Raw genomic sequence first — 72089 nt, 5'->3', positions numbered from 1 at the left:
GGTTTGGGCCCAAAACCGATTTATTCACCTCTATTTGTAACTTTTTTTTAATTTAGATGAAACTTTTATTAATAATTTAGATTTAAAGTTTTTTTTTTCCGTGTTTTATAAATTTAATTAGGGTACTTAGTAGCGACAGAAGATGATAAAGGCCCCGAGACATAATTAGTACCACTTGATATACATTAATGTTCTTAGCGCTTAAGTTGCAGTTGTGACTAGTGAATAGCTTTATGTAAAGCTTTACAATAGTTAAAGGCTTTAAACGGCTTTGACAAAAAGTTTATTCAAAATTAGATATCATTAATCTATACGAGTTCATACATAGTCCGTTACATTCATCGATATATATACTTAAAAATCAGTTAAATCCCGTTACACTGAAGATATTTTATAAATTCCTTTGTGGGAGTGAAGACATCTTGTCCCACTAATGATAAAGCAAGTCAAAATATCTTCAAGTTGAATAAAAGGGTGGTTTAGAAAAGTACTATGATATGCAAATGGGATTATAAAATTGATGGCATTCAAGATCGAAAGACTTTGTAAAGTCATGCCGTACGAATAAACAAAGTAAATAACAGTCTAGTTGATTTTGTTGAGTTTTTGTTTTAGGAGGTAATGAAGATGTCACTTTTGCTTTTACTTTATTTTATTATTTTCATTTTTTAAACCTTAATATATATATGTTGACCGTAGTTACTTGTATTAACACATATCCTTGATTTTAAATAAATTAAACAAGAATAACTGCAGATAAAAGTTTAAAAAGAGTTATGTTCTAAATTACATGCAAAGCATTCAATGTACTATTGAGGTTGGTGACAGAGCTAATTTATAGAGGGTGGTTTATTTGGGGAATCGAAAAACCATTAGTATTACATGTAAAAACATCATAACAAACTCCAAATGTGTTTAATTTTAATTTTATTTTTATAACTAAAAGGACTTTTAAATGTGTTTATATGCAAAAACTCTAAAAATATTATATAAGAAGATAGATTAAAAACACAAACTGAATATCATACCGATTAGATCAAGATGAGAAAAAAAAAGTTATTAAATGAACACCCTTTGATTGGTAATGGTTGACCGTGAAGATTCATGGTCTTGGGCGGTTGGTAGCTGCAAAGAGTTCGAGGTTTCGTCGATTAAAAGATGGATGGTGCGGTCCGTTGTGGATGCTGGGAGTTTCGGTTTTCAGTGGAGCGATTGGGTTCCGAAAAAATGTAATATTTTTATGTGGAGGGCCGTTCTGGATAGTCTTCCAACCAAGGAGGCTTTAGCTAGACGTCATTTGCATTGTGATGATCATAGTTGCGCTTTATGTGAGAGTAATGAGGAATCGCTCGAGCACTTGTTAACCGGGTGTTTCATTTCTATGGCCGTTTGGAATGCGATTGGTTCATGGTGCAACATCCCTAGATCTTTTGTTTTCCATGTCAATGATTTGGTGGAAGTGCATAAGGTTTGTGGTGCGACGGGGAACAAGAGATGGATTATTCATGGCATTGTCATCATTACTTGTTGGAGGATTTGGCGGGCTAGGAATGAAAAGATTTTTTCGGGCAAGAACACTAAGGTGGTAGAAATGGTTGCGGATATAAAATCTTTGGGTTTTCTTTGGTACAAAAATAGATCTAAGATAGGGGTAGTGGATTGGAAAAGATGGTGTTTATTTGATGTAACGTGATTGTTGTTTTTGGTTTTTTGATTTCGGCGTCTTTCTCCGTCTTGGGGAGAGTCGTTGGTTGTGTTTGTTTTTAATGAAAGTCAATTTTCAAAAAAAAAATGAACACCCTTTGATAAATAGTTTAAAAGCAATACCAGTTTGGTAAATATCCCACAACAATATTTTTAAGAAAAAAACTCTTTTTGTATGTGTATATATCTTTTTTTTAATTAGTTTTTTACATATAAAGCACATGCTTCTCTGATTCTCTACCTTTGTGGTTCATCATAATGAACTTACTCCTATAGAATAATACATGTTGATTGTTGGTATACTGCTTAGGGTTTTAATAATAATAATGTATATGCTATCTAATGGTCTCTATTTCTGGCAAATTAATGTTCCTTTAGTCATTCCAAATAAGGAATTGGTCCCTAGACATAATCATGGATGGCCAATGGTTTTGTTCCAAGTAAAATGAAAACCATTAGCGTTGCATTTTAATTTAAGCTTTATTTATTTGTTTTCAAGATTTTGATGTCTAAGATGAGATCCTCTTTCGAATATTTAACTACATCAATTCGCGTGGTTTGCATATATTTTATTGAGAAAACTATGTTAGATCTCATCTTACACGCAAACTTCATCATCATCGTACTCACTAAATTCACCAATAGCAAAGCTAAGGTAGGGTTTGAGGAGGGTAAGATGTAGACAGCCTTACCTCTACCCCATAGGAATAGCGAGGCTGCTTCCGATGAGACCATATATATATATGTGTGTGTGTGAGTGTGTGTGCGCGCGCGCGTGTGTGTGTTATATACATTTTAATGAATTGTAAACGTTAGATAGTCTAGCATTATTATTATTATAAGGTAGCACATTGTTATTTTAATTAAAAGAACCCGACATGCAAAGTCAAATAGAGAGAAATTATAATTTAAAACATAATTAATTCTAAGTTATGCCACATATTTCTAACTTATACCATGAAACAAAAAAGACATATTAGTTAAAACTTCATCATCTACTGAAGTCATATGCTGTAAACAATGAATCGTAAACATGTAGATGTTGTAACATAAGTTGTGTGTTACAAAAACTATTTTTATTGAAATAATAAAACATCTAAGTACACAACATAAAAAATGTTAAAAATATGAATATAACAATGAGATATAATTATAACTTTTATTAAACCGCGTGTTTAATAAAGTAACAATATAATCCAAACCTCGTGAATAAGCCACCATTTCAATCCAAACATCCATACATCCACTTCTAACGTTTATAAATAATTTCTCAAAATCCAAAAAAAATAAAATAAAATAACAAAGTCTCAAAATTAAAAAAAAATAACAATGAAAACAATTAATTAACTTTATTACTCAATAAATGATAACTATAACAATTTATTTAGAAACTTTTTTTAACTTAGGAGTTAATGTTTAAAATTAATGTTCAAATTAACATGTGAAAATTATATAAATGAAAAATTGATGAGTTGGAAGCCTATGTGGGCATGCTAGTTGAATGATATATGGAAACCTTGTACTGCTTTAATAGTATAGTAAGATTTATAGTATTTGAAAACAACTTATAAGTATATAAAAACTTCCTTTGCGATGTTTATATTTTTTTCACAAGTTGGGTTAAACTTCTGATTTCCATAACCTAAGCATAGAGGAGTTAATTACATTTTTGAGTTTTCAAAGTATATATAGAGGCGATGTCACTTTTGTAATTGCTCAATGTAGAACAAATGAAAACTTCACAATTAAACGTGCTCAAGTGGGAGTAGTACTAGGATGGACTGTCACATCCCAACCTAAGGCGGAAATGCCGGGGCGTGATCCGATTGCTCACAGCTCGAAGATACTATCATAATTATAAATGACAATATCTAATTAATTATTTTAATTCAAATATTCACACACGTTTACAAACATTACAAAACAATTCAAATAAATGATGATTTAACGATCGTCTTCATTATAACCTATGGTCTTGACTAAATATCCATACTTCAATCTAAGCAACCTGCATATGCGTAGAAAATGGAGTTTGTCAACAACACATGTTGAGTGAAATGATCACCAACTTTGAAACATTATATATATATATATATATATATATATATATATATATATAGTTGATAAATGATAAATGCGAAAACCAACCATGTGATAATAATCAATTAAATCATAACCAAACATGTATATAACCAAATCGTGTGTGCCAATGAAATCGTTGCCAAGCGAATCAGGCATTGATTACAATGACTAAGGTTGTCGGTTTACCTTTGCCAAGCGAATCGGGCTCCGGTTACTAAGACGGTTGTATGATCATACTAATGAGAACCCTCTACAAAGGGGATATGTTGGACCTCTCCGAACGTTATCAAGTGAACAATTAAACATGTAGCAAATAGCATTCAACTGATATTCACACAATGATTATATTTGCGATTTTGTGTATATATATAGATAGAAAATATGAATAAGTACGCATATGTCCCCAAAACATTTGAAAACAGAGTATAAAAAGGGGAATGATTAAACTCACCTGGTCGATTAAGCCAAACAAAAATGATTACGACAAGAAACGACAATCACGATCTCGAGAATTATCGACAAAAATCCTAATTAAATGATATGAAGAGTGAATTATAGATGATATAATACATAAAATAAATTTATGATTCGATATGATTTGAGTTACATTTATGTTTGGTACGTTATGGATTGAACGATTGATCTCTACGGATTATTGTTATCGTTTTAATTATAAAAATCATTGTTTGTCATAAAAAAATCGGGTTTACGAATAATTAGTTAAATAAATATGAGTTAAGACCTATTATAATAATAAACGTTTAGATATATAATTATCATAAAAATTTATAATTTAGATTCCTTAACGAAATTCGACGGTAAAAATATAATTAATACCTTTAATATGTTTAATACGTTTATTACGGTTTTGTTTTAATGATACATATATGTGTGTGTGTGTGTGTATATAGACACACACACACACACATATATGTCTAATAAATACGAACAAATTCTTAAAGATGTTTTAACGACAAAACATTAATATTGATCTCATATTTTAATAAAATAACATTGGTTTATTATTATTAATAATACACACACACACACATATATACACAAAAAAAACTCGTAACGAAACTAATTGACACAAACGTTAACTTATGATGTCGGTTTAACAAAAATATTGTTTATTTAATATTTACAATATATTATAAATAACTAAAAACAAGTTTAATCAATGAAAATAAAATGAAAACAACAAAACGAGGTTGCTGGGTCTCGAACCCGCAACAAAACGAGGTTGCTGGTGTGTCAGCTGTTACATATTTGTAAACTGATGTTTATATAGAAACAAATCAGATTAACTCAAGAACCCTAGATCTGCAATTGTCCAATTCATTCAGAGTTCGTTTAATTGACATTAGGGTTTTCAAGTATTGATGATAAACGAGCAGATTGCATAACTTAATTACCTTAATCGATGATTAATCACTGGTTAATTGTAAGTAGCAGCGACGGCAAAGGAGGTCGACGAACAGGGGGTTACGGCTAGCATTAATGCAATTAAGCTTAGGGTTTTGGTTTGTCGGGTCATATAGAAGGTGTAGACAGAATTAATTGAGTTATGATCAACGTTAGATTATATAACCAATTCTTATGTTAAGGCGGTTCCCTAATTATATCAATACACATAAATTTGGATCTTGTTTCTTAATTACTGAATTAGTTTAGGCCGATACTGATATGGGAAATCAAAATCACGATTCAATTCCATGTTTAGAACGAAAATTTTGCACCAAGTAATTAAACAGGTCATGGATACGGGTATTCGGGTCATATGGATATGGATTAGGGTCTAGGTAAAAGGGTTATAAGGATAATCGCAGTTTAGTCCCTGAAGCTTTGATGTGGATACAAAAGGGGGTTAAAGTTTATGTTTTGGGTTAAAAATGAATATTTTCCAAAGTTTTATATATATTAAATAAATATAATAAATAAGTATAAATTGTATAGAATTTCCTCGATAAACGTGCCATTTTTAGTGACAAAATTTCCAGAATATAAAACGAGTCGGGTTACAGATTTAAATTTGTATGTGAAAAATCCGAGTGGTTACATGGATGACCTAAAGTTTACACCGGGGCAATCAAAAACAATCTGCGAATTCTTTGTTGGGCTACCATCAGAGATAAAACAGACAATATTGGTTATACGAGGACCCCGGTGTTACAGTATGACGGTGGTAGTCTAGAGAGAGATTTGGCAGAAGTGAATACAAAGAAGAGAGGGTCTTTTTCAAGGTTCTTATTGTTTTTATTAATAATAAAGGTATAAGACCGTGCATAGAGCCTCTATGGGGGCGTTTTGCGCTAGTGTGACGCCATGTAATCATATGGGCTTTTTGGCTAAAAGAGGTGCAGTGGATGAAACCCTTTCAAATCATCTTATTATTATTATTATTATTATTTATTATTGAAATAAATAATAAAAAAACAACCAATCACTTTCCACCTCTTCCTCCCCCTTCCAACGCTTTGTGGGAAGCGCCCCCCCCCCCCCCAAAAAAAAACGGCTGAAGCGCTCCAGGGGCAGTGTTCCTTAATAATGGCGAATCTTGAACATCTATAATAGATGGGCCGAAATTCACGAGAGCCAAATTTTTTTTCCCTACTCCATGTTTCGGGCCGGCAATCCGGTACAGGTCGGGTCAAACAATAAAAACTATATTCAATCATTCAACCAAAATACCAATTCAATATTTTAAATTCAATAATTCAAATTGTTGTTCTTACATAAAAGAAATAAATATTTTAAACAAACAAAAATAAGATGCAAGGAGAAAGATGAGTACCTGAAAAAGAATCACAACTCAACCCGGCGACCTTTAAGCTCTTTGATTTTCTTGTAGTGTCCTCTAAATTTTCATCAACCTTTCTTTTGAAAAGAGAGTTAATTCTTTTCGACTTTACCATGATTTAACCTAATACATAACCACAACAAACATTTAACAGATTAACCTAGCATAGTAACATTTATGAGTTATGACATATCAACCCACTCGATGAGTTGTATCCCTCAAATTAATGTAAGACCCCGAATCCCGGGAATCCTATTGGTAATCATATTAAAAAAATTCTCAAAAATTTAAAAACCAAACGATTCTTTGTATTTAAAACAAGTTCAAAGTAAATAACAGCGGAAAAAGTGTAAGTATTTAAATATCCCAAACACGGGTACAAGTGTCCAAAATCAAATGTAAATAAAATATTTGTTTTATTTGAATTCCTCGACCAGAAATGCCTTCAACCTCCCGAGTAGCATCCAGCACGTCCAAGCGGTAGCATCCACTTTTTAACCTGAAAATCAATCTAACATACACACAAAGTCAGCTTGAGCTGAGTGAGTTCAAGTTTTCATGAACGACATTCATTAAAATTTAAATTCCATAAGTATGAAATGTAGTGGAAAATCATGAGATCATAAAATCATAAATAGCCTTTCTTAACCAAATAATAAGTGAATAAAACATTAAACATCTTTTCACACAGCACGGGCCTCCTCACCCCGGGTCTTCCCCGAGTAATATATTTGACCCGGCCGCGGTTTAACAAAACCGTTAAAATCATGCAACACGAGCCTCCTCACCCCGGGTCACCCCCAAGTAATATATTTGACTCGGTCACAGTTTAATAAAACAAAATCACGCAACACGAGCCTCCTCACCCCGGGTCATCCCCAAGTAATATTTTTGACTCGGTCACAGTTTAATAAAACAAAATCACGCAACACGAGCCTCCTCACCCCGGGTCATCCCAAGTAATATATTTGACTCGGTCGCGGTTTAACATCCAAACACGTGATACGGGCCTCCTCACCCCGGGTCTTCCCCAAGTAATATATTTGACCCGACCACGGTTCATACATCCAAGCACGTGATACGGGCCTCCTCACCCCGGGTCCTCCCCAAGTAATATATTTGACCCGATCACGGCTCAACATCAGGGTCGAGCAAACGTACAACCCAAACACGTAACATTCGGCGCATGCAACACAAGGTAGGCATACGCAACATTCAGTAGTCGAGACGACTACAAACATTCAGGGTCGAGCAAACGTACAACCCAAACACGTAACATTCGGCGCATGCAACACAAGGTAGGCATACGCAACATTCAGTAGTCGAGACGACTACAAACATTCAGGGTCGAGCAAACGTACAACCCAAACTCGTAACATTCGGCGCATGCAACACAAGGTAGGCATACGCAACATTCAGTAGTCGAGACGACTACAAACATTTAGGTCGAGCAAACGTACAACCCAAAAACGTAACATTCGGCGCATGCAACACAAGGTAGGCATACGCAACATTCAGTAGTCGAGACGACTACAAACATTCAGGGTGGAGCAAACGTACAACCCAAACACGTAACATTCGGCGCATGCAACACAAGGTAGGCATACGCAACATTCAGTAGTCGAGACGACTACAAACATTCAGGGTCGAGCAAACGTACAACCCAAACACGTAACATTCGGCGCATGCAACACAAGGTAAGCATACGCAACATTCAGTAGTCGAAACGACTACAAACATTCAGGGTCGAGCAAACGTACAACCCAAACACGTAACATTCGACGCATGCAACACAAGGTAGGCATACGCAACATTTAGTAGTCGAGACGACTACAAACATTCAGGGTCGAGCAAACGTACAACCCAAACACGTAACATTCGGCGCATGCAACACAAGGTAGGCATACGCAACATTCAGTAGTCGAGACGACTACAAACATTCAGGGTCGAGCAAACGTACAACCCAAACACGTAACATTCGGTGCATGCAACACAAGGTAGGCATACGCAACATTCAGTAGTCGAGACGACTACAAACATTCAGGGTCGAGCAAACGTACAACCCAAACACGTAACATTCGGCGCATGCAACACAAGGTAGGCATACGCAACATTCAGTAGTCGAGACGACTACAAACATTCAGGGTCGAGCAAACGTACAACCCAAACACGTAACATTCGGCGCATGCAACACAAGGTAGGCATACGCAACATTCAGTAGTCGAGACGACTACAAACATTCAGGGTCGAGCAAACGTACAACCCAAACACGTAACATTCGGCGCATGCAACACAAGGTAGGCATACGCAACATTCAGTAGTCGAGACGACTACAAACATTCAGGGTCGAGCAAACGTACAACCCAAACACGTAACATTCGGCGCATGCAACACAAGGTAGGCATACGCAACATTCAGTAGTCGAAACGACTACAACATCGCCAAATATAGGCCAAGCAATAATGTATATACATATATATATATATATTTAACATCCCAAGGCCTACCATTGCTAGCAAGCCTATATAAATTCGTTTAAAAACATTTCAAGAGTTTAAATATCAAAACGGGATTATAAAACATTCAAAGAGTTTAAAATATAATACGGGACACGAACAGTTAGGCCATCATCAACACTAAGTATTTGTACTTAGACATCTATATACATCCATATGTTTATATCCCTATAAATACCATCCCAATAATAACATCAGGGTCGAGCAAACGTACAACCCAAACACGTAACATCTCATCCAAGTAATAACATCAGGGTCGAGCACACGTACAACCCAACACGTAACATCTCATCCAAGTAATAACATCAGGGTCGAGCACACGTACAACCCAACACGTAACATCAGTGCATGCAAACATAAATAGGTCTACTCATATTCAATTACTACCAAGTCCACTAACATCCTCGAGTCTAGACCATCAATAATGTATGTAACCTTAAGGACACAAGACCATGAACGAGTCTAAAATATCCTAAGGCATATAAAATAATTCAAATATAGCTTTCAAAATGCACCATCACGAGTGAGACCATGTAAAACTATTCAATTCCCTGTAACGAGTAAAATCGTTTAAAATTGTTTTTCGGTGTGTATGCTAGCCCAAAACGTAAAAGAGTAAAAAGGGCATCATGAACTCACCTGAATCAACCGAACACCTGCAATGAGCTAGGAAATCCCTAAGTGCACAATCACAAGCAAGGGCCTGTAAATTATACACAACGCGTTACTAAACTAGACTGTAAGAACACTCTAGCCTAATGGGGCGTTCAAGCCCAACAACTTGGCCCAAGGCCCAACACTTTGGCCCAAGGCCAAACCACTTGGCCCAAGGCCCAATACTTTGGCCCAAGGCCTAACCACTTGGCCCAAGGCCCAACACTTTGACCCCAGGCCCAAAACTTTGGCCCAAGGCCCAAAAACTTGTCCCAAGGCCCAACACTTGGCCCAAGGCCCAACGATAATCAAATCGGGTCGAATACGCGCGAAATAAACCTTAAAACCATTTGTTAAACGAATCAGTCCCGAATGGACCAAATTCCATTTTAAATCTTTTCATTCATCAAGATTATGTCACCCGAGTTGATAGGGTTGACGGTTCCTTTTTACAACTCTTACTTTAACGTTTAAACGAAAATTCACGCACCGCCGACTCGATTGACGAAGCACTAACCCCAACAGCCCCATGCATCAAAAATATAATTTTCCCACAGCCCTTAAACCCCCCTAGGGCTATACAAACTGATTTGGTCGGTCATCCGATCGTTTAACGCATCAAACTCAACAATTGCCAATCCTACACCCGATAAACCCTAGTTTTCGAGCTAAAATCGATTGACCGACCTAAACACCTCCATTGGCCATGAAATTTTAGTATATTGTAAGTGACATACCTAATAATATGACGGAGTACGAACTTCAATTATAACAGCCCCGAAAGATGCGAGAAAGGGCAGCCACCGGTTAAGCCTAAAACGAACTTATCGATCAATACGAATATAACATGCAGATTTTAGCATGCAAAGATATATTTTATTACATAGGAAAACCATGGAATTAAATTATTAAATTTTTACCAGTGTTGCATAAATATCTTATGTTTATAAAAATATTTTTATTATATTTTTCCTGTGGACACAAAAATCATAAAAATTCTTCCAACACAGAAATGTATGTGCAGCTATTTCAGCTGCGCAACAAAATGGTTTTATTTTTATAAAATTCATTACCCAGCCAAATCAAACGATTCCAATTGTGTTTGGTTCCTAACTCAAAATATTAACTTCCAGAAGTGGAACCAACCAATTTAGACTTATCGAAAAAAGGTTATGATGTCGGGAAGACGGACCAGAATCCGTCGTCCCGCATCAGGTTTGACACTCGATTTTATAAAATCATAAAAAGTATTCAAATCTCGTCCAAAAATTACGTATTATACATTTCTGGAAACTAGACTCAAAGTAGAATATCATGGAATCAAGAATCGATCAAAAACAGTGGATTAACATCGCGTTACAGACCCTACAATAAACGTATACGAATCTGTCAGCAAGCTGTTATCATCAAAACTCAATCTTAACGACCAATAAATGCGTTAATATGATCAATTAAGGTGTAAAAGACATGGGGAATCATAAAATCGACCTTGAATTGAAATTTTCACGGCTGAAACTTGGCTGGGCAGAAGAAAAACGAGCAGGGGGGGTCCAGGTCTGACGGTTGCAAAATAGGTTTAGGGTTAGAGTTCTCTTTTGTTTTATGATATAAAATAGTTACATCCAAGTCCCTCCAAATTGAAGTATGTAGAAACTTGGGTGGAAAGTTAAGTGAGAACGTTTACGAGGTTTGCAAGGAGCTCCCGGGAGAATGCCGGGTCAAGCCCGATAAATATACAAACTCTACAACGTGCACGCCGATAAACGAAAATGTCGGGTGTTACATACTAGTATAACACTGTAAGCCGTAAGAGGGGATGTTTTGGGAAAAAAAAAGGATGGACAAACGGACTTTTAAAACGTATTACAAGACTCTAAATTAGAAAGATGAAACCCCGGCTTTTTGACCAACATTTATAAACAATCGAGCCGATTAACGAGATTTACGGGCGTTACAATTAACCTATAAATCCAAACCCTAACCTACAAAATTGAAAAAAAAGCGAATAGTGAAATGCAATTGTGAACCTGGTTTGTTAAATTCTTCAATTGTAAATTATCCCTGCTGATTGCCGAGTGCCTCCTCAAACCAAGCCACAGTTGCTAATCGAATTCAAGACTCTAAAAGTCTAAAACTAAAACAACGCTCAATCTATCTGTTCGATTAAGATCAAATGTTAGGGTAATAGGGTTCAACTGGGCTTGGCTGGTAGAAAAAATAATTCATTTGTAACTGTGCTTTATTTTTTAACCTTTCGTAGCTGGACCAGACTCAAATAATATGGATGACCCGGACTCAAATAACATGGATTGACCAGACTTAATAAATATAATTTTTTTAGGATTTTTTTGGTTAAAATACACTATTAAATGAAAAGATGGTGGGGCCGCGACCCAGCTTGGCCCAAACAAAGGACCGTCTCTATTCCCCGACGCTTTGGGGCACTTTAGGTGTGAGAAGTGTCCCACTACGCATGGTCTAATGCTTATGTCACAACAAATTTAACATATATAATTGCTAGCGCTATTTACTTATTCTAAGTGGCATTGGTGGCCGAAACCTCTTATTGGAAGGTCCCGACTTCTATCCTATACAAATATAAATATTTATATGGTGTAGATTAGAGTTAAAGCAGGATATATGATTGTTAAAAAATTGCATAAATGATCGTGTGTGTATATATATATATGGGAGAGGATCAAGAGAAAACTCATTTTTAGAGAGAAAACTTAAAACCTCATAAAGAATTATTTTTAATTAAAAATAAAAAAGATTTTCAAAATTCTGTTTTTGCCATTATTCTTATATTTTCTTACCATTCACTCGAAAAAAAATAAAAAAAGGTAAAATAAATTAAAAAAATTAAGAAAACCCCGTTGTAATACACATACGTATTAATGTGCGATACCGTTGTATTACACGTGTCTATTACTATGTATTTTTAAGTTCAATAGTGTTTAATTGCATATATTCAATATTTGTGTATTGTATATGTGTACTAGTGTTGCATTATTTGGAAAAAAAATAATAATAATAAAATAAAAGTCGATGTAGTGCACGTGTGTGTTAATGTTGTATTAAACATACGTAGTAATGTGAATTTGATGTGCGTATTAGTCTTATATTGCATATATACAATAGTGTGTATCAAATATGTGCAATAGTGTTGTATTAAACACCGTTCTGTTGAGGAACATAAGGTGCACTGAATTCCCGATGAATTCCTTTCTGAATGCAGAAGAAATCCAATACATTATTCCTAAATTCAGTTCCATTATCACTACGAATTCGTTTCACTTTCAGTTTATAAAGTGATTCGATCTTCGTGATAAGATTCTGAATTAAGACAGGAGTCTGATCCTTTGATCCCGTAAATAACACCCATGAGTAGCGTGAAAAATCATCCATTACTACTAAACAGTAAAAATCTCCAGCTATACTAGCACGATTCACCGGACCAAAGAGATCCATATGAAGTCGTTCCAGAGGAATAACATAGTGTTTAGCGACTTGCTTGGATGTGATTTCTTCTTTTGTTTCCCCTTCTTTCACGCGACGCAGTGATCATTGAACTTTAAATTCTTGAGTGACACACCATCCACTAAATTATTTGACATTAGAAAGTTCATCTTTCATAAGTGGATATGTCTCATGCGTCTATGCCAAAGAATAGAATCTTTCTCAGTCGCTTTGGATACAAAGCAAGTAGCTGAGGGCGAAACTTGTACATCATAACTCATGTCAAGTACATAAATATCATTTGATTGAGGTGATCGCATGACAACCATGTCTTCAGGAATTGTGTATCCCGGTTGAAGAATAACACATTCCTTGTCGGTGAATATGGTGGTAAATTTCTTATCGCAAATCTGTGACACGCTCAACAGATTATGATCCACTTTTTCACAACAATTAACCTTTTCAAACGTTACTTTTCCGTTTGAAACTTCTCCCTCTTTCGTAATCATTCCTCCTTGGTTACCAGCAAACGCAAGATACCCCCCTTGAATATCTTTGATGTTATTCAGAAGATCCAGGTTGGCAGTGATATGCCGAGAACATCCACTATCCAATATCCATTTGTGATTAGACACGGACCGAGATGTACCCTGCACAAACAAGTAAAATGATTAGTTCAAAAAGGCAGCCCAAGCCTCAGTCTTGGGCTCTCCCTTTGATACTTTAGGAGAAATATTTAAATTAACGCTAACATTCGGGACTTGAGAATATGGGACGGTTTTCTTAGTTTTCTTCTTTAAGTATCCATCACGTATTCTTCCCGAATCAACATTTGAACAAATTGGTTGAACACGGTCAACACATTTGGTTGCTTCATTATCCGAATCAATCCGAATAACTTTCTTCGGATTAATATTCGAATACATTATAATACACTCATAAACTTGATTATCTTTTAAGTTTGATAATGAGTGAATCTTTCGAGTTGATGAGTCTTTGATATCATCAATCTTTGCTTTGCACTTTTTGGAAACATGACCCGGTTCACCACATTTGAAACATGATGTGTTGTAAAAGACACGTTTTTTCAACACCTTTTATCTACGTATTATATTATATTTTATATGTTTTAACTCGTTTTAGATAGGTTTTACATAATTTTATTCATATTGTAGGTTTTGGGTGAAAGGAAGAGAGAAACCGAGCTTTTGGAGTAGTTTACGAGCCTTTTACGCATACGTTTTCAAGTAAAAACTCAAGGCTCGGTCCGTTACATCATGGAAAAGCCCAAGCCTCATATTATAACATAACATAAAAAAGAAAAAAAAACCTAGGAGGGCAGGAGCTGGCCGATCGGAACTGGGCAGCAAGGGTGGAAGAAAAAGTTTTTTCGGCTTAGAGTTTGATCATGTGACGGCTAGGGAAGGAAGAAGACACAAGAACCAAGCCTCGGGATCATTCACCACTGTTTTTTACAGCTGAGAGCAGCCCTAGAACATCTCATATCCTTACCTCTTTTTCATTGTTCATACAATTTTAGTTTCTTGCTTAATTGTTGAATTGTTTTGCAATTGCTTAAGAGATTGAATTGTTTATGAGTAGAATTGATCGTTGGACGATTATTATGATGAATGGTATGAGTTATATAATGTTTTTATTGAATGTTAGCTGCTGTCCAAATATGATCATAGGCTAATCTTGTTAGTTCTACCTAGGAATGATGATTCTTGTTAGTGTTTGATAGGTTTTATGGATTGTTTGATTGATAGACTTGAATTGTTATTGTAAAGTTTGATTTAGACATGAAATAGGTTGTGTTTAAGGGCTGGAAATTTTGGTGATTCATTGCATAAACCCCGTGTGTCGGTTGATTAGTTTTGTATTGATTGATCGATGCATTGTTTGATTCTAGACTTTGTGTTTAGGGTTTGTTTGCGGTAGGTACCACCGTAGGGTTTTGTTGCGTGATTATTTGGATTAAGTACAGCGGTTAGACACCTTCTTTGAGACCGAAAGGTGATAAGAAGTTAGGGTTGTCTCATTGCCTTTGCATGCTAGAATAAGGATTGCGCGAGAGCGAGTTCGTTTCTTGTCAGGTTTAGGTGTTTGAGCGACTAGTTGATCTATTTTGGTTTAAGTTGAATTGTTCCTCTATCATTGGTTGTGTAGTATTCATTGCCATTAGGGTCGAGTGTTGGTGAGACCGAGAGGTGATCCTTCATTAGAACACGTTAGCAATTGTTTCCCGGTTTGGTCGTTTTAGGCGATTTTGAGTAGTTTAGGCTTGTTGAGTGAGACCGAGAGGTAATCCAGTGAGCCCGAGCGATCCTTAGTCGTGTCATCTTTAGGGACCAGTGTCTTGAAGTCATTCAATCCATTAGCTTGTTAGGCCTACAATTTGATTCAGACCTAGGTAGACGTTTTTCTCCATCCTAAGTTAACACAGTTAGTTCCCCGTTAAGTTTTCTATTTTCGGTAAGTTTTGTCAGTCAGTTAGGTTAGTCCGGTTAAAAGAAATCAAAAATCAATTAACTATTATTCTAAGGTAGGTCTTGTCTAGGGTTAGTAATCGTTAGCGTCTTACGTGTCCACGTGTTCGATACTCGGACTGCCTAGGTCTATACTACTTGCGATCGGTACACTTGCCGGTTGTGTGTGGTTTTAGGATTTTCGTTTTAATATTAAAGCTTAGTTGTGAGGGTCATTATTATAGGGTTATTATACACACATCAAAACATAATCGAGAGTCCAAAGTGTTTTGTGGCAAAGTACATGTAGTCTTTGATAGCAAAGATTTATGAATATCATCTTTGGGTTTCTCAATTGTAACTTTCTTCGGTGTTTCGTGTTTTAAACCCTTTCTTTTCTTATAGAATTCAAGATTGGTTAAATTCAAAGAATTTTCCAAACCTAACGATTTTATGAACGTGATAGGTTTAAAAACATTAGTTTTTGGTTTTTCTTAAACATTAACAATTTTTTATTGATAAAATTTTTGTTCAAGTTCAGTCATTTGTGAAGTGTCATCCTGAAATACACTTTCAATCATTTCTGGTTTAAGAAGATTCAAAAGAACTTCTTTGTCAGAAAACACTTTTGATAAACCCTTTAATTTAAAAACTTTTCCATTTGATGATTTCAGGTGAGGATTAACGAATTGCATCAACTCTTCATCAGACACCGAAGGCTTGTCTGATTGAGATACATTAGATTTTTCCTTAAGAATTACTTTAGGATTTACCTTAGGAACATTTGATGTGTTTGAAGAAACACCCGAAGTCTTTGAACCATACACAGCTTGTTCAAAATCTTTGGGTTCACACAGAATATGATTGCCAATTGGAATATCTTTGTTTTTGACAATCACATCTGGTTCAGACAACTCCTCGATTGAACCATCCAATTCGTTTTTGGTGAAAATCTTTTTACTTTCGAGATGAATGGGTTCATGAGCAGGACCTGTTGTATCAACACTTTCAGATTTATCAGTAGACATATTTGAAAATTTTTCCACATCGGGAATGCTACTGTAATCATGTTTAAAAGGAGGTGGAATTTCGACGTAACCCAAACCTGCTTTTCCATTTTTCTTATGTGAATGATTAACCTCAATTATTTCATTTAAAAGAAATAAAGAATCTCTGAATTTTCCAAGCTTATTATTCAATTCCATTATTTCGTTTTCAAGATTAGAAATACAGGTTCGGAGTCGAAGAATCTCCTTCAATGTTGATCAACTTCAATAATCTTACAATGAACTTTAGCTTTAAAATCATGATTGCTTTCAGACAGTTTTTGAATTTTCAGAGTTGATTGCTCTAGCAATTTTGTCTTCTGTTTGTAGCATTCACTGATCATAAAGTGATCTTTTGTGAGTGTATTGTTCTGAGTTAATGCTATTTCAAGTTTGGCCTTTAATACAGCACATTCAGCACAATCATTCACTTTTGATAAAGGTTCAGATACATTAGATAGAGATTTGTGACATATCTCATCAATCTTAGCTATACAAGCATAAGATTCAGCTTTCACAGAGATTGATTCAGTTTGAGACGACAGACTTTGATCAGTGTCAGTCTCAGAGTCAGACGAGTCACTTCCCTCCGTTACATTATCACTGCTGGCATCTTCAAATTTCTCCACTGGTTCAACAATAGCCACGTTTGCTTGATTTCCCAACAAACATTGAGACCAATCAACTACTTCATTGACCACTAAAGCTTGAGTAGCAGAAGATTTGTCTTGATCACCAGATACAGCAGATTTACTCTTATCCCCACCAGATGAATTCTTTCCTGAAGAACGTTCAGAATTGCGTGAGCCAGAATAGTCTTTCCTCGGCTTGTCACATTCTTTGGCAAAATGGCCAAATTCCCCGCAATTATAACATTTTACCTTCAGCTTATCAAACCCGACCCTTTTGTTCAACGTAGGAAGATCTTTTCCCGTTCGTTGCATAAACCTTTTGACTTTACGAACTATCATAGCCATGTTCCATTTTAAATCCATTAGCTCAAGATCGTCCGGGTCGATTTGATCATAATCTTCATCTGTGAGGTCGCTCGTAGCGATCTTGCTTCCAACCAGCTGTTCATAAGAAGTCATGAACGCACACACAAAAGCGAACTGTTGTTCAGCTTCTTGCAGATTTACTTTAGGCAAGCTTGATGCATGAGCATTTGAGTTTGTAGTCGCACCACTAGCCATAAAACATACATTAGGTGGACTGTTTACATTAGAATCCTCTTGGGATTGAGCAAAGAACGCATTGATTGGCACTGAACTTGAAGCATTATTTGCTGGCAATGCACCTCCATAAAGTAAAGGATTTTGGGTTGAAGACTGATGGTTTTGATTCTCCTTCAACGTATTTTGACATTTGATATCAAATTCCTTTTCTTCAATCTTGTTTATGAATTGCACAGCTGTAAGTTCAGAGTTCTGAAAGAAACCGTTCTCTTTTAACACGAACAAGAAAGTCGAATAAGAAGAAGGTAGAGCATTCTTCAGAGTATCGATCTTATCTTGTTCTGTTGGCTCAAGATCGACACTAGACATCTCAACAATCAGATGGCTAAAACGGTTAATCATCTCTTCCACCATTTCATTTTTCATCAAAATAAAATTTCAAAATTGAAATTTTACAAGAGTCTTTTTGCTTTCAAGAGTGTTTCCCAAACTTCTCGTTTTCAACGTTGTGAACAACGAAGCACAAACTTTGATAGTACTTTATTGATGAAAAATGTGTTCTGGTAAAGCCATGGTAAGAGTTGAGTATGCTTTTGTTTCACTTTCAAAATCCTTAAGCTCTTGAGTCTCATATTCTTTAAATGGTTTCGGAGTTCATCCCGCATTGTTATTACCAATCAATGGTGCTGAATATACATCGTCGAGAAACCGGACACTACTAGGATGCAGGATCCCAAGTGAGCACGGAACCTCGGTTCCCAACGAGCAAAATCTGACAGTTTTAACAACTTGGGACATTTGTTATGACTTCCGATCTCATTGTCCATGGTTAGCACTTGTTGCAATAAGACGTTCTGAGACGCTAATGCATAGTAAGACGCATTCTGAGCAACCATAATGAACCAACTGTTTAAACTTCAAGGATTAAAGTTGTCAAAGTTTCAAAGTTATTCGTTTACTGTTCACACGAATGGACACAGTAATGAATGAGAAAGAAATTTAATGAATGAGTTATTCGTTAAAGTTGATTTACTTTTAACGAATGAGAATTACTTTGATATTCGTTAATCAGTCTTCACGAATGAAAGATTTAACGAATTAATAACGAATGAGTCCTAGAGAGTAAGGTTTAACGAATGTATTTTAGCGAATGAGGTACGAATGGGGTTTAACGAAGGGGGTTTAACGAAAGAGGTTTGGCGAATAAGGTTTAACGAATGAGATTGAAATTTAACGAATGAACAGTTAGAGTTTAGCGAATAGGCAATTTATCCTTTAATGAATCAGTCTTCAACCTAACGAATGAATCTTCATCTTAACGAATGAATCTTCAACAGTTCAAACTTTCAATTTCAAAGGTCAACTCGTCCGAATCACACTGGAAACACCTAAAACTTAGATCAAACTAAGCCTAAACCAAATCCAAACCTCACTAACCTAGTCCGAACTCACAAACTCATAACAAACAGGTTCACTTCTTGTTTAAACAATCTCTGTTTCACAAATTTCCAATTACCTTAAAAACTCAATCAATTCATCATGAAATGCATCAATTGAATACGCTTATATCACCTATATCAACGAATTGTATCGTAAATCAGATCCCAAGGCTCTGATACCACTTGAAAGAACCTATACAGATCTAGATCTTGATAACAATGATACACATGTTGTTTCTAATACGATTATGCTTGCATACGTTATGTGTGTGTAGTGTGTATGTTGAGTGAACAATTAGGCAGAGTAACGAGAGAGAGATGGCAAAATATCAGAACTGTTATAGATAGAATAGATTACAGGGGTATATATAGGGAGATGACCTCATTCGTTAAACTTAACGAATGAGTCATTCGTTACACTTACTTAACGAATAAACAACCTTATTCGTTATTACATTAAAGATAGCGAATGGCCAACATTCGTTATGTTCCATTCGTTAAACAGGGTAAACGAATGGGACGTACATTAGACGAATGTGACACATTCGTTACAGGGTAACGAATGTGCCTTACATTTAGGCATATTTACATTATAACCCCCTATACATTAAACTATTACATTAATAACCCTGATAAAGATCGAGACGTACAAAACATGTATCAACATAAATAAAGACCCAGTTTCTCAAACATGGCATGACCGATTAAGTAACGTCAGCTTTGACTCGTTGAAGCCAATGGCTAGCAAAGAGTTGGTAATTGGGCTACCAACCATAAACCCGACAGATGAAGCATGTGAAACTTGTCAAATGGGAAAGCAAACGAGGGATTCATTTCCAGACCAAGCCTCATTTCGGTCTTCAAAGATTTCGGAGATACGGAGATTTATGCAGTCCGATCACCCCACCCATTTTATCCGAGAACCGGTACTTATTTATTTTGATTGATGAATTTAGCCGATATATGTGGCCGTTTATGTTGAAGACGAAAGATGAAGCATTCGGTACATTCAAAAGTTTCAAAACAAGTGTAGAAACGGAGACCAGAGCGAAAATTAAAACATTTCGCATGGAACGGGGCGGAGAATTTACTTCTCATGAGTTCATGGAATTTTTCAAGTCAAACAGGGTAGCTCGTCAACTCACCGCCCCATACACACCTCAACAAAATGGTGTGGTGGAGTGAAGAAACCGAACCTTAATTGAGATAACGAGAAGCATTTTGAAGTATCGGAATGTACCGCGAGTTATGTGGGGTGAAGGGGTTTGACATTCAGCGTATATCATAAACCGAGTAACAACCCAAGTGGTAAAATATAATACTCCGTATAAAGCATTCAAAGAACAAAAACTGAATATAAGTCATTTAAAGGTGTTTGGTTGTATCGCATTCGCAAAATTCCCGACCCAACACCTAAAGAAACTTGATGATCGGAGTAAAAAGTTGGTGTATGTTGGAAACGAGCATGGTTTCAAGGCTTTTCGTTTATTTAACCCGACTACAAAGAAAGTTATGGTTAGTCGGGATGTTAAATTTGATGAAGGAAAAGGGTGGAATTGGTTCGATAATTCAAGCGAAACAGTTGATTAGCGTGTTTGGAAAAATTTTGTTTTCGATTGGGGAGAGGAAATTGTGCAATTCAATAAGAAACCGAGTACAAACCTGTTTCTGAACCGAACAATAGCTCGAGCTCATCATCAGGCCCAAACAGTAGCAGCTTGGGCACATCATCTAACCCGAACATCAGCAGCAACTCGGTTTTAGATCACGATTCAGGTCCGATACTATGGAGGTCCACACAGGTATCAGTTCACCAATATACTTTGATGATTATGTACTTGATGAAGATTTAATGCTATTAATTGAAGACGAACCTACAAAATATGAAGAAGCAAAAGAAAGTAAAGAGTGGGGTTCAGGCAATGAAAGCATCGTCAGAATCAATCAAGAAAACAACACGTGGGAGCTTATGGTTTGTCATGATGGGGTGAAGCCGATTGAGGTAAAGTGGATTGTTAAAGTTTAAGAAAAATCCGGACGGGTAGGTAAAAAAGTACAAGGAAGGGTTAGTTACAAAGGGGTATGTACAACGACACGGGATCGATTACGATGAGGTGTTCACACCCGTTGCCCGACTTATTCTAGCCTAACCGCGAGTGTAGTATGGGAGGTACATCACATGGAGGTAAAATCTGCCTTCTTGCACGGTGATTTACTAGAAGAAGTGTTCGTTTAACAACCTAATTGGTTCGTAAAGGAAGGAGAGACATAAAGTGTATAAAATCTCGAAGGCTCTTTACGGGCTAAAACAAGTTCCGAGAGCTTGAAACTCAAAGTTAAAAGGAGTTCTAAGTGAGATGGTTTCGAAAGGTGTACCGAGGAACAAGCCGTATACGTGAAGAAATCAAACAAATCCATAGTGATTATTGTGGTATATGTCGATGATATCTTGGTAGCCGGTTTCAAAATTGAAGAAGTAAAGGCGTTTAAGGAAATGCACGAGTTACTTGGAGTTGAAGACCTCCCGAAACCCGACTCAGAAATTAGGGGGTGAATGTTGATAAATAACCGAGTCGGACATGTCGAGTCCGGGCCTAAGTATCTCATTAGATGCATGGGATTAAGAGGTTATATGGTAGTTGGCAATAACTAATGTAGTTGGCCATAACTACTGTAGTTGGTATTAACTAATGTAGTTGGCCATAACTAGTGTGGTTGGACATTTATGTCAATTAGTTGCCTAGTTAGACATAAATGAATGCAGTTAGCAAGTTGGCTAGCTAGTATAAATAGATCTACCAAGTAAGGGTTAGAAATTACCATCACTACCACTATCACAACCAAAGGTTATTGTAATCAGTTTTGAGTTAGTTTCTGGTTATATTACCTGTCGGTTATACATATATTATTCATTAATTATCATTTATCAATCGTGAGTCCTTGCATGAAAATCCATTAGTCATTACATCTTTAATTGATCACTATCGATCTCAATACGTGTTTTTCGACACCGGAAGTACGTTGGATATTATGTATGAGCAATGTTTTGATCAACTTGATGATGCCGACAAAGATCGTTTACAACCAGTACATGCTCCAGTTATGTGGTCTGGTTATGAAGTCATGCACCCGCATAGGGTAATTGCTTTTCCTATCACGTTAAGTGATGGGATTCATTCAAGAACAGAATGATTTACGAATACAATGAAAATAAGATTCTTGATAGGATTCTCGCTTGCTTTTCCTCAATCTATTGAATATATATTACTAACTGCATCTAGTTAGTTGTGTGCTAGAAGATGGTTATTCAATTTATACCACCTGTATAAATAAAGGTTTATATTACATATTTTACTAAAGGAAATACAAAACATTTTGACTTCTAATTGTAGTTTGTCAAGCTTTTACAACCACTAGTTTGGTTTAGTAACAAATATGTGTGGCTTACAATCAAAATGTTGTAAGGTTTAGCCTCACTTGAGACATTTGGTAAAATAGATGAAAAAATCTTTAGTTCTAGGGGCACTAAATAGGGGGGGAGGGGGGGCTCATGAAGACGGCACTCTTGGTTTTGTTTTGGTGGGACCTCATGCTTCTCTCTCTCTCTCTCTCTCTCTCTCTCTCATATACATATATATTATAAGGAATAGCAATATTAAAGGGCATGTGTAACGTCTGTAAATTTCCGATAAAAAGGTTTAGCCTTGTAGTTTTGCGTACACCTTCGGGCTTGACCCGGCATTCTTCCGAGAGCTCCTGGCTACCCTCGTAAACGTTTCTCACTTAACTTTCCACCCAAGTTGCTACACACTTCATACTGGAGGGACTAGAGTGTAAATTATTATTTCATATCATAAAACAAACAATCCTAACCCTAGCCCCCCCCCCCCCATCTGCGATCGGCAGTAAGCAAGAGCTAAGCACCCCCAGATTTTTCTTTTTGCAGCCAAGATTAAGCCTTAGAACTTGAATTCAAGGTATGTACTACGATTCCCCAAGTCTTTTACACCATAATTGGTCGTTAGATTGCGCGTATTGATCGTTAAACGACTTGTTTTAGGTTAACCGGGTGGCTGTCCAATTGAGCGTTTCTGGGGCTGTTTTGAGTGAGGTTTTTTCACCAAAATCCTCCTAGGTATGTGTGGTACATCATACTTAAAAACCATATTCATTGAAGGTGTTTAGGTCGATCAATCAATTTTAGTTCGAAAACTAGGGTTTATCGGGTGTAGAATCGTCAATTGTTGAGTTTGATGCGTTAATCGATTGGATGACCAACCGAATCAGTTTGTATAGCCCTATGGGGGTTTAAGGGCTGTGGGAAAATTATTTTTTTGGTACTCGGGGCTGATTAGGTTGGTGATTAGTCAATCGAGTCGGCGGTGCGCGAATTGTCGTTTAAACGTTAAATTGAGTGTTGTAAAAAGGAACCGTCAACCCTATCAACTCGGGTGACATAATTATGATGTATGAAAAGGTTAATATGGGAATTGGGTCCATTTGGGGCTGATTGGTTTGACAATTGGTTTTTAAGATTTAGTACGCGCGTATTCGACACGATTTGCATACCGACTGGTGAGTTGTGCATCATGGTTAGCCCCGACCATGATCGTAGGGTGGATTTGGTTAATTAAAGGGTTTTAGGGGCTGAGGTAAAGTAATTGGGTAGGGGTTGGGTCTCGGGCCAAGTTGTTGGTCCTCGGGCCAAAGTGTTGGGCTTGAACGGCCCATTAGGCAAGTGTGTTCTTACGGTCTAGTTTAGTGACGCGTTGTGTACAATTTACAGGCTCTTACTTGTGAGTGTGCACTTAGGGAGTCCTTAGCTCGTTGCTGGTGTTTGGTTGACCTCAGGTGAGTTCTTGATGCCCCGTCTAACTCTTTTTAAGTTTTGGGCTAGCATGCACACCTAAACGATTTTTCCCTGATGAAACATTTAAACTATTTTGCTTAGGCTTGCTAGTATTGGTAGGCCTTGGAATGTTATAGAATGTGTGTATGTATATATATTATTGTATGGCGAATGTTGTAGTGGTTATCGACTACGGAATGTTACGTATGCCTACTTCATGTTTCCATATGGATGGATGGTGATCTTGGCCGGGCCAAACTATACGACTCAGGTTCTTAAATCCTATGGCGGGCCCTGAAAAGCCCGTGAGGGGGGAGGCTCGTGTGGCATGATCATCATCGAATGTTACGTGTTTGGGTTGTACATGTGCTCGACCCTGAATGTTTTACGTGGATGTTATATATATATATATATATATATATATATATATATATATATATTGTTAAATATATAGGGATGTACTTAAAGGATGTTTATATATGTATATTTTGTATACGTACATATGTATGAGAATGTTTAGTCTTCGGTAATGATGACGTTATGAATGTACTCTTTTTATTTTTAAACTTTTGGCATGACTATCATAATTTCCATTACTGATATTATTTATTTAAAACTTGAACTCACTCAGCTTAAGCTGACTTTGTGTGCATGTTAGTGTGAGTTTCAGGTTAGGAAGAGGATGCCTTATCGTTTGGACGTGCACGAAGCTACTTGGACGGTGAAGGGCATACGGGATTTGAAGACATTTATTATTAAACATTTCCTTTTAAAAATTTTTATTAAAGATAATTAAGTTGGTTTTGGGCAAAATTCCCGGGTTTTGGGAACTTATTTTATTATTTACGTTTTCCGCTGAATTTTACTCTGAAATTGGTTGCTTAATGGAACGATTGATTTTTTTATTAGTTTAAATATTTTATAAGTGTTTTGTATGATTACCAACTATGGAGTTCCCAGGGTTCGGGGCCTTACAGTATGAATCAAGGAAATCAATATCATAAAGAATATATATATTTCTATATTCAAACCTCTGGTCATATTTCCATATTTATGTACATGTTTCATTCCTGTAAATGCTCTCATTCCTATTTATAAATTGCCTATATATGGCTTATTCCTATTGTAATGTAAAAATCAATTAACAGTAACATCTTCATCATTATATGGTATCAAGAGCTTAATTGCTCCTCTGAACTCATCGATCCAGAAAAAAAAATATCTTTTTGTTCTTCACCATGACAAACACAATCACAATTGTTGAAGTCACCTCCCATACTCACTTTCCCACCAAACTCACAGCCCACAACATCCCCTCATCGGACTTGATCTTGATCAATTTATCAACGGCTCTGTTAAAGCTCTACCAAAAATCATTGACGGAACATCAAACCCCAACTTCCGTCCATGGTTCCGACAAGACCAACTACTCCTTGGAAGTTGCTCCGACACCATTCAACCAATGGTTTCATCGGCCGCCACAGCCCGGGAGCTCTTTCAACGATTGACAGAGACTTTTGCAAGCACCTCCAGATTTCGTATTATCTCTCTGAAATCAAAGCTTGCTACAACTACCAAAGGCACCAAAACAATGACTGAATTTCTCAACGAAATGAAAGCCGTTGCAGATGACTTAGCGCTAACCCAACAGCCGATCAAGGACGAAGATCTTATCGTTCACGTTCTCACCCAGTTAGGTGACGACTACAAACATACCGTTGTTTCTCTTCGATTCCAGGCTACACCACTCACGTTCGTAGATTTATTTGACAAATTGGTGGATTATGAACGTGACCTGCAAGCCAATGCAAAACAAAACCTAATTGCAACAGTTAACAGACGCAGAGACAAAAGGGGCGGTTCTCACGAGCTGGATATGGAGACAAATCTCAAAATAAGCCCACTAACTATGGGCCCATAAATAACTCTCCAAACTATAGCAGTGGGTCTTCAACCAATTTTCGTGGTAACCGTAACTCTCAATTTTGCAATATTCCAGGGCACGATACTAAAGATTGCAGGAAGCTAGCACGGTTTCTACAGGATAACAATATTACTATTTCCGTAACACCACCCACCAACCCAATGGTCAACGCCTCAATGGCAAGCTCACCGTTTACCATACCACCTTGGATGCTTGATAGTGGAGCATCTCATCATATCACATCCGGCCGAGCATCATTGAATAACCTTTCAGAATATGGCGGGCCAGATGAAATCGTGCTCGGAAATGGCAAGGGTTTGTCCATCTCTCACACCGGTCATACATCTCTTCCTACCCATTCTCGCTCTTTACATTTAAAAAATGTTTATCTTGTTCCTAAATTACGCAACAATCTTATTTCTGTTGCCAAACTATGCAAAACTAATCATGTTTCGGTGGAATTTTTTCCATATCATTGTTTTGTGAAGGATCTTCGAACGAGGGCGATACTAATGCGAGGGGTGAACGTTAATGACGTCAATTATGCCGCCATCAACTCCCTTAACCAACTTTCTCAAAGCAACTCTACTACCAAATCGATCGGTTCACTTTCATCATGGCATCACAAGCTTGGACATCCCTCGATCAAAGTTCTCAAATTTCTACTTAAGAATTTAGGATTCAATTACAATAAAATATCCACAAACTTATTTCATTGTAATGCTTGTTCTATTAATAAAAGCCATAAACTACCTTTTGGTGAAAATTCATTTAAAGTGTCTAAACCTTTAGAACTTGTTTACTCTGATGTTTGGGGGCCGGTACAAACTTCAAATGACGACTACACCTACTATGTCATTTTTGTTGATTTTTATTCGAAATACACATGGATTTATCCAATGAAACGAAAATGAGATGTTTATGTTTTATTTCCACAATTTAAAATTTTAGTTGAAAATTTTTTTAACACCCCTCTGGTCTCACTATTTTCGGACAATTGGGGAGAATATATTGGTCTTATTTCTTATTTACAACAAAATGGAATTTCTCATTTTACCACACCCCCTCACACCCCGGAGCAAAATGGCGTTGCCGAAAGACGTCATAGGCATATTGTTGAAACCGGCCTATCTCTTCTACATCATGCCAACTTACCACTTTCTTTTTGGTCTCATGCATTCCAAACAGCAGGCCACCTTATCAATCGACTTCCCACAAAAATTCTTGATTTCAAATCACCCTATAATCGGTTATACAATACATCTCCAAATTACACCAAACTACAACCGTTTGGTTGTTTATGTTTTCCATGGTTACGGCCTTATGCTTCCTCCAAACTAAAACCAAAATCCGTCAAATGCATTTTTCTTGGTTACTCTCCCTCTAAATCTTCCTACAAATGCTATGACCCCGTCTCTCATCGTCTTTATCACTCTCGCTATGTTCAATTTGTAGATCATATCTTCCCACTCAAAACTGAATCTGCCTCCATAACTACCCTCCCAACAGCTGATGCTTTTATATCTAACCTTACTATGCCACTCAACACATCACCTCATACTATTACCTCACTCACCACTTCACCTAACCACTCCCATAATCATCTTCTCGCGAGCCCAAACAATCTTACCGAACCCATACCCAACCTCCCATGTACTTCCACGGATAACCTCTCACAAAACCCCAACTCCCACACTAACAACATAATACCCACTTCTTCCACTGATTCTACACACATATCACCAAAGTCAAACCCCTCATCTCCAAATTCCACTTCTACCTTACCTATCACAGATCGCACTCCATCTTTTCACACACTACCAAATCCAACTCAAGCCACTACTCCAGATCCTACTCCTTCTTCTACCACACTGCCAAATCCAACTCAAGCCACTACTCGACCTCCACGAACCAGAAAAACAAACTCTAAGTACTTCAACCCAACTCTAATCAACACCACAACCCTGCATCCCCTACCACTAGCCCTTGAACCCACCACTTACACTCAAGCCTTCAAAGACCCTCAATGGCGAAAATCTATGGATTCGGAGTATAACGCTCTTATCCAAAATCAAACATGGGAACTTGTACCTTCCAACTCTCAAACACCAATTGGTTGCAAATGGGTTTTTCGTATTAAACGCAATCCCGATGGATCTATCAAAAAATACAAGGCTCGCCTCGTCGCCAAAGGCTTTCTACAACAATATGGGAAAGATTATTTTGATACATTCAGCCCCGTGACAAAACCTATTACCATACGCACCATTCTCTCGGTAGCACTTTCAAAATAATGGTCGTTACGTCAACTTGACGTTAACAATGCCTTTCTTCATGGTACACTCCATGAGGATGTTTTTATGACTCAACCTCCAGGTTATATCAACCCTCAATTTCCTCATCATATATGTAAGCTTAAAAAGTCATTATACGGCCTAAAACAAGCTCCCCGAGCTTGGTGTATTGAGCTCACAAACTTCCTTCTCCAATTTGGCTTTCGCAAATCCTTAGCCGATGCGTCTCTCTTCATTTACCAAAACCAAAATATCACTTGCTACTTTATGGTTTATGTTGATGACATTGTTCTCACGGGCAACAACTAATAATTTCTTGACAATTTCATCAAAGCATTAAGCAATAAATTTTCAGTAAAGGATCTTGGCGGCTTCATCACTTCCTAGGTGTTGAAGTAATCTCTACGCCAACTGGTCTTTTCCTATCCCAACATAGGCACATCCAAGACATCCTTAACCAATTCCACATGGAAGGGGCAAAAGATGTCACCACTCATCTAAGTGCTACTGATCCTTTGAACCTCAATGATCCATCCCCCTCGGTAGATGCCACTCCTTACCGCAAACTTGTTGGATCGCTCCAATACCTAGCCTTCACCAGACCAGACATTTACTTTGCTATAAACAAACTCTCCCAATTCATGTATGCTCCTAAGCAAGCTCACTGGCAAGCTCTCAAACGGGTCCTACGATACCTAAAAGGAACTATCCATCATGGCCTTTTTCTAAATCAAAAGTTTCCTCTCATTGTCTCGGCCTTTTCAGATTCTGATTGGGGTGGTATTAATGATGCCGGTCGGTCCCCTACAGCCTATATTCTTTACCTCGGCACCAACATTGTCTGATGGAAGTCCGCATGACAAAAGTCGGTCTCTCGGTCCTCTATGAAAGCCGAGTACAAAGCCTTAGCCAATGCTTCAGCAGATGTAACATGGCTAAAGAGCTTACTTATAGAACTGGGCATTTACATTAACCATACACCAACCTTATTTTGTGACAATACAGAAGCAACATATCTACGTGCAAATCCCATCTACCACTCACGCATGAAACATATTGCCCTTGACTATCACTTTGTATGAGAACAAGATTCGGCAGGTCATTTACGAGTTCTTCACATCAGCTCCCAAGACCAACTAGCTAACATGCTGTAACACCCCGGCTAAAGCGGAAACGCCCGAGTGTGACGTACAGATTGCTCAAACACACATGACACTATTAGGTGACCATAATAACATTATTTCATTTAAATCTTCATGTAACACAAGTTTATCAAATAATACAAGTTGTAACAAATAAATAAACAAATGATAAGTTGTTCTTTGAATATCCTATAGGCATCCTATGTGTCTTCTAACTTTCATCCTCGTATCTTTACACCTGTAACATATGTATAAAATAAAGTCAGCTATGAACATAGCTGGTGAGATTCCCACAGTTTGATATAATACGTAAAAATCATAAAATTCCATGAAACTTGTGAAATGAGCACATAAGGGTTCTTTACACTCGATGCAATGGACCTGAGTGTAAAGAACAAACGAAGGTCCTTTCCAGTTGGGGCTACCAACGTACTCGGATATGAGGTCCCTTTTCCACTCGATACAAATGGACCTGAGTGCAAAGGGGGCGTATGATCATACTTATAGAGGCAACCACTTGAAATCCACGTATAAAACAAATAAGCAAGTAAGCACACAAGTCCATGATATGAATTGTAGTTTGTAATCGAAATCATAAATACCTGAAGTTTTATAGGATACACATGCTACCCCAAAACATTAAAACGTTTAAAAAGGGGTTGTGAGAAACTCACCTTCAAATTGAAGATCAACTTGAAATAAAAAGTGAAATCGCGTTAACGAAATCAAAGCAGCCAAACATCTCGAACTATAAATAAAATAAAATATGAAAATGTAAAGGCTAGCTAACGGGATAATAAGAGTTAAATAGTTTTGGTTAACGGAATATTGTATTATTTTAATGTTCTTCTATTATGATAAGTGTGTTATGGTATTTTAATATTGTAAGATTATATTTAAACTTTATCGGAATTTTAACGTTTTTATTTAATCAAATATTATTTTAACTACGTTAGAATAATAATTTAACGCTATAACGAGGAACGTAATATTTACGAATTACGGATTTTAACGATACTTTTAACTCAAAGGGTGATTATATTAACGAATTATAAGGTTTAACGGAATCAAGAAAAATATAATATTATAATATTGACCGGGTTTCGAGAACTCGACGAAAACAAAAGGTTGGTTTCTTTTTAGATGAAAATTGGCAAAATTAATTTTAAGAGTTATTTGTGGTCGTGGATTTTTATTGGTCAAAGTTTATCTCGAATGAATACGTTAGCATATTATAAAGTTTAACGAAAAGAAACTATTAAAATATAATATTTAACGGCTTTCAACAAAATTAACGTATACGAAAAGGTTGGGTTTTTGGATGGAAAATGGTAAAATTAATTTTATAATTAATATTATTTAATTTGAAATTATTTTATTTGATTTATAATGATTTTTAATTATTTTTATTAAATTATTTGGTTAATATATTAGAAGGAAAAGGTTTAAAAAAAACAATTGCTCAAACCCGGGTCCTCCTGGTTACACTAGGCTATCTTAACCATTGCACTAGATTATCAATTTGTTAAGAAGATCAAACAGATTTATTAAAAACATCAATTCAAATTCATTTTCTTCACATCAAACCCTAGATTCAATTTGATCAATCTGTTCTATGTACATTCGAATTAGGTTAGGGCTTTGATTAACACTGAAAAACGATGCAAAAGTATGTTTTAATTACCTGATTACGATGTGTTTTGACGGAGATTCAAGGTTCGCCGGCGACGGATCTTCAACTCAGATTTCAGCCACATTAAGAGAGAATGAGAGAGAGAAATGGGTGTGAGCGAGTTTAGTTCGATTCTAGGTTCGTATTTATACTAGTTAAAGGAGCGTATCTTCGTTAATTTCCTTAATTGATTTCGGCCAAAATTCCGGCGGTGATAACGGGTCAAATGAGTTCGTTATTTCTCGTTAATTGTCGATAGTTTAGGCCGTTATTAAGGTATCATCGCGTTACGGGTTTTAATTGAAATTATACTTGAGTTACAATGGCTTTTAATGGTCGCCGGATTTTCCGATGTCGCCGGCCGGAAGATCGCAAATCAGGGAAGGGGACGCTGGGGTTGGGATAGTATTATTATAATATTATAATTTAAATAAAGTTACAATTTCAGCCCTTTGAGTTTCATAGTTATAATAAAAAGATTTTAAGCATAGTTACACAAATCACCCTAAAACCTTGATATTGTTTTAAGTCTAGAATTTTAAATGAAAATAACCAATTTGAAGCCCGAACTTCGAAACGTAAGAAGAATTGACAAAAACTTTAGTATTTATTATGTTATACCCATATAATTCGTAACTCGTTTAAATAAAGTTTTAAACTTTAAATTCGAGAGTTTCGTTTATTGAATAAAATGAGAAGAAAACAAACGAACGATAAACGTAAATCATCGCGAATATTTTATTAACGATGCATGTTAAATATGAATACAATAAATGACGAAACGACTCGTTTTAACGAACACAAATACGAATTCAAATAACATTTAACGAGGGTCATATAAATACATGAATGGAACTTGAGGAATATATATATTTATAAACAAAATAACCAAAATTTAAAGTGGGTCGGGTTTTCGGGTTTGAAAAGTAACGAATGTTACACATGCTTACGAAACCATTGTCCAGAGCTCTGTTCCTACGTAATCGGTCCAAGATTGGCGTATCCGATGGATCCTCCATCTTGCGGGGGCGTATAAGGAATAGCAATATTAAAGGGCATGAATCAAGGGAATCAATATCATAAAGAATATATATATTTCTATATTCAAACCTCTGGTCATATTTTCATATTTATGTACATGTTTCATTCCTGTAAATGTTCCCATTCCTATTTGTAAATTGCCTATATATGGCTTATTTCTATTGTAATGTAAAAATCAATTAACAGTAACATCTTCATCATTATATATATGTGTGTGTGCGTGTGTATACGTGTGTGTATAGGGGCAGTAAAGGGACTTTAAACCACAATGAGGCGTTATGAAGAAGGGCTTCGAAACCCCATTTCTTACGTGGTGATGGCGTGGCGACGACGTGGAGGAGCTTTAAAGCCTAATAGAACTTGCGGATCAAAGGTATTGCCCGTTAGATAAAACATTAGACGTGTTAGTTATACAATGTTCTTTAATCGGAAAACTAATGGCATACGGTAATAATATAGAGTAAGAATCACAGGTAATAAAAAATGGCTTGTTAAGTAATATACTCTCACGTCACAATCATATCACAAGGAGAGCTAGCCTATGCTGTCAGACTAAACTATGAGTTGTGTTGACTTGTTTTGATGATTGACATTGTTGAACAATGTATTTGGACTTAGGTTCAAATGTTGATGTCTTGTGTTTAGAGGACAACTAATGTTACGTAAAGTTACAAATCCTGCCGTGTAATTTCCTGAATCCATCGGTCACTTTTTGACCCGCCAAAGGTAGGGTGTGGCATGCCTAGGTATGGATATTGGATTACTTCTAAATTTTTCTATGAATATGAGACGGGTATCGTATCAAGTGATACCTTACCCGATAACCCAAAGCATGCATACCCGTTTTCACGAACGATACCCGTAAGCATTTTATATTTATTTTTGTTCTTCTCTGTTATTGGATAATAGTATAATCAACTATTTCATTAATTTTTAATTTTTATAATTGTAATTTTCTTCGTTAATAAAGTAAAGTAACAAAATGTTCTTGGAAACATAAACATGTAGTTTTTAACACTCTAACACGTATATGCTACACCTGACGTGTATTGCCTTTGTATGGAACATGACTTTACAATCAGGTATCCAAACCCGTCCCATTCTCATCTCTACAAGAGGACAACATCCCATTACTACAAGGCCAATCCTCTCACCTCAAAGGCATGCTACTCTTTTCGGTCCATACGTTCCTACAGATCCAGAGATCGCCCTGGATAAATATGCTGGTTATTGGCAGCATCCAACATAGTTTTTAGGACACAGAACAGCAACTTAATTATGTAAGGACACTAATAAGTAAAACATATTGTATATACTATACATAATGGAACACATGTTTGCATAAACAAGAGAACAAGTGGCTGACCCATGAGATCAATTTGTGTCTAGTGAAGCTTTGACAGCAAATACAAGCAACATGAAGATAATAACACCGAGCCTGAGAAACATAGTAAATCCGTAGGGGTTAGAATGGCTGCCTTCTTACTCTTTTCAAATAATCCGATTAACAGAAGCATCACTATCACATGACCAAGCTTTGTTTTCAGCTCGTTAACGGATTTTATCTCCAACCATTTTGGTCTTTCCTGAAACATTGTCAGTAAGTACAAAACCAGTCACATATAACACAAGGAAATATCTAAACATATAACGCGTAACAGTGTTTGGATTTGCATTTCAAACTTTTATTTTGTAAAACAAGGATTAATTTCATACATACCCTGCCAAAACCAAAAGTTTCATATATACCAACTTCAATGAATTTATACTTAAATGAGTTAATGACCATTCTATCCCTTTCCATTATGCTCGTTTAAACTGTATTTTTTTTATTTGGATTTGGATCAACATCAATGCTTAGCAAACAGCCAAACCGTCTTCTCTCCTCAAATGTTCTCGACGGCAGATAATCGAACAAACAAATTTGTATGCTTGAATTAGATAATCGAACTCGAATCAGATAATCGAACCCGGTATAGTCGCATTATAATATAACGATCGATAAGCAATCTAACTCGAATCAGATAGTCAAGCCAAGTATAATCCCATTCGTATCCATCTTGTTATCACATTCTAGTATCGCATTAGGACATTAGGGCATATAACATATTATTGCATCAGTTTATCATATCTATTTACCGACTTCTTTTCGTTTTTACTATAAATGAAAATTATTTATGTGTAAAAAAACTCAAGTTACAAATGGGTAAAACAAATAATTTAAGCTAAAAATTGGTAAATAAAATTAATTAAAGTTACAGATGGGCACATATAGAATTATAAAATTTTAGAAAAATAAGGGTAAAATGGTCATTTGATAAAATACTTCAATGAATCGGGTATATTTGATTTTTTTTAACTACTTTTTAAGGGAATATATGATATTTTTAGTTTTGTATGGGTATATATGATATTTCCTAAGTTTATAGAGATATATATTAAATTGCCTCGAGCAAACCTTTAGAACAAATAAGCCGAAGAGATTAGATCTGCGAGTAGTTGCTCTATCTGACCCCGACTTTGCAGTATCAAGATTGCTGATGAAAAGCTCATACAAACCCATGCCAAAAACGAACATCACAGTTCCCAATAGATACACATCTGGTTAAGAAAAAGCCATGGATATGTACATAACACATTAATGTATATTATGTAAAAACTCAAAAGGTCATTAAGGCTGGTTTTGATATGCTTGAAAATATTACCAATGGCTTCCACTAGCTGGAAGATCCCTGGCTTATGTATCACAAAGTATTCTTGGAATGATGCCACAACGTATGCACAACCCTGGATAGCATATAATACACAATTATAAAAAGGTTGATGCTATACGAACACCACCATCAAAAGTGTACACCAGACATATTGTTACATCATACGGGCCATATGACGTCATACAAGCTACATGATATGGGCGAATAATGGTCATACAGGCCATTTCTCACTATTAGTGTCGCATTGGTCATTTATGTATCCGTCAAATAGGTTATATGTGTCATATGATTCGCATGCCATATGGCTCATATCAGGTCATATGACATATAAGTGGTGTCTGAAGTGTGCATGTGGTGTTAGCCAAACCATCATAAAACAACACAAAAATTGTTCAATCAAATATATAATGAACTAGGGGTGTTCAATTAATTAAATTTCGAATATTCGAATCGAATTATTCGAATTCGAATTTAGGGTAAAAAAGTATTTATAATTTCAAAACCGCTACAAATTTGAGTTTTTTAATCCAAAAAACATATATAAACAAATAAACTATTCAAAGTTGCAACATGCAAAACATCTTTAATTATTCAAAGTGACAGCCGTTCAAAAAAAAATTATTCAAAGTGACAACGTCCAATTATTTGTAAATAGCAACTGACAAAAGTATAATGAATTAATAACCAAATGTTGAACTTCCAACTTTTAGTATATGTGTCAATTTTAATTCGAATTTCGAATCTAATAAAAATTAAAATGATAATTTCATATTCTATTCAAAATTCGATTACTAAATCGAACTCGAATGATTGAAAACCGAATTCAAACTTTCAAATTCGAATTTGATTAAAATCGAATTTCGAATGCTTCAAGTCCGATTCATTAGTGAACACCCCTACGACAAATGACGATCATGGTAGTACCAAATTGTTTAAATACCATACCTTTATGAAACATAGAAACGACCCGATTAACGACCCCATAACCGCAAAAAGAGCCAAGAACCGGCAATTATAAATAACCTACACCAATTACATGTAATTTTCAACACACTCATGTTATCCAATCATGTTATCCAATCAAATTATAATTAAATCGAATACGAGTTTATGACCTTCTCAATTGTTTCCTCCCAACGATGCGATTTCCCCGTAAAGGGTGAGTTATGAAGCTTCTTTGAAGAACCAGCCTCGGCTATATTCGCAGCCAAATGGGTATCTTGTGTAGAGCTGGTGGCGGTACACGTCATGGGTAATCTAGCACCCGGTGGGCGGTAACGACCATAGACCCAGTTAACCTTCGAACCGGATTTCGGAGGGGTGAAGAGGATTGGTCTTGAGGGATTGGTGGTCAGCCTCATGGTTGAGAAACTGTGAAGTTGATTAATGATTGGAGATAATAAAGTGAAGTGAAGAAGAATAATGCTTGAAGTGAAAGATGTAATAATTAAGGTGATGATTCAGAGGGAAGAATATGTGTTAACGACTCACGAGCCACCACATAGATATTCTGTTATCTCTGTTAAAAATATCTACAACCACTTGTCGACTTGTCGTTACAGTTTGATGGATGATTTAACGGTCAATTTAGCGTACAAAGAACCTACCCAAAATATGTACAAAATAAAAGGCATTGTATAGTTACTTAAAAGAAAAACAAATCAAGTTTGATTGAATTTAATAGAACAACTTAGAAAACTTGAATACCATCAATATTATTACTATGTGATTTTTCCTTAAAAAAACATTTAACTTAAAAGTTTAAACGAATATAAGATTTGTTGATAACTAAAATGAAAGCCCAACTTTTTCTTAACGGCTTTTTAGATCACTGATAGGACATTGACCCAACCTAGAATTTCCCATTTTTGCTAGAGCTTGAACCCAAGACGTTTTTCTTAAATTGGTCACCTTATTTTTATTTTTGTATACCGTCGGATATGTTTTTTAAGTTTTTTTAACATACAAAAATCTGTCAACTAGGTTTTTATTTTAATATTTTTTGCAGTTTTTAATCATAAGTTATATTTTTATGTTATAATTGTTAAATGCCTTGGTGCACTAAAGGGACGTAAGGTTTTTTTCTTAACACGCTGATGTAAGATTCACACACATCATGCGTTGACGTGAAACGGGATTTTGAGTTTTTGAATACGTGTAATACCATTGAATGAACATGTTGTTGGTCAACAAAGTTATTTTTTGTGATTCAATCCTAGTTTTATAAACTCATCTGCATATTGATTATTAATTAGTAGAAATTTTTATAATAACTATGCCAATGTATAATGTAAAGCATATCTTAGATTTTGTGTTAAAATCAAGAATGAAACATGATCATCAAGTAAAGAATACGATACTTTTCCCAAAACAAATGTTTAAATCTAAATACTAAAACGAGATGTTTGTAAGCCTCACACCATCTTTTTCTTTATCTGCACGTACATACATGAACATGATTTTATTATATCATTTAAGATGAAGGAGACGTCAAGCTTCTTCAAAAGTATATACATATATAAACACATGAACATGTGACATACTTAACCTAGAATTTAAGGCCCCTGATCATGCAATCGGACCAACCATCTGCCTCCGATAACCGATCCATCGACATCGGCGGCAGAACCTACCAACTACACTGGTGTTACCAATGCCATCGAACCGTGAGGATCGCAGCCGATAGCTCTCCAATCATGTGTCCGAGGTGTTTTGGCCAGTTTGTCTATGAGATCAATGTAAATAGACCACGGTTCGTGGTCGAATTCACTGAATTCGACCCCTCACCCGAAGCTCGTTTACTAGAAGCACTCTCGCTCATGATTGATCCTCATGTTAATAACCGACACCCTGAAAGGGTTACGGATGTAGGAATCCAACCACCATGGAGGCGTAGGGTGGGTAGGGGTCCAAGCCTGCGGTTTGATGACATGGATGGGTGGGGCCCGAATACGGGAATTCTAGCCCGCCCAAGATCAGGCTCTTGGGTTATTCTTACACCAAATAACCTTCCTAGGGTCGGAAGTCATCCAAACCATAATGATAATGATAATAATGAAACAGAAGGTAGGGTCCCGCGAGGGCGTGACCCACGAAACTACTATGCAGGAAATGAATTAAACCAATTGATCGAAGAGTTAACTCAAAACAACCTGCCGGGCCCACCACCCGCCCCAGACATGGGTGGCTGGGGGCCAGATACAGGAATTCTATACCGCCCAAGATCACGTCCTTGGGTTATTCTTACACCAAATAACCTCCCTAGGGTCGGAAGTCATCCGAACCATAATGATAATGCTAATAATAATGAAATAGAAGGTGGGGTCCCACGAGGGCTTGACCCCCGAAACTATTATGGAGGAAATAATTTACACCAATTGATCGAAGATTTAACTCAAGACGACCGGCCGGGCCCACTACCCGCCCCAGACTCGGCTATCAACGCATTACCGAACGTTAAAATCACGCAAACGCATATCCTTAATGACTCCGAATCTTGCGCAGTTTGCATGGAGGATTTTAAAGTTGGAGGGGAAGCAAAGGAGTTACCATGCAAACATATTTTTCACTCCAATTGCATTGTGCCATGGTTAAGACTCCATAACTCTTGTCCCATTTGCCGGAACGAGCTGCCCGTGCCAACTATAACCACCGATGGCAGTGATTCTTCCGATGGTGGGATGGATTCATCGGCTGATAGTAGGGGTAGAAGACGGCGGTGTTGGAGATGGAGAAGGTTAGCATCTGTATGGCGTCCGTTTCGACCAAGGCATCGAGCTTCTGGTTCCCATGGCGTTAATAATATTACGAGTACTCGTGATGAGTCGAGGGCGAACTCGTGCAGCATTCTTTAGCCAGTAATGGCATTGCATGCCGATTGTCAAATCAGTCATTGTTGTTTGTTGAATCGTAATGTTAGAATGATTAATTGTGTTGCAATGCAATTTGTTCTTCTTAAACCTCCGTCCATGTAACTAATATTACTAAAGTTACTTAACAACAATATGCATACTGTTCAACTAAAATAGTAAAATGTGAAAACATAGTGTCACATCAAGCACTGTCACATAGATACGGGGCTCTTGCTAACTTTTTTGTTTTTAAAGGTTTAAATAAAAAAAACAATTATTTTTTTAGTTTTTTAAGCTTTTTATTATAAAAATGTAAAAGGATGGTTTGATTGGTAGGAAAATAGGTTAACCCATACCCCAAGCCCTCAAGCACGCTAGCGCCATACCGCCTCCGTCCTTTGGCGTCTTCCATCCTACACCCGTTAATGGTGTTTAACGCCCCAACCAAGTGATGTGGCATGTGTCGCTATTCCACTAACACTTAGGGGCTGTTTGGCAATCTCTGCACCTAAGTGCTGAATCAATAAGAAGTTTGAATGGTTAAGAGACTATGCGCTAATAAGTGCTAAGTATGTCGATGTGGTGGTGGTTCAAGGATGTGGTGCGTGAGTAACAAACTAAGGGTTATGAACACATGTGAAGGGACAAAGGGGTAAAAATTTTATTCTACGTCATTTTGAAGCTTAATGGATAAGAGGTTTGCTGACTGATTCAAATGTGTCATTTCGGTTAACCAAACGCACTTAGGAAATGCTTGGCAATCTTGTGCTGAATCAATAAGTGTTTTGACTGAGTAAGAGGTAGTCTCTAAATTATTCAGCATGCCTCTCAAATTTAACCATTAAGAGGTGTAACCAAACACACTACCTTTGACCGACTGATTTAGAATCATTAAAATTTAGGGAAAGATTAAAATACAAAGGGAGACAAAAATGAGAAGTATGAGAAGGATTTGTAGCCAAACAAAAAACCCCTCAAAAAATACCAAAAAATTAATAAAAAAATCATAACTCAAAACATAAATAAAAAATGAAAAAAATTAAAAAAACAAAAATGTTTCCTTTGTCATTCCTGTTCCAAAAAAAACGCCGAAAAGATACAATGCAGAGACAAAAGACATAATGACGAAAATGAACAAAAGACGTTATTATAACTAAAAAAAAGACACAATAGATTGCAAAGTATAACACAATGCCGAACAAAATATAACACAATGCTGAGTAATATAACACAATATCAAGAAAAAAAACACAATATCAAAGAAAAAAGACACAATTAATGACGAAAATAAACACAAAACGCAATGATAAACAAAAAGACACAATGATGTTTTTCACTCAACATTGTGTTCTTTTTTTTCTTTTCTTTTTTTTTTTGAACGAGAAAGACGGTGGAAGCATTTTTGTATCTTTACTTTTTTCGTTTTTTATTAAATTTTGAGTTATGATTTTTTATTTAATTTTTTTTAAATTTTTTTAGGAGTTTTTTATTTGACTATAAATCTTTCTTATCCTTTTTATTTTTGTCTCCCTTTTTTAAATAACTTGAACCTAAAATTTAACTTGGTGTAGCCTTATGATATAATTATTAAATGCTACCAAATAGCCCATTAATGCTAACTGATTTAGAAATAGTTTCTAATGATATCATTAATTTATAGGCTACCAAACAACTCCTTGGTCTTGACAACAACAATAGAAATTAGAGGTGCACAAAAAATCCAAACCCGAAAAAAATACCCGAAACCAATTTTTGTTATACCCGGGTTTTTAATACACGACCCTACCCGTAGAGTACGGATAGGGTATGCATTTCAGTACCAAAACCTGTACCCGGAACCGGACCCGATTTATACCCGGTAATACCCGAAAACCGCAACCGGTTCCATACCCGGAACCAGGTTTTTCGAATACCCGAAACTTGGTTTTTCAAATACCCGACTATACCCGAAATTACCCGAAAAATACATGAAAAATACTCAAAAATACCCCTAAAAGTGTAACCCCTTAAAAAATCCAATCTTTACCCGAAAAACCTGGAAAAAAACCCAAAAGTAGGGTTTTTCAATACCCGGAAATAGGGTATTCAAATACCCAGTTTTAAAATATCCGGTTCTATACCCGACCAAAACCCAATGCATAGGGTACGGTTTTTAGAGACAATACACGGACCCTAACCCGACCCGGGTATTACAAATACCCGATTTTTCAATACCCGATCATACCCGAAGCCGGTTCCATACCCGAATCCGGGTATTTGAAAAACCCGATTTGTACACCTCTAACAGAAATAGTGGTTACCCTGGTAACATGATTCATCGAATTTCATGCTTTTATGCTTGAAGTCATAGTTGTGTTAATTGTTCTTTCTATAAATTTACAAGTACTGTTGCTCCTACTCCTACTCCTACTCCTACTCCTACTACTACTACTACTACTAATAATAATAATAATAATAATAATAATAATAATAATACTTGTTCGTATGGAAAGGTTTACTTTAAATCGTGTTACTGTTTTAGTAAATTTTTAACGTTCTCTCTAATTTACTTCTCTTAATGCCTTAACAACTGTCATAAGATGATAACAGAGAAGATTGGAAATGTTGGTCAAACTTTGTCTTAAATTGCCTAACAATCCATTCCAAGTTTCCAACAACACTCATTTCTAACAACTTTACATTTTCAACATGTTATGTTAAACGAGTTTTTGGTGATTGGTATTCGTACTTCTCGTGTTTTGCACTTTAGCTAGGATGATAAAGTATATGCCATCACCACTTTGGTGGGATGGTAAAGGCTTTGGCCTTTGGGTGAGAGGTCCAGGGTTCGATTCCTGGCATTGGCGGTATAATGTAAATAGTAGGAGGAAAGCTTGAATGTTCAAAAAAAAAAAAAAAAAAAAAAAAAAAAGGATGATAAAGTATATGCTATTTGTGTATAATATCTTATTAAGGAAATATCATAAAAAACCAATATTCTTTCTTTTTTTAATCACAAAAGTCATAGAGAATTTGATACCGAGACTAATTTGATATTGTCGCTACCGAATCAGTATCAAGTTTTTTGGTTTTTGACATCAGTACGATACTGGCACTTGTTTTTTGGATAGTAGTGATATAACATCACTTTTGATTAACTAATAATCAATCACAATATATAGCCTAAGTAATTGATTGTGCAATTTGCCTTAAGGGTCGTCATGGATTCAATTATACATGATTAATATAATTGATAAAATGCGTGGTATATATATATATTTTTTTTCCTCTTAAAACAATAATACATAAAAACTATTTAATGATTATTAATTGTTTATTGGATTACATCGAAACAGAAGGTAAACATAATGATGTTGACAACTGAATTTCATAAGTAAACATAGTGAATTTCTTAAGTAAACATAGTAGAAATTGAAATAGAGTTCTAACAAGTCAAAATATTAAAATAATTCAAACTTAATTGTTGTAATCCGGAAACATATCTAGGATGGCAATTGGTTGAATTTGAGACGAGTTTAAGGCAAAGGTTTTTCTAGTTATGGATTTCTTCGTAGGTGAGTGGGCCGGGTCATCACGTTCTATTATTTAGATGAAAGGGTGATTTATTTGTTAGGGTGATCCCGAATGTTTGAGCATTTGTTGTAAAAATGTATTTAAGAAATATAATTTTTTTACTACTTTGAAACAAAACACTTGGATAGAAACATTCTTGTAAAAGCTTCATCGTTTTAGTTAGTGTTTTGTTTATTTCAAATTATCAATTGTTATTTTCACAAAGAGAGTATCAACTATAACCAATAAGAGTTTATTAGAGTTGCAATTGTGGTCCTTGTGGTGAAACCCCAAATACAGATGGGCCTTGTGGTAACACTTTTATTTCACTTTTGATCAACTGTCAAGTCACAACGTTATTGCTTCTGTGAAAAGACACTAATACCCTTTCAATTTGCAACCATGTGGTTTTTAAATAAATGCAATTTGGACCCTCGTTTTGTTTAACGATTTCCCTCAAAAAATAATAACAAAACCGTCCACCATGGATTTTGAACCTGGGTCTAGCCACACCAAGTTCAACACTCGCAACCAACTGGACTAAAATGACTAGTGTTAAAAGTTTGATTCAATCTTCTTCTTAACCAAACATCACTAGTATCTTCTTAATTCAGGGCACCACCATCAACCTAATTCTGACCACCACCATCACCACCAACCTAATTCCGGTGGCGCGTTACCGATATCATTTATGTAGTATATGTTAGTTTCAATTTAATTAAAAACATTAAAATCATATCCAAATCTTACCAAGTTCAAAACAACTGAAAACTGTATTGGTAAAAAGGCTCCACATTTATTTGTCGGCAAGATAGTGGAGGTTCAAGACGGCCACATTGTACGGTCAACCGGATACGCCATAGTAAAATGTGTACAGCTAAAGGTCCGAGAGACCGGCTCGTTCGACTCTCGGCTCACATGACGACTATACAATTCTACGACGTCCAAGATCGGCTCGGCTATGGCTGTTCGAGCAACGCCGTTAACTGGCTTATTAAGAAAGCTAAAGCTTTCATTGATGAACTCGCTGAGCTTCCAGCTTTGACTCCTACACCAATTGTAAATATTGATCAGAGCCCAGATCAGGATGGTGATGATAATAATAATCAAATGGGTCGTTCTCAGAATTCGAGATTCTTGTTGGAATCTTTAGATTCCGTCAAGCCATTTTTTTCAACAGCGGTGGCGGTGAACAACAATACTAATAATATGAATTTTCCGCCGGCGAATAATCATAATAATAGGATCTCAAACTTTCACTGCAATCGTTTCAAGATCCGATAACCCACCACCAACCCGGAAACAATAATATTTATTTTGATGGGTCAGGTTGGCCGGAGAACGGTGGGTTTGGGTACTGCTGCTGCTGCTAGAAAAGACAATTTTACCCTACGTTTTAACGATCAACCAAACGAAAAACCAAAAGTGAAATAAAAGTGGCATCATATCTGCAAAAATAACACAGGGATTGTAGCATGCATTTAGAGTTCTACCACATACACCATATTTACGATTAACTCTTTTTATTATCATCTTTTATCATTCTTAATAGTTATAAGTACTTAATAATCTCGCTAGTGATTTTCCCAAAAAGAATCCATCTTGGACCACAAATCTCATTTTCCAAAAAGTAGTTTTTTTCTCTTCCAACTTTATTATTATTTTAAAAGAAACTCAATCCATTTCAGTCACATGTATAGGCTGTTTATGGTTTAGCAAATTGTTTAGTTTATATAAAAAAATAAATACATATGCTTAAAACATATAAAAAATAACACCTGCTCAATTTAGAGATAACTTTGCAACGTAGTAACCAATTTCTCAAGTGTCACGTTAAAATTACTAAAACCCTTGTTTCTTTTAGGAAAATTATTGAGCTTTCATTGGGTGTACTAATCTTGGGTAATTTTCTTTTAATAAATGTTAATTTAAGTTATACAAATGAGATGCATCTTGATTACTTTTTAGTAATTATCTTATTTATAAAAAAAATTGACTAAAAAACAATTATAAAATTGGTTATTAGTGAATTCGTTTTATCCACTAGTACCTCATACTTCAAGTTAATTGAAAGGTTTAAAAATAAATGATAGAGAGTAATGAAGATTGATATATGCTTTAGTTGTGTTAATAATTTTATAAATTACATAAGAATAAAACACCTGACAGAAATTAGGTAACTTTGAAGAAAAATAACTTTTAAAGTTTGCCAGGTTTATCAAAATATGGATAAGAAATAGGAGGCGTCAATAGAGTATTACTTAGGTAGATTGGTGTTTCTTCCGGTTGTAACGAGTTTTTTTGTATGGGTTAAGTGTATGATGTTTCTTGTATTCTTCTTTGGTGGCACTTAGTGCTTTGATATAATCTTTTTAGAGTCTTGCTAAATGATCACAAAAGTAACGAAGATTTGATATATGTTTCATTCAATGGGAAAATTAGGTAGCTCTGAAGACAAGAAAAGAAAAAAAAAACGGGTTAAGCTAAACGTACCCATCTCTTATACTTGTCATATCTCCTTCCCTAAACTTTAATTCCTTTGATAACTTTATTTGACTTATTACTCCCTTCCAACCGATTGGTATTTTTTTTTTTTTGTATTTTATGGTTTCTCTTTTATACTTCACCTTTTCAAATATAAAAACTCTTTAATACAAATGATCACATATGTGATTTTTTTTCCCCGATTAAACTACCTTTTCAAATATAAGCATTATATCCATGTTTAATATTAATTATCATATAACCTTGGGTATTTCATTCTCAAATCATAAAATTTGTTTAGTTTATTACGAAAATATATTGTTTTTTTTATTTGTTAACAAACAATATGAAATTTGTTTTAAAAAAAAATGCAAACTATCTCAAAAAACTACTAAAAAATAACACTATCTTAAAAAGCAATTATAGGAAAACATTACGTGTTTTTAAATAATAAAAATTGTTTATTTTAAATAAGAAAAAAAAATTTGTTTTTAGTCATTTAAAAAATTATTTTTGAAATATAAAAAAATAGTTTAGAAAATATATTTAAAAAATATGTTTATAATAAAAGATAGCACAATGATAAGAAATAAATCAAAAAGGTTTGAATTGTAAAACATAAAAGAGGGGGATAAGTTTAGTAAAAAAGAGGTAAATGGGGTAAGTCTGGTAGCACCAAAAAAAAAAAAAAACTTTTAAACTTTCAGACACTTTTATTATTGTTTTAAATCTTATATTTAATTTATAGTAAGACCATTCGTTATGGGCATTGAAAAGGCGTTTTTTTTGTTCTACATCGTAGAGAGGCGCTGTTGTAGGGACGCGCGGGGGGGAGGGGGGTGGTGTTCACAAAGACCGGCGCTCAAGGGGGCCCGAGTGCGCGACTAGGGATGGTAACAGGCCAAGTATTGCTAATCACATACTTGTATCCGGTTATAAAATTCAGTCCTATACCCGGCCTATTACCCGCGGGTATCGGGTATACCCATTAGATTGTTAAAATAACTCGTTATGAATTTTTAAGTAGACTTTTTTACCATTATAGCTAATAAACTGCTACAAGCTAAAATAAGACACATTACATTTATATAAACGTTTTCATAAATAAATAATAGTAGTATAACTTTATGTATAAACTTCATAACAATATAAAACATATATAATATCTTTTAATACGTATCTTAAATACAAAAGATTAAGAAAAAAATGAAATTAATACTAAAAAAATTTCGGGTTTTTATTTCGGGTATATAGTTCGGGTTAACGGGTATGCCTTTTCGGGTAATCGGGCCGCGTATTACCAAATCCCATACCCGGCCTGTACCCGCGAAAAATTTTCAAAACTAATCTCATACCCGGCCCAATACCCGTCGGGCTTCGGGTTATTTTACCATCCTTATGCACGACCTCACTTTCTCATACATAAATACATACATACATATATACATACACACACACAAACATACATACATATATATATATATTATAATGGGACGGTAAAGAGGCATTAAACCAAAACGATGCGTTATAAAAGACTTCAAAATCTCGTTTCCTGCATGATGATAAGGTGAAGAGACTATAAAGCTCCTTCATAATATTGAACAGCCTAAACAGTCTTTCATCTAAAAGAAGATCGAATGTACTCTTTCCTACTTTTAGTAGTGCTTTGATGAATAACAACTTTCTATGAATTTTCAACTTTGAGGGTAATATATATTAAATATTAATTAGAAAATATATGATAATAGCTTTTGAAAAAGTTTCAATAATGCTTTTAGAATCAAAGATTTATTAATGTCATATTTTATTGTTTTCAAAAAGAATTTCACATCTTTTGACGAGGGGTTTTGATGTTTGTAACGTGTCTTTCAACATCAATGCTTAGCAAACAGCCAAACCGTCTTCTCTCCTCAAATGTTCTCGACGGCAGCTAATCGAACAAACAAATTTGTATGCTTGAATTAGATAATCGAACTCGAATCAGATAATCGAACCCGGTATAGTCGCATTATAATATAACGATCGATAAGCAATCTAACTCGAATCAGATAGTCAAGCCAAGTATAATCCCATTCGTATCCATCTTGTTATCACATTCTAGTATCGCATTAGGACATTAGGGCATATAACATATTATTGCATCAGTTTATCATATCTATTTACCGACTTCTTTTCGTTTTTACTATAAATGAAAATTGTTTATGTGTAAAAAAACTCAAGTTACAAATGGGTAAAACAAATAATTTAAGCTAAAAATTGATAAATAAAATTAATTAAAGTTAAAGATGGGCACATATAGAATTATAAAATTTTAGAAAAATAAGGGTAAAATGGTCATTTGATAAAATACTTCAATGAATCGGGTATATTTGATTTTTTTTAATTACTTTTTAAGGGAATATATGATATTTTTAGTTTTGTATGGGTATATATGATATTTCCTAAGTTTATAGAGATATATATTAAATTGCCTCGAGCTAACCTTTAGAACAAATAAGCCGAAGAGATTAGATCTGCGAGTAGTTGCTCTATCTGACCCCGACTTTGCAGTATCAAGATTGCTGATGAAAAGCTCATACAAACCCATGCCAAAAACGAACATCACAGTTCCCAACAGATACACATCTGGTTAAGAAAAAGCCATAGATATGTACATAACACATTAATGTATATTATGTAAAAACTCAAAAGGTCATTAAGGCTGGTTTTGATATGCTTGAAAATATTACCAATGGCTTCCACTAGCTGGAAGATCCCTGGCTTATGTATCACAAAGTATTCTTGGAATGATGCCACAACGTATGCACAACCCTGGATAGCATATAATACACAATTATAAAAAGGTTGATGCTATACGAACACCACCATCAAAAGTGTACACCAGACATATTGTTACATCATACGGGCCATATGACGTCATACAAGCTATATGATATGGGCGAATAATGGTCATACAGGCCATTTCTCACTATTAGTGTCGCATTGGTCATTTATGTATCCATCAAATAGGTTATATGTGTCATATGATTCGCATGCCATATGGCTCATATCAGGTCATATGACATATAAGTGGTGTCTGAAGTGTGCATGTGGTGTTAGCCAAACCATCATAAAACAACACAAAAATTGTTCAATCAAATATATAATGAACTAGGGGTGTTCAATTAATTAAATTTCGAATATTCGAATCGAATTATTCGAATTCGAATTTAGGGTAAAAAAGTATTTATAATTTCAAAACCGCTACAAATTTGAGTTTTTTAATCCAAAAAACATATATAAACAAATAAACTATTCAAAGTTGCAACATCCAAAACATCTTTAATTATTCAAAGTGACAGCCGTTCAAAAAAAAATTATTCAAAGTGACAACGTACAATTATTTGTAAATAGCAACTGACAAAAGTATAATGAATTAATAACCAAATGTTGAACTTCCAACTTTTAGTATATGTGTCAATTTTAATTCGAATTTCGAATCTAATAAAAATTAAAATGATAATTTCATATTCTATTCAAAATTCGATTACTAAATCGAACTCGAATGATTGAAAACCGAATTCAAACTTTCAAATTCGAATTTGATTAAAATCGAATTTCGAATGCTTCAAGTCCGATTCATTAGTGAACACCCCTACGACAAATGACGATCATGGTAGTACCAAATTGTTTAAATACCATACCTTTATGAAACATAGAAACGACCCGATTAACGACCCCATAACCGCAAAAAGAGCCAAGAACCGGCAATTATAAATAACCTACACCAATTACATGTAATTTTCAACACACTCATGTTATCCAATCATGTTATCCAATCAAATTATAATTAAATCGAATACGAGTTTATGACCTTCTCAATTGTTTCCTCCCAACGATGCGATTTCCCCGTAAAGGGTGAGTTATGAAGCTTCTTTGAAGAACCAGCCTCGGCTATATTCGCAGCCAAATGGGTATCTTGTGTAGAGCTGGTGGCGGTACACGTCATGGGTAATCTAGCACCCGGTGGGCGGTAACGACCATAGACCCAGTTAACCTTCGAACCGGATTTCGGAGGGGTGAAGAGGATTGGTCTTGAGGGATTGGTGGTCAGCCTCATGGTTGAGAAACTGTGAAGTTGATTAATGATTGGAGATAATAAAGTGAAGTGAAGAAGAATAATGCTTGAAGTGAAAGATGTAATAATTAAGGTGATGATTCAGAGGGAAGAATATGTGTTAACGACTCACGAGCCACCACATAGATATTCTGTTATCTCTGTTAAAAATATCTACAACCACTTGTCGACTTGTCGTTACAGTTTGATGGATGATTTAACGGTCAATTTAGCGTACAAAGAACCTACCCAAAATATGTACAAAATAAAAGGCATTGTATAGTTACTTAAAAGAAAAACAAATCAAGTTTGATTGAATTTAATAGAACAACTTAGAAAACTTGAATACCATCAATATTATTACTATGTGATTTTTCCTTAAAAAAACATTTAACTTAAAAGTTTAAACGAATATAAGATTTGTTGATAACTAAAATGAAAGCCCAACTTTTTCTTAACGGCTTTTTAGATCACTGATAGGACGTTGACCCAACCTAGAATTTCCCATTTTTGCTAGAGCTTGAACCCAAGACGTTTTTCTTAAATTGGTCACCTTATTTTTATTTTTGTATACCGTCGGATATGTTTTTTAAGTTTTTTTAACATACAAAAATCTGTCAACTAGGTTTTTATTTTAATATTTTTTGCAGTTTTTAATCATAAGTTATATTTTTATGTTATAATTGTTAAATGCCTTGGTGCACTAAAGGGACGTAAGGTTTTTTTCTTAACACGCTGATGTAAGATTCACACACATCATGCGTTGACGTGAAACGGGATTTTGAGTTTTTGAATACGTGTAATACCATTGAATGAACATGTTGTTGGTCAACAAAGTTATTTTTTGTGATTCAATCCTAGTTTTATAAACTCATCTGCATATTGATTATTAATTAGTAGAAATTTTTATAATAACTATGCCAATGTATAATGTAAAGCATATCTTAGATTTTGTGTTAAAATCAAGAATGAAACATGATCATCAAGTAAAGAATACGATACTTTTCCCAAAACAAATGTTTAAATCTAAATACTAAAACGAGATGTTTGTAAGCCTCACACCATCTTTTTCTTTATCTGCACGTACATACATGAACATGATTTTATTATATCATTTAAGATGAAGGAGACGTCAAGCTTCTTCAAAAGTATATACATATATAAACACATGAACATGTGACATACTTAACCTAGAATTTAAGGCCCCTGATCATGCAATCGGACCAACCATCTGCCTCCGATAACCGATCCATCGACATCGGCGGCAGAACCTACCAACTACACTGGTGTTACCAATGCCATCGAACCGTGAGGATCGCAGCCGATAGCTCTCCAATCATGTGTCCGAGGTGTTTTGGCCAGTTTGTCTATGAGATCAATGTAAATAGACCACGGTTCGTGGTCGAATTCACTGAATTCGACCCCTCACCCGAAGCTCGTTTACTAGAAGCACTCTCGCTCATGATTGATCCTCATGTTAATAACCGACACCCTGAAAGGGTTACGGATGTAGGAATCCAACCACCATGGAGGCGTAGGGTGGGTAGGGGTCCAAGCCTGCGGTTTGATGACATGGATGGGTGGGGCCCGAATACGGGAATTCTAGCCCGCCCAAGATCAGGCTCTTGGGTTATTCTTACACCAAATAACCTTCCTAGGGTCGGAAGTCATCCAAACCATAATGATAATGATAATAATGAAACAGAAGGTAGGGTCCCGCGAGGGCGTGACCCACGAAACTACTATGCAGGAAATGAATTAAACCAATTGATCGAAGAGTTAACTCAAAACAACCTGCCGGGCCCACCACCCGCCCCAGACATGGGTGGCTGGGGGGCAGATACAGGAATTCTATACCGCCCAAGATCACGTCCTTGGGTTATTCTTACACCAAATAACCTCCCTAGGGTCGGAAGTCATCCGAACCATAATGATAATGCTAATAATAATGAAACAGAAGGTGGGGTCCCACGAGGGCTTGACCCCCGAAACTATTATGGAGGAAATAATTTACACCAATTGATCGAAGATTTAACTCAAGACGACCGGCCGGGCCCACTACCCGCCCCAGACTCGGCTATCAACGCATTACCGAACGTTAAAATCACGCAAACGCATATCCTTAATGACTCCGAATCTTGCGCAGTTTGCATGGAGGATTTTAAAGTTGGAGGGGAAGCAAAGGAGTTACCATGCAAACATATTTTTCACTCCAATTGCATTGTGCCATGGTTAAGACTCCATAACTCTTGTCCCATTTGCCGGAACGAGCTGCCCGTGCCAACTATAACCACCGATGGCAGTGATTCTTCCGATGGTGGGATGGATTCATCGGCTGATAGTAGGGGTAGAAGACGGCGGTGTTGGAGATGGAGAAGGTTAGCATCTGTATGGCGTCCGTTTCGACCAAGGCATCGAGCTTCTGGTTCCCATGGCGTTAATAATATTACGAGTACTCGTGATGAGTCGAGGGCGAACTCGTGCAGCATTCTTTAGCCAGTAATGGCATTGCATGCCGATTGTCAAATCAGTCATTGTTGTTTGTTGAATCGTAATGTTAGAATGATTAATTGTGTTGCAATGCAATTTGTTCTTCTTAAACCTCCGTCCATGTAACTAATATTACTAAAGTTACTTAACAACAATATGCATACTGTTCAACTAAAATAGTAAAATGTGAAAACATAGTGTCACATCAAGCACTGTCACATAGATACGGGGCTCTTGCTAACTTTTTTGTTTTTAAAGGTTTAAATAAAAAAAACAATTATTTTTTTAGTTTTTTAAGCTTTTTATTATAAAAATGTAAAAGGATGGTTTGATTGGTAGGAAAATAGGTTAACCCATACCCCAAGCCCTCAAGCACGCTAGCGCCATACCGCCTCCGTCCTTTGGCGTCTTCCATCCTACACCCGTTAATGGTGTTTAACGCCCCAACCAAGTGATGTGGCATGTGTCGCTATTCCACTAACACTTAGGGGCTGTTTGGCAATCTCTGCACCTAAGTGCTGAATCAATAAGAAGTTTGAATGGTTAAGAGACTATGCGCTAATAAGTGCTAAGTATGTCGATGTGGTGGTGGTTCAAGGATGTGGTGCGTGAGTAACAAACTAAGGGTTATGAACACATGTGAAGGGACAAAGGGGTAAAAATTTTATTCTACGTCATTTTGAAGCTTAATGGATAAGAGGTTTGCTGACTGATTCAAATGTGTCATTTCGGTTAACCAAACGCACTTAGGAAATGCTTGGCAATCTTGTGCTGAATCAATAAGTGTTTTGACTGAGTAAGAGGTAGTCTCTAAATTATTCAGCATGCCTCTCAAATTTAACCATTAAGAGGTGTAACCAAACACACTACCTTTGACCGACTGATTTAGAATCATTAAAATTTAGGGAAAGATTAAAATACAAAGGGAGACAAAAATGAGAAGTATGAGAAGGATTTGTAGCCAAACAAAAAACCCCTCAAAAAATACCAAAAAATTAATAAAAAAATCATAACTCAAAACATAAATAAAAAATGAAAAAAATTAAAAAAACAAAAATGTTTCCTTTGTCATTCCTGTTCCAAAAAAAACGCCGAAAAGATACAATGCAGAGACAAAAGACATAATGACGAAAATGAACAAAAGACGTTATTATAACTAAAAAAAAGACACAATAGATTGCAAAGTATAACACAATGCCGAACAAAATATAACACAATGCTGAGTAATATAACACAATATCAAGAAAAAAAACACAATATCAAAGAAAAAAGACACAATTAATGACGAAAATAAACACAAAACGCAATGATAAACAAAAAGACACAATGATGTTTTTCACTCAACATTGTGTTCTTTTTTTTCTTTTCTTTTTTTTTTTGAACGAGAAAGACGGTGGAAGCATTTTTGTATCTTTACTTTTTTCGTTTTTTATTAAATTTTGAGTTATGATTTTTTATTTAATTTTTTTTAAATTTTTTTAGGAGTTTTTTATTTGACTATAAATCTTTCTTATCCTTTTTATTTTTGTCTCCCTTTTTTAAATAACTTGAACCTAAAATTTAACTTGGTGTAGCCTTATGATATAATTATTAAATGCTACCAAATAGCCCATTAATGCTAAGTGATTTAGAAATAGTTTCTAATGATATCATTAATTTATAGGCTACCAAACAACTCCTTGGTCTTGACAACAACAATAGAAATTAGAGGTGCACAAAAAATCCAAACCCGAAAAAAATACCCGAAACCAATTTTTGTTATACCCGGGTTTTTAATACACGACCCTACCCGTAGAGTACGGATAGGGTATGCATTTCAGTACCAAAACCTGTACCCGGAACCGGACCCGATTTATACCCGGTAATACCCGAAAACCGCAACCGGTTCCATACCCGGAACCAGGTTTTTCCAATACCCGAAACTTGGTTTTTCAAATACCCGACTATACCCGAAATTACCCGAAAAATACATGAAAAATACTCAAAAATACCCCTAAAAGTGTAACCCCTTAAAAAATCCAATCTTTACCCGAAAAACCTGGAAAAAAACCCAAAAGTAGGGTTTTTCAATACCCGGAAATAGGGTATTCAAATACCCAGTTTTAAAATATCCGGTTCTATACCCGACCAAAACCTAATGCATAGGGTACGGTTTTTAGAGACAATACACGGACCCTAACCCGACCCGGGTATTACAAATACCCGATTTTTCAATACCCGATCATACCCGAAGCCGGTTCCATACCCGAATCCGGGTATTTGAAAAACCCGATTTGTACACCTCTAACAGAAATAGTGGTTACCCTGGTAACATGATTCATCGAATTTCATGCTTTTATGCTTGAAGTCATAGTTGTGTTAATTGTTCTTTCTATAAATTTACAAGTACTGTTGCTCCTACTCCTACTCCTACTCCTACTACTACTACTACTAATAATAATAATAATAATAATAATAATAATAATAATAATAATAATAATACTTGTTCGTATGGAAAGGTTTACTTTAAATCGTGTTACTGTTTTAGTAAATTTTTAACGTTCTCTCTAATTTACTTCTCTTAATGCCTTAACAACTGTCATAAGATGATAACAGAGAAGATTGGAAATGTTGGTCAAACTTTGTCTTAAATTGCCTAACAATCCATTCCAAGTTTCCAACAACACTCATTTCTAACAACTTTACATTTTCAACATGTTATGTTAAACGAGTTTTTGGTGATTGGTATTCGTACTTCTCGTGTTTTGCACTTTAGCTAGGATGATAAAGTATATGCCATCACCACTTTGGTGGGATGGTAAAGGCTTTGGCCTTTGGGTGAGAGGTCCAGGGTTCGATTCCTGGCATTGGCGGTATAATGTAAATAGTAGGAGGAAAGCTTGAATGTTCAAAAAAAAAAAAAAAAAAAAAAAAAAAAAGGATGATAAAGTATATGCTATTTGTGTATAATATCTTATTAAGGAAATATCATAAAAAACCAATATTCTTTCTTTTTTTAATCACAAAAGTCATAGAGAATTTGATACCGAGACTAATTTGATATTGTCGCTACCGAATCAGTATCAAGTTTTTTGGTTTTTGACATCAGTACGATACTGGCACTTGTTTTTTGGATAGTAGTGATATAACATCACTTTTGATTAACTAATAATCAATCACAATATATAGCCTAAGTAATTGATTGTGCAATTTGCCTTAAGGGTCGTCATGGATTCAATTATACATGATTAATATAATTGATAAAATGCGTGGTATATATATATATTTTTTTTCCTCTTAAAACAATAATACATAAAAACTATTTAATGATTATTAATTGTTTATTGGATTACATCGAAACAGAAGGTAAACATAATGATGTTGACAACTGAATTTCATAAGTAAACATAGTGAATTTCTTAAGTAAACATAGTAGAAATTGAAATAGAGTTCTAACAAGTCAAAATATTAAAATAATTCAAACTTAATTGTTGTAATCCGGAAACATATCTAGGATGGCAATTGGTTGAATTTGAGACGAGTTTAAGGCAAAGGTTTTTCTAGTTATGGATTTCTTCGTAGGTGAGTGGGCCGGGTCATCACGTTCTATTATTTAGATGAAAGGGTGATTTATTTGTTAGGGTGATCCCGAATGTTTGAGCATTTGTTGTAAAAATGTATTTAAGAAATATAATTTTTTTACTACTTTGAAACAAAACACTTGGATAGAAACATTCTTGTAAAAGCTTCATCGTTTTAGTTAGTGTTTTGTTTATTTCAAATTATCAATTGTTATTTTCACAAAGAGAGTATCAACTATAACCAATAAGAGTTTATTAGAGTTGCAATTGTGGTCCTTGTGGTGAAACCCCAAATACAGATGGGCCTTGTGGTAACACTTTTATTTCACTTTTGATCAACTGTCAAGTCACAACGTTATTGCTTCTGTGAAAAGACACTAATACCCTTTCAATTTGCAACCATGTGGTTTTTAAATAAATGCAATTTGGACCCTCGTTTTGTTTAACGATTTCCCTCAAAAAATAATAACAAAACCGTCCACCATGGATTTTGAACCTGGGTCTAGCCACACCAAGTTCAACACTCGCAACCAACTGGACTAAAATGACTAGTGTTAAAAGTTTGATTCAATCTTCTTCTTAACCAAACATCACTAGTATCTTCTTAATTCAGGGCACCACCATCAGCCTAATTCTGACCACCACCATCACCACCAACCTAATTCCGGTGGCGCGTTACCGATATCATTTATGTAGTATATGTTAGTTTCAATTTAATTAAAAACATTAAAATCATATCCAAATCTTACCAAGTTCAAAACAACTGAAAACTGTATTGGTAAAAAGGCTCCACATTTATTTGTCGGCAAGATAGTGGAGGTTCAAGACGGCCACATTGTACGGTCAACCGGATACGCCATAGTAAAATGTGTACAGCTAAAGGTCCGAGAGACCGGCTCGTTCGACTCTCGGCTCACATGACGACTATACAATTCTACGACGTCCAAGATCGGCTCGGCTATGGCTGTTCGAGCAACGCCGTTAACTGGCTTATTAAGAAAGCTAAAGCTTTCATTGATGAACTCGCTGAGCTTCCAGCTTTGACTCCTACACCAATTGTAAATATTGATCAGAGCCCAGATCAGGATGGTGATGATAATAATAATCAAATGGGTCGTTCTCAGAATTCGAGATTCTTGTTGGAATCTTTAGATTCCGTCAAGCCATTTTTTTCAACAGCGGTGGCGGTGAACAACAATACTAATAATATGAATTTTCCGCCGGCGAATAATCATAATAATAGGATCTCAAACTTTCACTGCAATCGTTTCAAGATCCGATAACCCACCACCAACCCGGAAACAATAATATTTATTTTGATGGGTCAGGTTGGCCGGAGAACGGTGGGTTTGGGTACTGCTGCTGCTGCTAGAAAAGACAATTTTACCCTACGTTTTAACGATCAACCAAACGAAAAACCAAAAGTGAAATAAAAGTGGCATCATATCTGCAAAAATAACACAGGGATTGTAGCATGCATTTAGAGTTCTACCACATACACCATATTTACGATTAACTCTTTTTATTATCATCTTTTATCATTCTTAATAGTTATAAGTACTTAATAATCTCGCTAGTGATTTTCCCAAAAAGAATCCATCTTGGACCACAAATCTCATTTTCCAAAAAGTAGTTTTTTTCTCTTCCAACTTTATTATTATTTTAAAAGAAACTCAATCCATTTCAGTCACATGTATAGGCTGTTTATGGTTTAGCAAATTGTTTAGTTTATATAAAAAAATAAATACATATGCTTAAAACATATAAAAAATAACACCTGCTCAATTTAGAGATAACTTTGCAACGTAGTAACCAATTTCTCAAGTGTCACGTTAAAATTACTAAAACCCTTGTTTCTTTTAGGAAAATTATTGAGCTTTCATTGGGTGTACTAATCTTGGGTAATTTTCTTTTAATAAATGTTAATTTAAGTTATACAAATGAGATGCATCTTGATTACTTTTTAGTAATTATCTTATTTATAAAAAAAAATTGACTAAAAAACAATTATAAAATTGGTTATTAGTGAATTCGTTTTATCCACTAGTACCTCATACTTCAAGTTAATTGAAAGGTTTAAAAATAAATGATAGAGAGTAATGAAGATTGATATATGCTTTAGTTGTGTTAATAATTTTATAAATTACATAAGAATAAAACACCTGACAGAAATTAGGTAACTTTGAAGAAAAATAACTTTTAAAGTTTGCCAGGTTTATCAAAATATGGATAAGAAATAGGAGGCGTCAATAGAGTATTACTTAGGTAGATTGGTGTTTCTTCCGGTTGTAACGAGTTTTTTTGTATGGGTTAAGTGTATGATGTTTCTTGTATTCTTCTTTGGTGGCACTTAGTGCTTTGATATAATCTTTTTAGAGTCTTGCTAAATGATCACAAAAGTAACGAAGATTTGATATATGTTTCATTCAATGGGAAAATTAGGTAGCTCTGAAGACAAGAAAAGAAAAAAAAAACGGGTTAAGCTAAACGTACCCATCTCTTATACTTGTCATATCTCCTTCCCTAAACTTTAATTCCTTTGATAACTTTATTTGACTTATTACTCCCTTCCAACCGATTGGTATTTTTTTTTTTTTTGTATTTTATGGTTTCTCTTTTATACTTCACCTTTTTAAATATAAAAACTCTTTAATACAAATGATCACATATGTGATTTTTTTTCCCCGATTAAACTACCTTTTCAAATATAAGCATTATATCCATGTTTAATATTAATTATCATATAACCTTGGGTATTTCATTCTCAAATCATAAAATTTGTTTAGTTTATTACGAAAATATATTGTTTTTTTTATTTGTTAACAAACAATATGAAATTTGTTTTAAAAAAAATGCAAACTATCTCAAAAGACTACTAAAAAATAACACTATCTTAAAAAGCAATTATAGGAAAACATTACGTGTTTTTAAATAATAAAAATTGTTTATTTTAAATAAGAAAAAAAAAATTGTTTTTAGTCATTTAAAAAATTATTTTTGAAATATAAAAAAATAGTTTAGAAAATATATTTAAAAAATATGTTTATAATAAAAGATAGCACAATGATAAGAAATAAATCAAAAAGGTTTGAATTGTAAAACATAAAAGAGGGGGATAAGTTTAGTAAAAAAGAGGTAAATGGGGTAAGTCTGGTAGCACCAAAAAAAAAAAAAACTTTTAAACTTTCAGACACTTTTATTATTGTTTTAAATCTTATATTTAATTTATAGTAAGACCATTCGTTATGGGCATTGAAAAGGCGTTTTTTTTTGTTCTACATCGTAGAGAGGCGCTGTTGTAGGGACGCGCGGGGGGGAGGGGGGTGGTGTTCACAAAGACCGGCGCTCAAGGGGGCCCGAGTGCGCGACTAGGGATGGTAACAGGCCAGGTATTGCTAATCACATACTTGTATCCGGTTATAAAATTCAGTCCTATACCCAGCCTATTACCCGCGGGTATCGGGTATACCCATTAGATTGTTAAAATAACTCGTTATGAATTTTTAAGTAGACTTTTTTACCATTATAGCTAATAAACTGCTACAAGCTAAAATAAGACACATTACATTTATATAAACGTTTTCATAAATAAATAATAGTAGTATAACTTTATGTATAAACTTCATAACAATATAAAACATATATAATATCTTTTAATACGTATCTTAAATACAAAAGATTAAGAAAAAAATGAAATTAATACTAAAAAAATTTCGGGTTTTTATTTCGGGTATATAGTTCGGGTTAACGGGTATGCCTTTTCGGGTAATCGGGCCGCGTATTACCAAATCCCATACCCGGCCTGTACCCGCGAAAAATTTTCAAAACTAATCTCATACCCGGCCCAATACCCGTCGGGCTTCGGGTTATTTTACCATCCTTATGCACGACCTCACTTTCTCATACATAAATACATACATACATATATACATACACACACACAAACATACATACATATATATATATATTATAATGGGACGGTAAAGAGGCATTAAACCAAAACGATGCGTTATAAAAGACTTCAAAATCTCGTTTCCTGCATGATGATAAGGTGAAGAGACTATAAAGCTCCTTCATAATATTGAACAGCCTAAACAGTCTTTCATCTAAAAGAAGATCGAATGTACTCTTTCCTACTTTTAGTAGTGCTTTGATGAATAACAACTTTCTATGAATTTTCAACTTTGAGGGTAATATATATTAAATATTAATTAGAAAATATATGATAATAGCTTTTGAAAAAGTTTCAATAATGCTTTTAGAATCAAAGATTTATTAATGTCATATTTTATTGTTTTCAAAAAGAATTTCACATCTTTTGACGAGGGGTTTTGATGTTTGTAACGTGTCTTTCAACTTGAATATCTCATTAACACTTTTTTATTGTTCTTGAATTTGGACGGTATTTAAAACTATATGAGATACCTATTTTAAGATATTTATTAAATAATTACTAAGAAATCTTATATGGCAGATATTAGTAAATTAGTTTTAGAGTCCGTGTTACACACAGGACAATTCAAATTATAAAATTATAAGTAAAACAAATAATTACATAGCGTATATGAAAAAAATGTATTACATCTATGCTTGTATCTATACAATGTGTACATAAATTGATTTTATTTATATCACAAAATGGTTTTTTTAAATAAACTTAATAAAAAAATGTCCGTGCAAAATCGTACTTGAGAATGCTTCTTTCTATTGAAAAATTCATTCTCAATGTCATATATGTATAATTGAAAGAATTTTGGTTATGAACCAATTTCGAAAATAAGACTTCTCATACGATAGTAGTTATAACCACTCAGCCTAAATACAAAAGAGGCATTACCTTTATTGATATATTTATCAATTTACCACCTATCAAAGGAAAGTGGAATATTAAATTGTAACAATGGATGTTCTTTAAGAACTATGTTTTTCTGAGCTACACCATAAAATAGATGTTGATAAGTTTCAAAGGGCTTCTCGACTTTGTCATGATGACAACATAAAAAATAACATGTTAACTCATTCTATTTTGTGAGTATTTTGTTTCATTTGAGCATAGTTTTGCATTACATGCTTCCCATACAACGTTTTGATCACCATTGAAGGAAAAATTAATGTTGACATATATAAATATTGAAATTTGATAAAAGTTAGAAGCATTGATAGGCATGAGAGTGACATGTCGAAAGTGTTTAAAATGTCCTTAAAAAATAAACTTAAAACCTGAATCATGTTTAAAATTATAACTTTCATACTTTTGACATATTAAAGTCAACACTTTGAACACATAACAAATTTGACTATAAATCTATTTTGCATTCTCAAACTTTTAAAAATACTCAAAATTTTCATTTTTGACCCGTAAGAAATTTTAATCTAAATGTAGTTAACTTGTACCAAATAATCTTTTTACCAACTTTTGACCCATAAAATCAAATTTAACTTCCATAAAAAACCCGAAACAATTTCATTTGAGAAACATGATTTGTTGTTGATTTTTGGAATTCATCAAGTATTTTGAAATATATAGTAAAATAATATGTTAATATTTATGTTTATAAAAATATATAGATATTATATAAATATAGTGTAAAAAGAAAGTGAATAATTATTGATTTATTACATATATTAGGGTATATTAGTTTTGGAGAGAAAAAATTGTGAGAATTAACCAAAACATGACAAGTGTCCCCATTTTATTTTACTTTATTAGAATATAGGTAGATGAATTAGAAAAGGAAATTTGGATTTTAATAATCCAAACTATTAATCTTTAGCTATTATTAATCCCAACTAACAATATGACTATTAGTAATCCCAACTTTCAGTTTTGTTACCCACAACAATCCCAATCTAATACATCGCTAACTCTGTTAGTTATGTTCCATAAAATATTGTGAAATTACCCAAATACCCTTTGTTAAAAAAAAAAAAGAAAAGTATACAAAGAATTGGTCGGGACTTAAGATATACGAAAATAATTAATATATTTAAATGTATTTTATTAATAAAAGTGGTCCAACTTTGTTGTCCATCCCCGTCATCTTTCGCCACCGGTGACCACCACAGTAGCTACCCCTCCTCCACCGGCCGTCCACTACCATAGACAACGGCTTCCAACAAACGCACCAAGTTCCAACAATAACAATAAATCGGAGCTGTAAGATATATGGAACTTTTATACCTATCATTGACGTCGATTGCTACCTACCGGAGGTTTTAGCGGTGGTAGTTTATCAAGCCGAAAGAATACATCTCTAATTAGGTTCCACCAATTTCGAATTTCATTAGATCTAATTGTCGTAACGGAGGCGCCCATTCGAATCCTAGGGTTTCAGTTTCGACTTCTTGCGAACGGAGCTGGGCCACGCCATCAGTAACGTTGCCGCCTTCGTTGTTTTCGGATGTTCTTCCCGGCGCCTGTGCTCGTTGGAAGAAAAAGGCATTTTACAACGATTCGTCTACAATCGCCTACACCGGCGTATAATGGAAGCAGCGGTGTGTGCGAACCTCCGAAGACAATGATTCAGTGATGGATCAAGTAGTTGCAAATCGGCGAGGTCCGTCGCAACGGCGGACAAATGAGTCTAACTGAATTACTTTTTCATCCTTTACTCCTTGGAAATCCTAGCCGGTTGTTGAGCTTGACCGAAAGAACGCCAGTTGATGGTGGATTTTCCGGCGATGTTAAGGCTCCGGCGACGTCATTGGTGGTGACTGCTGGTCTTGGGGATGACGGGAGCCAAGATAATATTTTATTAGTTATTTTAATATAATATTTTATGGGCCCCGATTAATTTGTTTTGTAAAGAGGTAGTTCCCAGCAGAGCCCAGTTGGACCCGCAAGACTCACCTCAAAGAGGGACGTCTGCGCAGTTGAACCCGCAAGACTCACCTTCAACAGGGACGTCTGCGCAAAGGCTAAACTCGCAAGACTCACCTTCAAGAGACGTCTGCGCAGAAACCAACTAGATCCGCAGGACCCACCATGCTCAGAGACGTGACGTCCTTACGCGCAGTACGCAAGCTGTTCCCGCAGGAAAAGCCTCCCAATGGTCGACGTACTCCGCCTGTTCCCGCAGCAACGGATACTAGCCATCAGGGAAGGCTACCCGCGCAGCAAGGCTACACGCACAAGGCACTTAACTCTTAAATAATTCAGTAATGTCACCTGAAAAAAGAGTGAGCAAGCCGGGAACACTCCCGCACAAAGCCGGGAACACTCCCGCACAAATGAGCCAGTCCGTACGATACTGGAGGATCTCTTGTGCTGTACCTGACGAGGTATGGACAAAAGATCTGACCAAAGATACGACAGCTCACTGACAACAGTATGACGAGCAGCACGCTCTTGTACTGTATGTCACTATCAGCCGCTGCCTACTCACCAACCTGTCGGAGGACGTGCATAGCCGGCAGTTGGTGGAACAGGAATAGTACACAGCCGGCCTGGTCACTATCAGCCGCTGCCTACCCACCAACCATCAGCATGGCATGTGCGTAGCCCACAGTTGGCAGAACAGGAATACTATTCAGCCGGCTGTACCTTTTTGGAAACCTACCTTCGGCTATAAATACCCCAACACCTTGGAATGGTATGATCCATCTTACATTATCTGATATCTCATTATCTTATCTTCTCTAGCAATCTCTTAATATACACTTATATTCAAGAGCAATCTAATCTGATTCTCACGCCGGAGGGTGGTCACAAGGAGGTACCCCCCCTTCTCAGTGACGAGCTCACGGTGTCTGTTTTGCAGGTCATCAGAAGAACCATCTTTGCCGGACCTAACCCCTCGTGGGAAACATCTATTCACCCCCCAGATTATCCGTAATCTGCCCGGGGTCGATTAGTGTTTCTTCATTGGCGCCATCCGTGGGACAAAAGCTAGAACTAATTCTCAGTTTTTTCAAAACCTCCGAAAAGATGGTTAACGTTACTCAGGTCCCCAGGCCAGGGAGTAACCAAGAAACCCCGGTAACCACAACCCCAGCTACTGGGAGGAACACCGGCGAGCACACAAATTTTACGAACACTACCCCGATTACCCGAGCCGGGGCAAGTGCAGTAAACAATCCTCCCCTGGGATTCATTGATACCCAGGTGGAAAGACAACAGACGAGGCCCCCCCGCCAAACACTTGAACAAGTTAAAGCGTGGGCGGAAAAACGTCAAAGGGAATTCCAAGCTGAGTTGGATGAACGCTTGCGTTCACTCCAACAGGCTGACGAATTCGGAAGCACTCAACAGCTCAACATGAGCAATGAGTGCGAGTACTTGGACGATGATTCGGAGGAATCCGACACCGACGCAAACCCTCGCCATAGGGCGAAAGGGAAGCGTAAGGAAACGGACTTCCAACCGAGAAGGAATTTTGGAGAAACCTTCAAACCAAAAAACGCGGGTGGAAACCCACGTGACTTCTCTAAAACCTTCAGACCAACCGCTGCAAATGCGGGAACCTCCAAGTTTGCAAGGGACATTGCGGAAGCAATCGCCCCAAGAAGTGCCAAACAGATGTCAAACATCGGCACCTATGATGGTATATCTGACCCAGACGATCATTTGAACAGATTCATAGCGGGGGCAACCGTCAGCAACTGGACGGAACCCACGTGGTGTTATATGTTCCAGATGACGCTGGTTGGAGCAGCCAGAGCATGGTTCGACCGTCTACCGGTCCACCACATCTACGATTGGGCAGACTTCCAACAGAAGTTTAGCCAACACTTCAGCCAACAAAGAAAGTATACCGAAGAGCAATGGACAATCCTCAATTGCATTCGAGAGGAAGATGAATCTTTGCTAGACTTCATCACTCGCTTCAACTCAAAGAAGCTAAGTCTGGGTAATATTAGCGAAGATCTTGTTCGCGCTGCTTTCATCCAGGGCACAAAAGACCCAGAGCTCATCCGCACCTTAACGGGTAAAGATGGCATGCCATCCACATGGGATGCCATCATGACAGCAGCTAAACGCTTCGCGGAAACGGAAAAGCAACTGGGTAGAGATCTTCCCCAAAGCACAAACCTCTACACCCAGAAAACAAGAGAAAACAATGTCCTTACCGCCCGACTAAACAAAAAGAGGAAGCTAGGCATTTGGCAGTCAAGGGTAAACTTTGACACCTCATCCGGCTCGCACCCTCGGTTAGGCAGAAAGGATAACATGCAGTCGTCGAACCGGAACTCCAGATGGACGCCACTCACCAAAAGCGTCACCGAGATATTCGACACCGAGAGACTCCCATGGCCAAAGGCTCCAATAATCCGAGAGCGTCACAACGCTGATCAGAGCAAATTCTGTGACTTCCACAGGACAAGAGGCCACAACACCGAGAAATGCGTAGACTTGAAGGACATCGTCGAAGCATTTGTCAGAGATGGGACGCTCACGCACCTCGTGGCGTAATGAACGCTGAGCAGGCTAATGCGTGTAGAACCCCAGTTGGGGAAAACACGAATAAAACTGCAGCTTCAATGTCGGAGACTACATACTGCGTAAACAACGAGATTCCGAACCAAGTGCATATCGGCTCGAAAGGCTCGATGACACTCCCAAGAACATGGAATGGAGCTCAATTACACAGTCTGCATGTAGATCAATTCCAAACTTGTAAAAGAAAAGGCCCAGAGTCACTTCTAATGGAAATGATTCTCCTTCACATTGACGCTGATGGTCTTACATTTATACTTAATGAACTTTCCACACTGATATGCCGGTCTTCACCGCATACATAAGTGGGAAAACAAGTCGTTGCATGTGGAAGGCGGCAAAACCCGCATAAACACAGAACGACAAATTTCTAAAGAAAATATAAGGAAAGCCTTCACACAGGTCAGTCATAGGTAAAGTTTGATCATCCTACTAAATGAAAGTGCCGGTCCTACCCGCACAAATCATGATAGAGGAAACCGAACTAACCTATTGACAACCGCGCGTCGAACGGTTAATTTATTCAAAACACTGATGCCGGTTTTCACCGCATAAATAAGTGTGAAGAAATCGTTGCGTGTGGAAGGCGGCAAAACCAGCATAAACACAAAAAACGGCAAACCTTCACGCAGGACAGTCATAGGTAAAGTTCGGTCGTCCCACTAAATGAAAGTGCCGGGCCTAACCGCACAAATCATGATAGAGGAAACGGAACTTTAACCTATTGACAACCGCGCGTCGAACGGTTAACTTATTCAGAACATTTAGAAAATATCTTCAAGGAAAAAATGAGGAAAACCTCCACGCAGGTCAGATATAGGTAAAGTTTAGCCATCCTACTAAGTGCAAGTGACGGTCTTACCCGCACAATCACGAAAGAGGAAGCAAAACTTTAACCTATTATCTGCCACGTTGATGGGTTAACTTATTTAAAGTACTTAATAAATTGCAAAGTTAAACTAAAGTATGCACAAGCGAATCATATATTGTTTATGCGGCAAAACAAGTGCCAAAATAAACTATAATATGCATGAGCAAGTCGTATAACGTTTATAAAGCAAGAGTGACGGTCCTACCCGCACAAAGGATTTACATTCCATAAAAATTCAAGCATTACAAGAATGGCCGGGTATCTACCCGCCTACAAGAGTGTAAATCTATACAAAAATATAAACCTATCCTAACAGTGGAAAGTGATCTAAAGGTTCAAGCTTCAGGACCACTTCCTCCAAACCCACTTGTACCCGCACCATCACTTGGCTGTGACGGTTCAAGGAAGGTCTTGAGAATGGTTAACCCATCATCAGCAGCAGCAGCTTCGTTCACCTTCTCCACCACTGGATGCGGGAAGGCAGCATACTGGTTCACTGCTTGGTCATAAGCAGCTTCAGTATCCACATCATATAAAGGGAAGTTGGAAGGCGGGATGCCCTTCTCAACGAACCCTAGACCAAGCAGGAAGCCAGCCTTTTCCCCATCCTCATGAGAAGCGTTGAGGGCTTCGCTCATGGCATCGTCATATGATGTGTCCGTGAAGACCCGATGCACAACCTACAAGAAAAAATACAAGTATCAAAACCTTTTCTTAGTACAAAGAAAAGCGTAAAGACGTTATGAAGCTAAGCTTACCTGCGACAACGCTTTTCGTAGAAGCCATTCCTTGGTAACCAGAGCCTCCTGGAGGGCAGCTTGAGCTTGGTTACGGGCGCGTTCGGCTTCACTTTTGTTAAGGTTGGCAAGCAACACTTCTTTAGCCGCAGCCTCTTCGATGCCCTTTAGCTTACGCTCAGTATGGTCAAGCACGACCCTCTGGTCCAAGATCTTTTGGAGCTTCTTGGCGTCTTCCATGGCCAAGGCATCATGAGCCTGTTGGAGCCTCTCTAATTTGGCTTTAAGTTCCTCATTCTCGGTGCGTAGAGGCTCAGCAACAGCTTCAGCCCTGGTGGCCCTCTCAGTTGCGTTCCGAGCGGTTTCCTTAGCTAACCGAAGCTGTTCGTTAACAGCTTGGGCAGCCTTGGAACGGGCCTCGAGACGGGCCTGAACTTCAACCTCAAGGGCCTTGAAGGCCTTCTCCTTCTCCGCAGCAACGGCGGAGAGCCTCCTGTTCTCCTCCCGGACAGCCCGCGCTTGAGCTACTTCTTGGATACGAGCTGCTTTTAACTTGTCGTTTTCACGACAAAGCAGCTCGACGCGCGGCTGCATCCGGGCAAGGAGAATTCGAAGCTCGTTTGTCAGCCTACCCTCCTGGTAGCTTGACATAGCTTCTCCCAGTGCCCCACTGGGGGCGGCGTGGCGCGCCCACTCGACGCAGTCCACAGCCGTCCGAAGGGTGGTTCCCCGGCGGATGTTCCACCGCGGAACAAACACCTCATTCGAATCCGACACTGCAAAAACAAAAAGCAGTTAGGAAAAGATGATAAAAAAAAAACATAACAGGCCAAAATAACCCTACGCACCTGTAGGGTCGACGACAGGCCTGTAGCCGCCAAACCCATCACCCGAACCTAACGGATATCCATCCAAGAGGTCAGGCAGATGGGAAGGAGGCAGCCTTCTTCTTCCTCGCCAAGAAAGGACCATATGCAGATTCCTCATCAGAAGATGACAAAATTAGAGGAATTCCCGCAGAGGTTTGAGCATTGAGAGGACGAGGGTCAAAAAGTTCTTTACCTGGCCGCCTGGCGCTCAGGATCTCGTGGCCTGGCGGGTAGACCTCCATGAACCGATCCACCGTTTGCTCAAGGATGGGCAACTCGTTCTCATCTAGAGCACGAGTACCCATCCGAGCGGGACCATCACTCTCACGCGGCTGCAGGAGAGACTGCAAGTCGTTTCCCTATGAAAACAAAAAGAAAAAACGGTTAGAACAAAAACCCTAAATTAACGGATAATATGAAGCATACGGTAAGGGACAGAGTTCAAACCGTATTCAAGGACGATGGGAATCTGTGACGCCTCCTTCCACACCCGGCTCATCCCGAGCATCACCATCCCGGACTCCGCAAAGCGGTAAACCGGAGACTGGATCTGGGAAACCTTGTAGAACCATTCCGCCTCCTGGTAGTTGGAGGCGTGAAGGTTCGGGAGAGCTCTCCCGTTCTTGAACGTCATCGCTAGGGGGACGACGCGAGCGGAGATATAGAATAACTCCCGCTTCCAAGATCGAAGACTGCGCTCGGTAGCGCAGATCTTAAAACCCTTGATCTGATTGACCAATGTATACCACCCCTGGATGCACCTCTAGGAATAGAAGGTCATCAGGCGGTCAACATGGGGCTCCACACCCAGAATGAGACACACCCACTCGAAATGGCGGATCTTGGCGATCGCCATTGGGTGTACCTCAGTCAGATGCACACCGTGTCTCTCCAGAACACGGTATACGAACTTCATCAATGGGAACCTGAGATTCCCATAGACGAAGAATGCAGCGTACACCCCTATCTTGCCCTTGGGGGCATCGTACACCGTCTGATGAGGTGCAGGAAACTCAGGCTCGAAAGGCTCGAGCATGAACTTCCTGACGACGTACTGATAGAGGTCGGCCGGAAGAGCACACTGGCACTCGCCAGCAGTACTCTTGTCATCCTTGTCCGACGTGGACGACGGATTCTCGGCATACACGTCAGACTCCTCGGCGGTAGCCTCAAGATCATGAACAGAAGACATGTTTTGGATGTAAAGAAGAACGATTTCAGGAGAATGCTCGACAGAAAAGTTAGAGTATTCGCCGGAAATCGTTTAGAAGAAGAAGAGAGGTGAAACTGTGAGTTGAGATGCAACCTCTCATCCCTTTATATACTCATCGCAATGAATGCGATGAATTTAATGCGGAAGAGAGAGGAAAACGATGGTGCAATGAAACTATGACACGTGGAAAAAGCAAGCTGGCAACAGCTGTTGACAGGATGCGTGCCGTAAACTTCGCGGCCACGCGCCCGAAAACTCGCGCCCACGCGCCTGAAAAAGCGTCTGGAATGACCATATACTGTCACGTCGTCATAACTTCCTGCACGTCCTGACACTGTCAGAAGAAACCGTCGGACGACGTTTCAACAGTTTGGACTGTTCTTATCCTTTCACCAACTCTTCGAATTTCAAAAAGATTCAAAAAAATTCAAAAGTAAGCGGGACTATACCCCTTACCTTGGCAACCAAGTAACTATAAGACATGTGCGAGTACAGTGGTAAGGCAAAACCCTTCACATACTTAGCACCTGCAGGGAATTGAAGCCAAGAATACCTCGGCGACCAAGTAACTATAAGACGGGTGCGGGTACAGTGTCAAGGCAAAAACCCTTCACATACTTAGCACCCGCAGGGAATTGAAGCCAGGAATACCTTGGAAGTAAAGTAACTATAAGACGAGAGCGGGTACAGTGTTAAGGCGAAACCCTTCACATACCTAGCACTCCGCAGGGAATTGAAACCAAGAAGGATCTTCTGGGCCATGCTTGCGGAAACGGGAATAACATCCCCGCATAGCGGGAACGTCGAGAACTAGATTGTTTGAAGCTCCAAGATGGAATTGGTTGTTTTAACATAATTGATCACTATGTTCAAAACAACAAAAACCTCATGGAGAATCTATACAAGTGGAACTCAACGCTCCTGACTTGCGAGGAGGTTACAGACCTACCCGCATCATACCCAAAGATCAAGCAGAAAAGTCGGGAATTTCTGCACGTGACATTAGGACTTCCGCGGGAAGAATCCCCATGGAAAACCTTAAAACTAAACCCTTTTCAAAACCCTTTGCTTAAGTCCAAAAGTTCACCTCACTTATTAACAATTCATGAGAAGAACATTGGACTGAGGGGACTTGAAGAGGTAGGTCCCAGCAGAGCCCAGTTGGACCCGTAAGACTCACCTCAAAGAGGGACGTCTGCGCAGTTGAACCCGCAAGATTCACCTTCAACAGGGACGTCTGCGCAAAGGCTAAACTCGCAAGACTCACCTTCAAGAGACGTCTGCGCAGAAACCAACTAGATCCGCAGGACCCACCATGCTCAGAAACGTGACGTCCTTACGCGCAGTACGCAAGCTGTTCCCGCAGGAAAAGCCTCCCAATGGTCGACGTACTCCGCCTGTTCCCGCAGCAACGGATACTAGCCATCAGGGAAGGCTACCCGCGCAGCAAGGCTACACGCACAAGGCACTTAACTCTTAAATAATTCAGTAATGTCACCTGAAGAATGAGTGAGCAAGCCGGGAACACTCCCGCACAAAGCCGGGAACACTCCCGCACAAATGAGCCAGTCCGTACGATACTGGAGGATCTCTTGTGCTGTACCTGACGAGGTATGGACAAAAGATCTGACCAAAGATATGACAGCTCACTGACAACAGTATGACGAGCAGCACGCTCTTGTACTGTATGTCACTATCAGCCGCTGCCTACTCACCAACCTGTCGGAGGACGTGCATAGCCGGCAGTTGGTGGAACAGGAATAGTACACAGCCGGCCTGGTCACTATCAGCCGCTGCCTACCCACCAACCACCAGCATGGCATGTGCGTAGCCCACAGTTGGCAGAACAGGAATACTATTCAGCCGGCTGTACCTTTTTGGAAACCTACATTCGGCTATAAATACCCCAACACCTTGGAATGGTATGGTCCATCTTACATTATCTGATATCTCATTATCTTATCTTCTCTAGCAATCTCTTAATATACACTTATATTCAAGAGCAATCTAGTCTGATTCTCAAGCCGGAGGGTGGTCACAAGGAGGTACCCCCCCCTTCTTAGTGACGAGCTCACGGTGTCTGTTTTGCAGGTCATCAGAAGAACCATCTTTGCCGGACCTAACCCCTCGTGGGAAACATCTATTCACCCCCCAGATTATCCGTAATCTGCCCGGGGTCGATTAGTGTTTCTTCATTTGTAATTATTTCAATCAAGGGTGGTTATTTGGGTATTTCACATCATTTTAAAGAACTTAACTAACGGAGTTAGCGATTTGTTAGACTAGGATTATTGTGGGTAACAATACTGAAAGTTGGGATTATTAGTAGTTACATTGTTAGTTGAGATTGATAATGGCCAAAGATTAATAGTTTGGATTATTAAAATCCAATTTTCCATTAGAAAAAAATCTTAATAAGTATTAGAGTTACAAAATAAATTCAATAATAAGCATATAAACTTTATAAAACATGAACGATAATAAGATACTATATTTAGATGTTTTCGTTACACGCATTTAACCAAGCAAATTGGCATACCAATTGATTAAAGACGTGATCGTGGATTCAAATCCAACAACCCATATAAAAATATAGATTTAAATATTTAAGTTTCAGTATGATATGATGAACACACCAAAATCAACCCAAACTAGCGATTTGCAGGTCTTGGTCTGCCTTCCCGATCAGATTCTGAAAAGTTTTGTGATACTTTGTTTGATTTAATGATTTAATTGTTCGTACTAGAGATATTGTTGACGCTCTATTTTAAAATGTGGTGTACGCCACCATTGGACGTCCCCAAGTATCAGTCCAATGCCCAACGTGATATTGGAGGAATTGGATCACAAACACAAAACAAACAATTGATTTTTTGTGAGAAACGCCTTCACGACTCTTTTTTTATTATTAAAATCAAAATCACATGTTACCATTACCTCTAGACCCTCTATTTATACTAGAAAAACAAAAGAAATCCTACTCAAATACATTTTAAAATTATAATCTAATACTAACACTAAATATTATATCTACTAATTAAACCAAACATGATAACTCTAACATTCAAAATACTAATGAAGTAAACTAAACTTTCACTTAAACCACTTCAACATTCTTTTAAAAACTAGATTGAAAAGTAATCATGTGTTCTAGAGTAAATCGGGTGATTTCAATGTTTAATCATAGACCTCCACAGTATATTTCAATCACCAACTTCTATCAACATTAAAAACGTAGTGTAGGCAAACGTCAAGTGGTGTCGCTCTCTTCCTTGAATTGCGAAATCCAATTCTTTGAAAACCGTATTGATAGATCTTAAAATCATAACATTACTATGCAGGTCTCGTTAAACTCGATCATATAGCTTCACAGCTTCAGACACGAAAAAACTGAATCGAGAGGGTTAAGTTACATAAGGGTTTCAGAGTACACGGCAGCCAAGTTTGACTTAGATCCCCATGTCAAACCCTACGTCTTTTTACTCTTCTATCCTTTCCAAACCTCCAAACACCGCCTTCAACCAGGGGCAATATCGTCAATCTACCAAAACAGAATCCCGTTTTCTCCACCTTAACCTCAACCACCAGACGCCGCCTCATAAATTCGCCAGCCAGGGTTCCACCGGACCTCCACGTGTCACCACCTCATTGGTCTGTTCACCCTCTAAATAACCTACACCCCTCACACCTCTTCACTGAAAGATAGGGTTGGGTGGTTGTACATCATCTTCTCTCTCTATGACATGCAGATCTACTATATATCTATATACATACATACAGATGCTGTGTCAGGGCTTTGTTACGGCTGGTTCTAATTCGCTTGGTGCAGGTCGGGAACGGCATCCCCGGCGTGGTCCGTTTTGCATCTCACGGTGAACGCCGGTCCCGCCTTGCATCAAGTGAATCGGAAGCTGCCGTGAATGTTTGTAAAGCGGTGAGATCTATCACCTG

General features: G+C 36.9%; 5 protein-coding genes and 1 pseudogene across 5 annotated transcripts; 4 read left to right on the top strand and 2 right to left on the bottom strand.

Annotated features, from left to right (window-relative positions):
- Nucleotides 1–33632: 33632 nt before the first annotated feature.
- Nucleotides 33633–36329, bottom strand: LOC143543813 (uncharacterized). Its single transcript, XM_077036049.1, has 5 exons — nt 36095–36329; nt 35925–36002; nt 34971–35052; nt 34724–34866; nt 33633–33851 (listed from the first exon to the last, which is right to left on the bottom strand). The coding sequence occupies exons 1-5, from the start codon at nt 36227–36229 to the stop codon at nt 33651–33653; spliced, it is 639 nt and encodes a 212-aa protein (XP_076892164.1). The 5' UTR covers nt 36230–36329; the 3' UTR covers nt 33633–33650.
- A 1220-nt stretch (nt 36330–37549) lies between these two features.
- On the top strand, nt 37550–38843 carry LOC143543812 (E3 ubiquitin-protein ligase RZF1-like). Its single transcript, XM_077036048.1, has 2 exons — nt 37550–38158; nt 38411–38843. The coding sequence occupies exons 1-2, from the start codon at nt 37550–37552 to the stop codon at nt 38831–38833; spliced, it is 1032 nt and encodes a 343-aa protein (XP_076892163.1). The 3' UTR covers nt 38834–38843.
- Nucleotides 38844–43249: 4406 nt separating this feature from the next.
- On the top strand, nt 43250–43666 carry LOC143543831 (transcription factor TCP10-like). Its single transcript, XM_077036064.1, has one exon. It carries the CDS (start codon nt 43250–43252, stop codon nt 43664–43666), a length of 417 nt encoding a protein of 138 aa, XP_076892179.1.
- A 3025-nt stretch (nt 43667–46691) lies between these two features.
- Nucleotides 46692–48965, bottom strand: LOC143543830 (uncharacterized). The gene is made up of 5 exons (XM_077036063.1): nt 48720–48965; nt 48550–48627; nt 47551–47677; nt 47349–47491; nt 46692–46796 (listed from the first exon to the last, which is right to left on the bottom strand). Exons 1-5 carry the CDS (start codon nt 48963–48965, stop codon nt 46692–46694), a joined length of 699 nt encoding a protein of 232 aa, XP_076892178.1.
- A 1209-nt stretch (nt 48966–50174) lies between these two features.
- LOC143543811 (E3 ubiquitin-protein ligase RZF1-like) lies at nt 50175–51468 on the top strand. Its single transcript, XM_077036046.1, has 2 exons — nt 50175–50783; nt 51036–51468. Exons 1-2 carry the CDS (start codon nt 50175–50177, stop codon nt 51456–51458), a joined length of 1032 nt encoding a protein of 343 aa, XP_076892161.1. The 3' UTR covers nt 51459–51468.
- Nucleotides 51469–55311: 3843 nt separating this feature from the next.
- LOC143543829 (transcription factor TCP3-like) lies at nt 55312–61173 on the top strand (annotated as a pseudogene).
- Nucleotides 61174–72089: the final 10916 nt, after the last annotated feature.

The sequence above is a fragment of the Bidens hawaiensis genome, unplaced genomic scaffold, assembly GCF_021521415.1.
Source record: "Bidens hawaiensis isolate Kalapana, Puna unplaced genomic scaffold, B.hawaiensis_p1.1 tig00013302_1, whole genome shotgun sequence".
NCBI lineage: Eukaryota > Viridiplantae > Streptophyta > Magnoliopsida > Asterales > Asteraceae > Bidens > Bidens hawaiensis.
This window is presented reverse-complemented; position numbering and strand designations above follow the sequence as displayed.

Excerpts from the sequence above, each read along its gene's own strand:
- LOC143543813 (XM_077036049.1), bottom strand. The coding sequence starts at position 36,229 with ATGACGTGTACCGCCACCAGCTCTACACAAGATACCCATTTGGCTGCG. Across the intron at positions 34,867-34,970 it reads CCAGCTAGTGGAAGCCATTG|ATGTGTATCTATTGGGAACT; the intron begins GTAATATTTTCA and ends TTTCTTAACCAG. Across the intron at positions 33,852-34,723 it reads TCGGCTTATTTGTTCTAAAG|GAAAGACCAAAATGGTTGGA; the intron begins GTTTGCTCGAGG and ends ACAATGTTTCAG.
- LOC143543830 (XM_077036063.1), bottom strand. The coding sequence starts at position 48,965 with ATGAGGCTGACCACCAATCCCTCAAGACCAATCCTCTTCACCCCTCCG. Across the intron at positions 48,628-48,719 it reads GGGAGGAAACAATTGAGAAG|GTTATTTATAATTGCCGGTT; the intron begins GTCATAAACTCG and ends TAATTGGTGTAG. Across the intron at positions 47,492-47,550 it reads CAGCCTTAATGACCTTTTGA|ATGTGTATCTGTTGGGAACT; the intron begins GTTTTTACATAA and ends TTTCTTAACCAG.
- LOC143543812 (XM_077036048.1), top strand. The coding sequence starts at position 37,550 with ATGCAATCGGACCAACCATCTGCCTCCGATAACCGATCCATCGACATC. Across the intron at positions 38,159-38,410 it reads GCCCACCACCCGCCCCAGAC|TCGGCTATCAACGCATTACC; the intron begins ATGGGTGGCTGG and ends CCCGCCCCAGAC.
- LOC143543831 (XM_077036064.1), top strand. The coding sequence starts at position 43,250 with ATGTGTACAGCTAAAGGTCCGAGAGACCGGCTCGTTCGACTCTCGGCT.
- LOC143543811 (XM_077036046.1), top strand. The coding sequence starts at position 50,175 with ATGCAATCGGACCAACCATCTGCCTCCGATAACCGATCCATCGACATC. Across the intron at positions 50,784-51,035 it reads GCCCACCACCCGCCCCAGAC|TCGGCTATCAACGCATTACC; the intron begins ATGGGTGGCTGG and ends CCCGCCCCAGAC.